At 40.3% G+C, this 72,089-nt stretch overlaps 1 protein-coding gene and 1 non-coding gene across 2 annotated transcripts; one reads left to right on the forward strand and one right to left on the reverse strand.

The window, feature by feature from the left end:
* Nucleotides 1–11,667: 11,667 nt before the first annotated feature.
* Nucleotides 11,668–43,780, forward strand: HAS2 (hyaluronan synthase 2). Its single transcript, XM_025993398.2, has 4 exons — nt 11,668–12,258; nt 25,572–26,198; nt 39,244–39,345; nt 40,849–43,780. The coding sequence occupies exons 2-4, from the start codon at nt 25,572–25,574 to the stop codon at nt 41,776–41,778; spliced, it is 1,659 nt and encodes a 552-aa protein (XP_025849183.1). The 5' UTR covers nt 11,668–12,258; the 3' UTR covers nt 41,779–43,780.
* LOC112916071 (U6 spliceosomal RNA) lies at nt 35,585–35,692 on the reverse strand. The gene has a single exon (XR_003234251.2). It is a non-coding gene; the product is annotated as a U6 spliceosomal RNA (small nuclear RNA).
* Nucleotides 43,781–72,089: the final 28,309 nt, after the last annotated feature.

Consider the following 72,089-nt stretch of genomic DNA (forward strand, 5'->3'; position numbering starts at 1 on the left):
ATAGAATAATAATCAGTTATTTAAAAAGACTAATGTAGATCTCTTTATCAATCAAAAAGAAAAGGTACAAAGAAAAATGTTCTTCTTGCATAACTTCTATACATCGATCCATAAGTCTATATGAAAAAATTGGCAACATTCCTGAGTTTGTAGTCTCTTTATGCCATCTAGTATGGTGTGATTCATTTACAACAAATTAGCATAATTTCTACAAAGACAATAAAGATATTCTCAAAGAATTGAAAGAAAGTGAGTGGCAGAGGACTAGTCCTCAACACCTCACAACCAAAACTAGTCTAAACATACAACTAGAGACTTAGTAAGGGATAAGTCTGATGGAAAGAATAGTGTGGAGTCTCCTAAGGGATAAGGAGAGATGAATAAGAATATCAAGCCAGGCAGAAACAGAAAAAGTATTTTAGGCAGAAAGGAGAAATAGAGTAAGTTACTGAGATGGAAACACGATCTAACTTGTTTACTGTGAGTACACTGGTGTTAAAGAACAAAAAAACAATAAGTAAATATAAAGATCTAATTTTTTTTTAAAGATTTTATTTATTTATTCATGAGAGACACACACACAGAGAGGCAGAGACACAGGGAGAGGGAGAAGCAGGCTTCCTGTGGGGAGCCTGAATGTGGGGCTCTATCCCAGGACCCCGGAATCACTACCTGAGCCAAAGGCAGTTGCTCAACTACTGAGCCATCCAGGTGCCCCCAACACCAAATGGTTCTATTAAGTGATTCATGAATCAGGGAGCAGCATCCATTTAGCAAGCAGAGGGGAGTTCAGAGGAGTTGTACAAAAGGTTGTTATAGGAAAGAGGTTGGGGTGAGAAGTTATCAGAGAAAGAAAGGATTGTTCCAGGCATGGTCACATTCCCCTGGGGAGAAGGGCAGGGGATCTTATTAGGTAGTTTACCTCATTTTGGGGGGGGATAGAGAGGGACAATGTGATAGATTACCTCATTGGTGCTGATCAGATAATTCCTGACTGACTCATCAAGAATTACATTTCTGGTATCCCTGGGTGGTGCAGCGGTTTGGCGCCTGCCTTTGGCCCAGGGCGCGATCCTGGAGACCTGGGATCGAGTCCCACGTCGGGCTCCCGGTGCATGGAGCTGCTTCTCCCTCTGCCTGTGTCTCTGCCTCTCTATCTCTCTGTGACTATCATAAATAAAAATAAAAATAAAAAAATACTTAAAAAAAAAAAAAGAATTACATTTCTGGGGGAAGTCGAAATTGCAGTTAGGTTGGGTATTAAGCCCAGGTTTGGTAACTTGGCTTAGGTGAAACCATTTTTTTTTTTTTTAAGATTTTATGTATTTATTCATGAGAGACACACACAGAGAGAGAGGCAGAGACACAGGCAGACAGAGAAGCAGGCTCCATGCAGGGAGCATAATGTGGGACACTATCCCAGGTCTCCAGGATCAGGCCCTGGGCTGAAGGTGGCACTAGATCACTGAGTCACCTGGGCTGCCCAGGTGACACCATTTTGACCTGCAGTTTTCTTTTTAACACTGTAAATGGAAAAGTTGGCTATCAAGTTGGAAAGTTTAAGGCCAGATCAGACTAAGAATGTGGACTTTTGCTGAGCTGACAATGAAAGTGGTGATATTTTAGGAGAATGATATATATACTCAGATTGCATGGTGGAAATTTTAGTCTTGCATGGATGGCAAGACTGGTATGGCTCCTGGCAGTACCACCCTTAGATCCAAGCATGAAAGGCCTTATTTCTGAGCCAATTTCCAGGGCTAGCAGAATCTTCTAACCTCAGTCTGAAGGGCAGGGGTCCAAAGAATAGTACAGTGGAGCCTGAAGTCGGTAACTGTGGATGTACTTGGATGTGTAAGCTGAGATTCAATGCATATTGCATATTCAAGATGCACTGTGACCAAAAAAAAAAAAAAAAAAGCACTGTGATCTGCTAGAACCCAAGACCTGACATTTACTGCTCACCTGTTTGTACTCACGTTTGTCCCACATTTTTCCTTAAGCTCTTCTTGCCAGCTTACCTCTTAACTCTGGCAAATGAAACTTGAAACCACCCCTCGGGTGATGGTGACTGTCCTGACAAGACCTCCAGCCCACCCAGACCTTCTGAGCTATACCAGAGTAGGGCCTGTGCAGACAGACCATGGAATGACATGTGGAATGACCCACCATTACCTTCACCTCACTATATTACTAAAATCTCCACCCAAGGAGAAGCCTCAGCCTCATTTACATAATATACAATGCATATGTAGGCATGTTTTCCTTTGTTTTTAAGATTTTATTTATTTATTCATGATAGACAGAGAGAGAGAGGCAGAGGGAGAAGCAGGCTCCATGCCAGGAGCCCGATGCGGGACTCGATCCCGGGTCCCCAGGATCGTGCCCTTGGCCAAAGGCAGGCGCCAAACCGCTGAGTCACCCAGGGATCCCCCTAGGCATATTTTCTTAAGGTGTATGTACGACCCTATGCCTGCCTCTTCGTACAATGACAAGGCTTCCCTGTCTAAAAACTCATCCTAACCCTAAACAAAAGGAACTCACTCGCCCTCTCTTGGGGAGGAATGCCTCTGGAAGCTCTTCTGTGATCTCCTTATTTGCTGCAAATAAAAGTCTTTGTACAACAGTCACCCTAGTGCAATTTCTCACCAAAGAATGAACTCACGAACTCCTGTTGGTCCGGTTACCCATCACATTACAGGATGAAGCTGGAAGTGGGAAAGAAAGAAGTCAGTTCGATTGATAAATATTAGGCATTTAGATATACTTAGTACTCTTGGGCTGAGTCCTGCAAATGCTAGTGGCAAGACTGTAGAATAGCCCATAGGAGATAATCAATACACTTTTGGAGAACGGATACTTGGCAACAATGAACACAGTAACTCAAGCTGAGGAGTGATGACAGAGAGTAGATCAAATTGGCCAGAATTTCCAAAAGATAAACTCTCCTGCGATACTTCCAACTCACTATAGTTAGTTACACATCATAAATTTCGCAATTTGGAAGACGGTTGGGAGGCCATGTTTGAGTTATTATATTTAGAAATATTTTTAAAATTGTATTTAGAAATTCAAATTTAATAAAGATGCAAGAAAATAGCAAATGTATCCCTTTTCTTTGCTCTAAAAGCAGAAGCGTAAATATTTATCTCAGTTAACCATTTATTTGTGGACACTCCCACCAAAGAAACCTGCCAGGAGCCCCGGCATAAAAATCCTTGATTCAATTAGGCATGAATCACTGACTCATTGTGTGTGACCTGGGGCAAGTCACTTGACCTCTCAGCACCACAGAACATTCAGCTGGAAACATAGGTGTAAAGCAAGGGTGTGCTGAAAACCAGATGCCCCATCTAAACTGGCTTCCTTCGGTAAATATATCATGGAAGAAAAGGAACATTCAATTCTTTCAAATAAGTATTTTAAATTTGGCTTTTAATTCTCAAACATGGGCTTCTTATAATATGGGTGGATTTGGTGAATACTTACATAACAAATTCTTTATGAACTGCATACTTACTGCTGGTACTCAGTACCTTAAAAGGATTTTCTTGGAATTTTTTTTTTTTTAAGATTTTATTTACTTATTCATGAGAGACACACACACAGAGGCAGAGACACAGGCAGAGGGAGAATGCGGGACTTGACCCCAGGACCCCGGGGTCATGACCTGAGCCCAAGGCAGATGCTCAACCACAGAGCCAGCCAGGTGTCCTTTTTTCAGGAATTTAAAACCAAATCTGCAGCTTTTAAAATCTTCAAGATTTGACCAGTTTTTAAATGTTTTGAATTCCGAGCAAATAGGATGTCTGGGTGGCTCAGTCGGTTAAGCATCTGCCCTTGGCTCAGGTCATGATTCCAGGGCCTTCGTTTGGATTGGACTGAGTCCCCACTCGGGATCCCTGCTCAGCGGGCGCCTGCTTTTCCCTCTGCCCCTCCCCCTGCTTGTGTGCATGCTCTCTCTCTTAAATAAGTAAATAAAATCTTAAAAAAAAAAAAAGTGACTTCTGAGCAAATCCAGGAATATACAGGAGCAGGAAGCATAACAATGAAGGAATAAGTTCTTGGGTGCTGCTCTTTCAACCTAACAGTGTTTTCAGTGACAACAGTAATTATAGTTAAAATTGCTTGCTCACTTCTCAGAGTTTAAGACGGATAATTTTATTTACTTTCCCCATGAACTTCTAAGGTCCAATTTTACTACAATGCCTGTTTTACATAGAGAGAAACTGAGGCATAGAGAGATTAAGCAATTTGCCCAGACTATACAGTTTTTTCCCAAACAGGGTGAGTTTAGAGCTCTCACTTTTCTACTTGATATCGCCTCACTTGTGGTAGAAATCACTGGATTCAGATGCAAGCAGATACCGTATTGACTGTATAAACCTCATCAATACAAAGATGCTGTCATTATAAAGAGAAATTCGTTCAACTCACAATTCACTTGTATTCTGCAAAAGAGGCATTTTTATTTTTTTTGTTATCCAAGTAGAGTTAGGGACAAAAATCGAATCTTAAAGAGCAATGTGTAAAAAGCCCAGGAAATGATCTCTTCATCTACAACAACCCGAAAGCAGAAGTTGCCAAGCATCAGAGGGCATAACAATAACCTGGGCAATTTTTCAAACTAGGCATGTTCCCAGGACTTGCTGCTATAGATTCTGATGAAGTAGGTCTGGAGTCTGGGCATAGAATCTGTGTTTTTAAAAGCAGCTTGGTAACTGCAGTGGAGGCCACCCTCAGTCCACGCTTTCAGAGGGTTTTAAAATTTCTTTTCACCCCAGACTCTGGGAGACACTGGGCTTTTCAAAACAAACAATAAGGCTACTTCCCAAATTGCTTAATTAGAAGCTTGACAAATTCGGTGCGAACAAACACCAGGTGCTATTTGCAAGAGGTGGGTCAGGACCCAAATCAAAATGTGTCCTGGTTCTTGGCTTTGGCATAATACATAGATGGAACCACGGCCTACTAAGTTCTCAAAGCCACAGAGATCTGGGTGCCCTCTGAAACTGTAAAATACTAGAAAAATATTGCTATGGGGAAGAATATTTGCATAGTTCAGAAAAATATAGTTCTTTCGAATAGCTTCACAGTTACTTGGTTTTACTCCCAAATTATCCTGATATCTATGGTAGGCAGGAAGTGACTAATGCAATGCATGGAGTCACACCTCTTAAGGTATTTTTAGGATGACAGCGGCAGTACCAGCCCTCAGGTGCCATTGGAATGGTAATTTGGCTAATTGGGTCTTGGAGCTAACACCTCTTTTGGATAAAGGTAGGAAGTCTCACTTTACTGAATGGGTTCAGGGTTTTTCCTCCCAAAGATTTCAGCCACCTGTATTTGAAGGCAGGCTTTTTTATCCTGAAAGTTTGGAATCATTTTGGATGCTGTTGTTTTCTTAAAAATCCAAGATCAGGTCTCAATGCCTGAGGAAGGCTAGATGTAATGGATTCTTGAAATATTTTGTATTTCTAGGTTTCTGTTCCCTTTGAATAGCTTTCTCCTAAATGCCTAAAGTTCCTTTAATTTGAGATTTCCTTTCCCTCCAAATTTATGATTTCAAAAGAAAATTAGTGTGAATCAATAGAGAAAATAAAAGGCTCATTCCGTTTTTTCCCCCCTTTTGTTTTCTTTTTCAACCTTTAACTATATGGTGTGGTTTACAATGAAGTAGGAAGTTGTAGTATTTCCAAAGACCGAATAATACTTCTTTGGGACAAGGAGATTTTTCGTTCCTCCATGAATAGGTTTTGGGGAAAGCTCTCTGTGAACCCTCTGAAATTGTATGAAAACTTTTGAATGAATATTCACTTTTCTGGGAACAGAATCACTTTTTTAAAAATTACACACAAAAAAGGTCCCTCTACCTAGAAACTTTAACAACTAGTCAGAAATAAATTAGTTTATAATAAACAGGAATAAGGAATAAGAACTAAATTAGCTTCTAGAAATTAAGCTATCCTTTTAAAGATTTTAAAAAGCTGGAAAGTTCATTGATCTTTTCAGGAGTTGAAATTTCCAAGGCAGATTATTTAAATAATGTGACTACTTACTCTAATTCCACAATTAAGACTATTAGCATCTGCTTGTGGACAAAGACATTATAACATCTTCCGCTTAGACATTATGATTAAGACTATTAAAATATCAAAGGACAATTAGACTATAGGCTTCCCTTTGAGTAGCACTTTCTGCTTTTATTGATTTGTCATGTAAATTGTAAGCCCTTGTTGACAGAAATTATTGGCATTTAAATCAAGTAGGATAAATAGTCCTTTTCTGTAATCTTTGTCAGAAAAATGCAAGTAATAAATGTGTCCTTTAAACTATGTAAAAGAATTTGTTCCCCTTCCAATCTGAAATACATAGGAGTCTGGAGGTAATTTTTAAAAAGTAAATAGTCCAACAATATGAAAGTAAAGCTTCTGCTTATTCAGTGATTTAGGGTAAAGTTCCAAAATACAAGGCATTTTTTTCTTTTTAATTAAAAAATATTATATATATAAATTTTATATAGTAAATATATTAAGTAAACTCTACACCCAATGTGGGACTGGAAGTCATGACCCTGAGATCAAGAGTTGCAAGCTCTACTGACTGAGCCAGCCAAGCATCCCTCTATTTTTTTTTTTTAATAAATCATCCAGATGGTTGTATTTGGAGATTTTATTGTCAATCAAATTACAATAATTAATCTCAACCTTTCAAAGTGTAGACTAAGTCATATAATACTTTTTAAAAAGATTTTATTTATTTATTCATGAGAGACACACAGAGAGAGGCAGAGACATAGGCAGAGGGAGAAGCAGACTCCCTCTGGGAGTCTGGGGCATGGGGAGCCCAACATGAAACTCTATCCCAGGATCCCGGGATCACACCCTGAGCTGAAGGCAGATGCTCAACCAGTGAGCTACCCAGGCATCCCAGTCGTATAATATTTTAAATCTAGTTTCCTCACCCGTGGAAAAAAGTGTTAGAAGACAATTATAAATAATGCTTGATGAGAAAGATTTTTCTTCTTTTTTTCTCATATGAGTATTCCTTAAAGCATACTTTTAATAATATTCAGTATCTAATTTGAAATCATCAACAATTGGTAATTTACTACTCTGATATGGTGAGCTGTTCAAAAACTATAATTATAATAAGAAATAAAGTATCCTCTTCTACCTATATCAATGAATCAATAAGCATTTTGATCTCTTCCAGTGTGTTCATTTTAATTCCTTGGGTGATACACATCTTCAAATTTAGCCATAAACACAGTTAGCCATACCCTCTTCAAAATTTGGTCTGAATTAATACTAGAGCTTCAAGAGGCTAGCCTTGGAATTAACACTAGAAGTAAGAAGTCTGACTTCTATGTGATACTGGAAACCCCTTCCTATCATTCAAACTGGGATCTAGAAAACTAAATTTCAGGTCAATCTCTTTCCATCCTTGCACAACTCAGACTCACAAAGTTTTATCTCTTGTAAAGCTGAAAAATGTTGGGTTTTAATTCGCACTGGAGTACAGTCTTAGGGTTTAGAGAATGTTACATCTCACATGTATATGGAATAATGAAGTATATCGACATTTGGAAAATCTACACAATTCAGTGAAATGGTACCTTCCAAAGGTACCATCCAAATGGTACCTTCCAATGGTACCTTCCAAAGGGTATAAATTCATGAATGGTTGTAAAAGATGAATTTAAAGTGTAAAATAAACCAAGAGATTTTAATGTAGCAGAGTACACAAAGTTCATTTCTGTTATTTTAGATAGAACATTGCAACCTGCCTTTATAAAATTACTGTTTGTTGAGGTGCCCGGCTGGTTCAGTCCACAGGGCATGAGCATGGGGCTCTTGATCTCAGAAACATGAGTTCGAGGCCCACGTTGAGGGTAGGACTTACTTAAAAAAAAAAAAATCACTATTTGTCAAGTTTTGACATAGTACCAAAGACTATGTAAAAAGACTACTAAGATACTTCTCCATTTTCCAATTACAAATCTGTTTGAAGCCAGATTTTTTTGTATACTTCAGTCAAAACAATTGGATGATAAAGCAAATGTGAGAATCCAGCTGTCTTCTATTAGGCCAGCTAGCAGAGATTTGTAAAAATGGAAAACAATGTCACATTTCACCCGAGTGTTATTAAGTCGACAGGCCATTGTGTTTATTATTGTTTTCAATGAACTAATCAATATTTTAAAACTTTTCAGTCATCTTTTATTTCTAATGTGGTAAATATAGATAGATATAACCTGTGTAAACAAAGTTCTGTGATGTCCTCAATAATTTTTAAGAGTGTATCAAGGCCCTTGACACCAACAAGTTTGAGAACCACTTATACATAGAATTGTGAAGGTATTAAATACATTTTCTGCAAACTGCCTCTCAAACATAGGAGCACTTCTTCTGTGATGGGGGTGGGGTAGGATTGGCAACAATTTACTGCTAAGTCGCATTAACTTAAGTAAAAGCCCCTATTTCCAAAGTTCTTTGCCACATTGTCTTGTATGGTTGAAAACATCAGATAAGGTATGAGCTAGGATGTCAAAACCTGAAACATCTGTCATCTTCTGATCCAAGCAGCTCATGTTTAAAATAGAAATTAAAATTTAAATTATCAAGCGTTATTCAATTTGTTGATGTCATAGCTTGTTTGTGAAACTGGTTCTCAAATCCTTGTGAATCAGTACCGGATGGCTGGTGGCCGAAATTCAGGCCTAGGGCTCAGAGAGGAAATTTGGTTAAATGTGAAGTTTTGGGTGTATCCATGGGCACAGAGAATAATTCAGTCCATGAGAGTCAGTGAGCAGACATCAGAAAGCTGGAAGTGGATCAAATAAATGAACAGAGGATAAAACCTCAGTTAATGCTTATCAAGAATAACATAAAAAATAGGGGCACCTGAGTGGCTCAGCTGGTGAACTGGCTGCCTTTGGCTCAGGTCATGATCTCTAGGTCCTGGGATGGAGCCCCACTTTGGGCTCCCTGCTCAGCGGAGTCAGTCTTCTCCTTTTCCCTCTGCCTCTCCCTCTGTGTGCTCTGTTTCTCAAATGAATAAACAAAAAAAAATCTTAAAAAAAAAAAAAAGTATAGAAAGTCAGGAGAAGGGTATGAATACTTTTCGAATACCCACAATGGTTATACTGGAAACCACTGGGTTACATGCAGAACCATTGGCTTACATTACCTAGGAGTAGACTTTAGGCCTATACTAAGCTCTTAATATAATTTAACAAACTATATCATCATAACAACTGTGTAAGGCAGGTATTTTCTTCATTTATCAACTAGGAAATGAAGGTCTAGTGAGGTGAATATGCTTCTAGTGAGGTGAATATAGATTCCACGGCACACAATGCCACATCAAAGATTGGGTTTGAATTTCAGGTCTCTCTTATCCGGGATCGTCCCTAAGAAAATCTGATGTATATAATAGTCTACTCTCAAGAACTTTCATGTCTAGCTTTAAATTGTACTCGTCTCTTCCCTATTCTCTTGAGGTAGGGGGAACTGATAGAAATGGATGGATGTGCAATGAGCTTTTATATTCATTCATAGCCAGGCAACATTTTACTTTTTCTTAATGGGCCACAAATTTATAAGTACAAGGGGACAAACAACAAATGTGTTTTTGTTTAATAAAGAAACCCAGCTTTGCTAAATGTTCTCATTGCTGGAACTATCAGCACAGAGACAGCTAAATGCTACTAATCAAGAATCTGCAGTCCTGCATTACGTATAATATTCCCTGAAATTTAGAGCTGAGGTTAAGTGTTCCCGTGGGGTCCCACAGCTAGACACTTGATACCCACAATTTTCACCCTACCCCTAAATAAGCTTAATCCATATTATATGCAAGAGTACATATGTTAGATGACATATTTTAAGTTACAAGTTAGCATTTAAAAACTACCATATATAAAAATAAATAAATAAATAATGAATGAATGAATGAATAAATAAATAAATAAATAAAACTACCATACAACTAAAATTCAAGAAACAGGAGTCTAAATGGGATGAAACTGTGCTCTGAAATCTAAGCCAGTTCCTCAAGAGTTGAATCACCTAAGGCAGTGTTCAAACAAAGGCTGAAGCCTTGAAGGTTTGTAGGGGAAAATTAGTAAGTGGGTTTCCCCAGAACAGTGTGAAGTCATCAGACCTGGGTAATGCTTCCCAGAGGTGTAACCGCGGCGGGGGTGTGTGTGTGGGGGGGGGGTGTGGGGGAGGGTGGAGGGGGTAGGTGGCGGAAATGCGTGGTACTTTGCAGGTCGGCCCCTGGGGACTGGATTGGCTCACTACCTGGTATCGCAATAAAATTCTTGACCTCTAAGCACATCCCCTAACACCACACCCTGCGTGACTCGTTGAAAAGCATCGTTTCTAGTTGACTCGACTTTTCTCTTTCGCCTTGTTCGTTATTGTCCAAAATGCGTGATAAGCGGCAAGAACCCACTTTGCAAGGCCTAGCCGAGACCCAAAGAAGATACCTTGAAATACCAGGGATGCCTTGCAAGGGCAGGGAATAAAGACATCTCTCTTTACCCTATAATATTGATAGCGGAACCGTCCAGGGCCAGATTAGTGAATTTGTAAACTCCCTCTCATTTTTTCCTAAACAGTGCCACCTACCGTCCGTTTTAAGTTATCAGGCCCAAAGAGAAATCGAGGGGGGAAAGGGTGACCGGCCCAAGGAACTCTTCCCAGCTCTGGGGCATTGGAAAAAAAGGATGGAGAAAAGAGCGTCTCAAAGCAAAAGTCAGCATTTTGACTCGTTAGCTTCTCACAAGGCTCGCAAGACGCAAAAAAGCCAGTTAAGTCATTCTCTTGGAAATGGCTTTTTCTAAACCGCGCTACCTTCGAGGTCTCCAGGGCACGATTTTTATCTTACGTTTCATTTATAACGCGTGCTGCCTGCGTTATTTTTACGTTAGGGGGTCAAGTTATGGGAAAAAGTGCAACTGCTTCTTTTTTCCGCTCCCCCCCCCCCCCCACGCATGGGAATGTCTGTGTAAGAGGGGCTGTGACACAGGACATCCCAGAAACTTCCGAGCTCCTGCAAAAAAAGGGTTAACAAGTGGGAGACCTGTAGCCGATTTTATTTAGAGTCGCAGCCGGCTCTCGAGGTTCCAGGTGCGCGCACACACACACACACACACCCTCCCCAGCTATGCCCCCCCCCCCTCCCCGGGCTGTTACTTAGCCTAAGGGCACCCCTTGGCCTGCAAGCAAATTAGCTATAAGGTGCGGGGACTTTTTCCGCCAAGAGAGCATCCTCGCAGCTCAGCCTGGAGGTCAGGGATGTCTGCAGAGCGCGGCCTCCCCGCTCCACCGCTGGAGGGAAGGAGGGAGTCAGGTGGTGGCCAGCAGCCGCGCACAGCCGTTCTCTGCACACGTTAGCAATCAAGTTAATTGAATTCATTGGAGTTTAGAACCGGCCTGTAGCTCAGAGAGGGCTTTGAATGGCCAATTTCTCTTTCTTCCTCTCCCCCACCCCGCCTCCCGCCCGCCCGCCCGCCAGCCCGCCCGCCCGCGCGCGCTCCCAGTTCCCTCCCCCTGCGGGTTCCCCAGTCCGCACCTCCCTCCTCCGCTCCCCCCACCCCCCACCCCTCCTCCGCCCTATTAAAACACCCACCGGCTAGCTTGTTAAGACCCCCTTAACTTGGAGGAGGCAGAAAGCAACAACAGCGAGGAAGGAGAAGTCAAGACGTCTGGAAAGAATTACCCACCCAGCCCTGGCTTCCCGCAGCCCATTGAACCAGGGACTTGAACCAGCCCCAGCCAAAGACTTTCTCCTAATTCTGCGCTTCCCGGGTTCTGCTGAGTCTTCACCGGGCTTTTCTTGATACGAAAAAGAAAAGAGACTTTCCGATATCAGGGGAGGGGGAAACTGGAGCGAGAAAAAAAAAAAAAATATATATATATATATATATATATAATAATAATAAAATAAAAATAAAGTTAATTTATTTTTAAAGCACAGATTTTTCTTTTAAGAATTAGACTGGAGTGCGACGGAGACCCTAACAAGAACAGTGGTGGAATTGCCTTCTGAAGTGGGGGAGAACCAAACGTTGAAGACCCCCCCCCCCATCCTTTTTAAATGTTGTTTTTAAATTTTTTATTTTTTTTGGCCGGCCGTCTCAAATTCATCTGATCTCTTATTACCTCAATTTTGGAAACTGCCCGCCACCGACCCTCCGGGACCACACAGACAGGCTGAGGACAACTTTATGACCAAGAGCTGAACAAGGTATGTTACACTGGCGCGAGACGGTGAACCAGGAGGGCCCCCCGAGTAGGCCAGGGAGAGGGAAGAAATTATCCACATCAGCGTTAAAAAAAAAAAAAAAAAAAAAAAAAAAAAAAAAAAAAAACCTGTAAAGCTGGGTTTTTCGACAGAAAAGTTTGAGGTCTGCCAGTTGCCCAACAGCCTGAAAATCAGGGGAGATTTCAGATCACTGTCAGGCTTGGCGATGCATCCCTGTCGCTTCCCATCCCTGCGGCGCTCGCCCGCGGTCCGCTGCCTGTCTGGGAACACAGGTAGCCTCTCCGCCCGGGAGAGCCTGCACGTCCCGGGGTGTAGTTTTCCACTCCTCGTCTTCCGGAGCCGCACAGGGGCTCCCAAGTTAGGAAACAAGGATTTCCACTGTGCAGGAAAGACGCACTCCGCGCCGCGGCTCCCCCCTTGCCCCTTCCTTCCCATCCCTCCCCCCCCCACTTTGCGCGGGGAGGACAAACCTGGGACAGCCCGATGCCTTAGTTCTAAGGGGGGGGCCCGCTGCTTACTTGGAATGCAAAGGGTTAACGCGGCCCGGGCTCCCCGCTCCCGAGAGCCGGGACCCCCGGGAAGGAGGGTCCTTCGCCACCTCCTCGCAGCTACCGGCCTCGCTCGGCCACTCCCACCTCCCGGGCTTCCCCTCCTTTGCACTCTCCGGACCCCCAGAAAGCGTCAGGCTGGGTCCGCGCGGGCTCAGCCGGGCTCCGGGAGCCGTGCTCGGGCGGGGGGCCGGGGGGCCGGGGGGTCCCGGGGTCCCGGGCCAGGGCGTGCGTGGGGACCGCGCGCTGCAGCGTGGGCGGCGGCACGGTCCCGGGAGCCGGCTCCGACGTGGCACCGAGCACGCCGGCGCTTCTCCCCGCGGGGGCGGCGCGGGGCCCGGCGGGCGGGGGGCCCGGGGCTGGGTCGGGACGGGGACCGTGTACCCCCCGGGCGGGGTGCGTCCGGCCGCCGGGCGGGAGCGAGGGCTCGGCTCCCGGCCCCGTGAAGGGCGGCGGGGGCGGGGGCGAAAGGAGCGTCTGCGGGCGCGGCGGCGGGAGCCGCCCCCTCCGGCCGGGACACCCCGCCGGGGGGCAGCGGCACTGAAACCGGAGGACTCGGGCTGGAAAGCGGGGCAGGGAGCGAGAGGCGGAGCTGCGGAGGCCCCCGAGCCCCGGGGCCTGTTACACCCGCGTGGGAGCCCCCAAACGCCCGCGCGGAGGAGGGGGCCCCTGGGGTGCGCATCGGAGCCCGCGCCCCCTCCCGGCCCACGGCCCCGGCCTGGGCGCCGCCGCCGCCGGGCGTCTCCCGAGCGGCCGCCCAGCAACGCCGCGCTCCAGCCCACGTGGCTGGCCAGGGATCGCCTTTGACGTCACGCCCTGGGGGGAGGTGTGACGCAATAGGTCGGGGAGCCCTGATTGGCCCCGAAGGGCTTCCCCGAGCTGGAGGCCCGAGTATATATAGACTCGGCTCTGGGCTGGGAGTAAAGCGGAGGGTGCTGGTAGCTGGGCTTCCGGAGGGGGCGAGGGGTCTTGGGGGGGGATTATCTGCCCATTGTGGATGTCAAGCTGTTGTTCTCCCCCAGGCAGATTTATTCTTTGCAGTGAAGGAGGAGGATAATGTACCTTTGGAAGCGTTAAACAGGATTACGTTTTTATTATTATTATTATTATTTTTTAGAAAGGCAATTTAAACTTTTTATTTTTTAATTTATATATATATTTTTTTGATTTAAACTTTTTTAAAGGTCAACACGTATTCAAACACATTCAGTGGGGAAAGGTTTAAAATTAAAATGTGTATTTATGTAGATGTGGCTAGGGACAGATATTTATGCCCGTCAGATTGTTTGTAGATAGGGTTTTAAATTTTACAAAACAGGACTGAAGGGAATACTTAAAATCTAACCATTTTCTTTTCATTCCAGTGTGTGCACATTGATTCATTCATTATATTTTGGCTGTGCTTTCCTAGATGCTAAATAAGGTTACTTAAAGTACTGGGGTACTGCATTTTTTATCCTTCCTTTTTATTTTTATCACTTATTGATTGATTGATACTACATTTTTAGTACTCATCATACTCATTGCAGGTCTTTTCACTACTTGGCTGTTTTCGATTTTCCATAAAAGGTTAACTCTTTAAAGTGCCTATTTTAGTATTTATGTCATGTGTGAGTTTTCAGTTTTGGGACAAGTATTCAGAATTCTAGGTCAACATTTCTCAATGACAGCACTGGAATTAGAATATGAACCCTTCTATTCATTTTTGTTACGTATTCCTCCTGAATTGGAGGAATAGCAAAATGTCTTGTAGATTTATTAACAAACATATTACCTGAGTTGCTTGTATTGTACATGAAACTAATTTTTTTTTTTTAAGATTTTATTCATTTATTCATGAGAGACACACAGAGAGGCAGAGACACAGGCAGAGGGAGAAGCAGGCTCCCTGCAGGGAACCCAATGTGGGACTCGATCCCGGGACTCCAGGATCGCTCCCAAGGCCGAAGGCAGGCGCGGAACTGCTGAGCCACCCAGGTGTACCTAACTCCTTACTTTACCAGAGGAAGTTATGCAGCTTCCAAAAATTAAGGTCTTAAATCTGACGATTAGCAGCAGATTTGAATGTCACTCACCACAAAGCAAAGATGTAGTAGCTGCCTTCCTGGAACACAGGGATAGAGCAACAAATGAGTAAGAAACTCACCAGTTAGTAGTCAGATTGAAACTAATTGTTTTTGTTAGGTTTATAGAATAGCCTCATAGTTTTGAATCTTGTAAACACTTTTTTTCTTTTAAGATTTATTTATTTATTTATTTATTTGTTTGTTTGTTTATTTATTTATTTATTTATTTATGATAGACCTAGAGAGAGAGAGAGGCAGAGACACAGGAGGGAGAAGCAGGCTCCATGCAGGGAGCCCAATGTGGGACTTGATCCCAGGACTCCAGGATCATGCCCTGGGCCAAAGGCAGGCATCAAACCGCTGAGCCACCCAGGGATCCCCTCGTAAACACTTTTTTATACATGGTTTCTGGACCAGTTGTCTTTTAAAACAAAAATTTTTGAAGATTTTATTTATTTATTTATTTGAGAGACAGAGCACGAGCTGGGGTGGGGGAGGGTTAGAGGGAGAAGCAGACCTCCCATCACCAAGCAGGGAGCCCCACACAGGGCTCTATCCTAGGCCCCTAAGATCATGACCTAAGCTTAATGCAGATGCTTGACCAACTGAGCCACCCAGGTGCCCCTAAAAAAAATTTTTTTTCTTGAAATTTTAAAGCACAGACTGTTCACGGATTCATTTAGTGTGTCTTATTGGAACTGTGGGGAAAACCTTTATGGATAAGGTGTGGGTCCTCTTGGGCAAAGTTATATTGCAGTGTTACATTTCTTTAATTGAATTATAGTTCACACACAATGTTACGTTAATTCTAGGTATACAACATAGTGATTCAACAAGTCCGAACTTCATGCTGTACTCACCAGCAGTGTAGCTACTCACCTCTCCTCATCATACAGCATTGCAATACCATTGACTGTATTCCCTATTTTGTACCTTTTACCCCACAACTTATTTACCTGATTTACCTGGTTACATTTTTTTTTTCAATTTAAGAACAAGTATTACATTATTAGCTTCCTGACTTTTATGTAATGTGGGAGTGATGAATTAATGTAATTAGAGAACAGAGCATAAACTCCACTGTCCCTTTCTGGGTCCTGGTTTCTTTCTTTTTTTTTTTTTTTTAAGATTTATTTATTTATTCATGAGAGACACAGAGAGGCAGAGACACAGGCAGAGGGAGAAGCAGGCTCCATGCAAAGAGCCCGATGTGGGACTTGATCCCACGATGCCAGGATCACTCCCTGAGACAAAGGCAGATGCTCAACCACTGAGCCACCCAGGTGTCCCTGTTTTTTTTTTTTTTTTTTTTTAATTCAAATTCACCCAGGTTGTGTCCCACTAAGAGGCTGCAAGGACCAACCCAGTGGCAGCTAATGTGACAGCTGAATGAGGGAAGATAGCTCCCTGTAGAAAAATCATTTCCACTCCAACTTGGTTTTAATCCTTTCCCCTCTAGCGGCAATCTGCATAGAATAAATGTCACCCCACTGAATATACCTTAAATTATTCAAGTATATTTTGAATGTCATCAATGTATACAAATGTATACAGATGTGTACAATGTATACAGATGTGTAGTATATACTATATAGTGTATCCACTATACATCTATATATACTATATATATAGTATATATATATGTCCTTGTCCACAATCTATTTTTCCGAGTTATGCCCCCCTGGGGGGGGGTTGGAAAGATGGGGGGCAGGGCTTGAACTCAAGACCCTGAGATCAAGAATGGCATGATCTACGGACTGAGCCAGCCAGGTACCCCTCATAACCTATGAAAATGTTGTTGATATTAGAGTCAAAATAAATTTAATGAAGTTACACTCTTAAATATATTTTTTAAGATTTTATTTATTTGAGAGAGAGCAGGGATCCCTGGGTGGCGCAGCGGTTTGGCGCCTGCCTTTGGCCCAGGGCGCGATCCTGAAGACCCGGGATCGAATCCCACGTCGGGCTCCCGCTGCATGGAGCCTGCTTCTCCCTCTGCCTGTGTCTCTGGCTCTGTCTCTGCCTGTGTTTTAGGCTCTGTCTCTCCTTCTATCTCTCAAGAATAAATAAATAAAATCTTAAAAAAAAAAAAAAAAAGAGAGAGAGAGCAAGTAGGAGCAGGAGCAGCGTGGGGTGGAGAGAAAGAAGCAGGATCCCCACCAAGCAGGGAACCAGATGTACGCTTAACTAACTGAGCCACCCAGGCGCCCCTCTTAAATTTTTTTTTGACTTTAATAAAATAGTTCCAAAAGAATGTCTCTTAAATTCATTATTTTTACTGCAAATTTTTAAAAAATAAGATGCAGTTCACATTTTAATGGAATTTGTCATACAAAAAAATATACTCGAAGAAGTCTTTATAAATAACCATAGTGTAGGGCAAAATATAATAGGGTCCATAAAAAAGTAAAATAGCTACTGTTTATCACATGTCTAATATGTATCAGGCACTGAGTTAGATACTCAATATACATTATATCTAATTCCAACCCTCTATAAAGAAAATTTTGTAATTAAAGGACCCTTGCCTCAGATTAAGCAACTGAATCAAAGTCACAGTGTTTAGTGAGGAATGTGGATGGAATTTAGTCTAATAATTTTTGAATATCATGCCCTGGAACTAGACCATGCTGCAGCTGGCCTAGTCAAGTTTTATGGGGGCTTAAACTGAGAAGAAATCACATCTGAGAGAGATCAGAAAAGATTTCATGAGAAGACTTGGCATTTGTGGTGCATATGGCTATATGGGGTTTTGACCTATAAAGATAGTGCCCAAGAGCCAGTGGGGGAGGAGCATAGAGAGCAAAGATTCTATGCCAGGGCTTTTTGCAAACTTTCTCCTTTGCCATGCTGAACTTTAGGATGCAGTCTGTGATGGTGAAATTCAGGAACCCATAGGGCAGTTGGGGGAATTGGCATCCTAGGAGTAATTGATTAATACTGATGGTACAAATGAAGAGAAATCTGAAACCCAGAGATCTGGATCCAGACACAGCTGGGGTGACAAGGCCTTTGACAGGCCTCAAACCTAACCTTGCAAGCTTGGCTCCAGGGTCTCTGCTAGGATCAATGCAGTGGGACTGGTAAGACAAAGGCCAACTTCAAAGCCAGAGAAGGAGAGGAGGTCAGAAGGGGACAAGATGAGGGTCATGTGCTCTAATATGTCCCAGAGGGTAATGTGCTATAATGTGAAGACTGTTGAGAGGCTTTCTTTGGGTAGTTTTACCTCGGATTTCTGGTCAAGGACAGTAGCAACAATACACAGGAGGGATGTGTGTGTGTGTCAATGCAAATAAATCATTGAAGTTTTCTTAGACTTTAACCCAGTGATTGCCACACTTTGTTGCAATGAGAATCACATAAGGAGATTTGAAAACTACTGATGCTCTGTAGCCACCCTATACCAATTAACCCAGAATGTTTCAAGAGGCACCCAGGAGTAGATTTTACAGATGCCCCAGTAATGTGGATGTACATCAAAATTTGGGAACCTCTTCTTTCTACCTTTGCTCATCACGCCTTCGTAACTTACCCTTAGCAAGCAAATGCCTACAAGCAGAGTATGTCTTATATCACCAAGATGCAGGTTTCCAGGATCCTTGCTGGTGTCACCTAAGTTAATATTCTTAATTCTAATCATTCTATGTATGATTTGATCTGTAGATACAAGTCAGGGGTAAAGAAAACCTGTGTTCTCGAACCAGGTCTGCTATTTATGAGATGTGATTTTGAGCAATGCATTCGCTAAGCAAATGTCCTTTACGTATCTCCATTCAGTTTTTGTCTAAATATTGGCTACCAGTTCAAAAGACAGCAACCTAGTCTTCAGTGGATTTTAGGATATAATAAGGAAGAGGAACAAGTGCACTCTATCAGTTAAGTTACTCTCCCTTTACATTAAGACACTGAAGCTGTTAGTTAGTATCCCATGGAACCTGAGATAAATATATATATTTCTTGCCTACTTACAGGAAGCCCGCCAAGAGGTTGTATTTCTATTTAGCAGATGAGGAAATGAGGCTCAGGGAGTAGATACCGAGAGGAATTTATTACTCTTTGTATTCCTCCTTCAGGTGAAGAACATGCCCACATTGCAACATACATTCACCCTGATGGATACTCAGCTATGCGTGGTTATGATATGACAATTAATGAAGTTTCAACCCTAATCCCCCAAATTTGAAGTTCAGAGATACTGATTGTCTAAGGACACATGGCTCATGCGCAGGAACCCTCAGGTTGTCAGATATCTAATATGAGGCAGAGCTTGGGCTTGAATCCATTTCTTCCCAGCCCAGCTATGCTCACTATGCCACAATTATCCCTTATTAAGGGAAGGAGAGTCTGACTGATTAGCAGGAGGGCAACAAGTGGCAGAGAGTGAACATCACTGAGCTCTAACTGTTGGTACTTTATTTAGATACTTGTGAGTTCTCTCTTTTAATTTTATTTATTTGTTTGTTTATTTAGAAACACCATGCTCTTTTTTTAAAAGACTTTGTTTATTTATTTATTTATTTATTTATTTATTTATTTATTTATTTATGAGAGACACACAGAGAGAGGCAAAGACACAGGCAGAGGGAGAAGCAGGCTCCATGCAGGGAGTCCGATGCGGGACTTGATCCCGGGACTCCAGGACCACTCCCTGAGCCAAAGGCAGATGCTCAACCACTGAGCCACCCAGGCATCCCCTCTCTTTTAATTTTAAAAATCTGTCTTGTGGAATCAACATGATGTTTTCCATTTTATCTTAGATGAAGAAACTGAAGATATCAAGTATTATGTAACTTGTTCAGTGGGACCGCACCATTAAAAGAAAGAGCCAGGAATCTATCCCAATTCGGTTTGATTCCAGAGACGTGTAGGTGTGCATGTACCCACAAGTATACATACACCTGAGTCATTAGATCCAAACATGAAACAGTATATGGATCAGTAGGCAATAAATATTGTAAGAGTACCAGATTTCAAGTTGATAAGAGATTACCTCATTACCCTCCGTGTCCCAGACTTGACCACTGGATTCATAAGGTTCCTCAAATTGTACCTGGAGCAATTTCTGGAAATGCTTTTGGAAGGCCACCTGCCTTTCCTGACTTATTCAAAGATCTTCTACAGCTGGCCTGGTACTCCCTACAACCATTACATTTAGATAGTTGGGCAAGAAATTTTTTTGTTTTAAGATTTTATTTATTTATTCATGAGACACAGAGAGAGAGAGACAGAGACACAGGCAGAGGGAAAAGCAGGCTCCCCGTGGGGAGCCCCATGTGGGACTTGATCCCAGGACCCTTGGATCATGACCTGAGCCGAAGGCAGATGCTCAATCACTGAGCCACCCAGGCGTCCCAAGGGCAAGACATTTTTTAAAAATAAAGAAAAACCTTGCTGGTAGAGGGGTAAGTAGTCTTAAGGGTTCAACATATATTCATTGACCCTGCAGCAGAGATAGGAGAGGGGTCTGTTCTTTGTCTGCATTGACTGCCTGAGTCCAAAAGGACTTATTCATTTATTCAGAATGTCTTTATTGCATGCCTACTATGTGCCAAACCCTGTTTTTGGTACAAGAACACAGTTTGTTGAGGTCATCAAATCTCTGTAGCTGTAGAGTATATATAGGACTAGTTAGAAAATCCAGCAGGGTCTGGGGAGAATCACAGGGAGTGAAGAAAGGGTAGGGTGGAGGAATCATTTTAGAAGGGAGTGGTAAGCTAATACCTCTCTGAAGAGATCTCACTTGGCCCTAATCTCTGTAGCCTTTCCCAGATGCTGAGGACTAATTTGCATTCACTTTTCTTCTCCCAGATTCCAAACAGAAGGACCACTTTAGGAAGCTGTGGGGAACTCAGTTCTTGCTACTGCACTAGTGCTGTGAGAGCAGCTGTCCTTCTAGCTCATTCCACATTGCCTTCTGGTTAATAAGAGATCAAAGGGGAAAAAAGGGCTGATACCCAATGACCTGTAGAGAACTACTTGGGGTATGTGAGCTAACAGCAAGGCTTATATCTGCTCTACAGGTGGGAAAACGAAGGCAGGAGTGCCTTTCTTATAGTAAAGCAGGATTTTGGCTGCAAGCATTAGTAGAACTGATACTGTATAGATGCAACCACTAGTTTTCTCTGGGATAGTGTCATTCTATGCCCTTTTGGGCTGCATCTGCATAGAAAAGTATATGAGCCCAGAAATCTTCCCTGAGTGTGGGCTGATCTGAGTGTCAATTCCCCATTTTCCATGGTAGCAGGAAAGTTCATTTCTAACATGTCCTCACACGACATGTTGTATTAACCAGACACAAAAGGATGCTGCCTCTTTTGTCATGATGATTCAAATCTATTCAGAAAATATTTACTGAGAATACTCTAATCTGGCATTATGCTACCATGTGGATTCTACTCCTGATTTTGTGACTGTGGACAAGTTACTTGTATACTTAAGAGTCTTGGTTACCTTGTCCTATGGAAATGTTATTTGTAATATGAGATTAAGAGTACCTGTACCATTTAAAGTTAAGATTAAATAGGATCATGCTACTCAACAAAACAGAGCTTGCCCAGGTGCCAGGAACCTAATGAACGGTGAATGTTAGCGGATATAATAGTGATGCCAAGGATGATGTGGATGCATAAAGTCCCATCCATTGATTCAGCAAATATTTACTAAATACCACCCATAAGCCAGGCAGTGTTGTATGTCCTTGAGGCACATTAGTGAAAATAGATTTTTAAAAAATCTGTTGACTTTGTGGGACTTATATTATTGTACATCAAGGTATTCTCAAACATTTGGTTTGGCTTAGAATTCCGTGAAGACTAGTACTTAGTGAATAATTAGTATCAGGTGTAATAGTAGCTTAAAAATTAAAGTTTGATTTGGGCAGAAAAAAAGAATCCAGGTTTTAGGTCTTAAATACTACTGGAAGGTGGATTTCTAAATCCCCTTTCTATGTAGCAGTAGACTCTTATGATCCAGGATGGAACTAACCATATTTCCCAATTTAACAATCAAGCCATATGTCTGACAAGGAGAGTTTGCTTATGAAACAGAATCTGAATTGAGGATTGTCTCCGAAAGTCTCACACATATGGTGCCCATATCTATGAAATTGCCCTGGGGGAAATTATAAAGAAACACTCTGCGTGTCACTCCTTGAGATCAATGTATTCCCTCAGGAAAGCTGGCTCTGAAATGTGCCTTTTGCCCTTTGGCCTGGACAGAGATGTCGCATGTGTCACACCAGGCAACAATCCGATACGTCGCCGAAATAGGTTCGATTGTAGTCATGTTGCTGTGGTTTACTAGCAGCTTTTCCCAGGCTTCAAAGGGACATTCTGTAGACTCCTATGATGTAAGAGGGTGTTCCCACTTCAGCTGTGGCCAGCAGATGCTATGTGCACACTCTCTTTGTCCACGTGTGCTGATAAAAGCAAGGAAAATGTGAATAATGGAAAAGAATGGCAGGCAGTTCTTTTGCTGGCTCTGGTGATTTTAAACACAAGCGAAACACACACTTCAGCTTCTCCCTGGCAGAGCGTTTTGGTCTCCTTGAAATTTTTCACTCTTGTGAGAATGACTCACGTCTTGGAAACGTCAAGTTCCAAGTCTGGTGCTCCCCGCACCTTTAGGCATTGGTTAAAGCGCCCGATGGGAGTTTTCAGCATCCTGTCAGCTGTTTGAATTAACAAGGGATGCTGTGCTCTCTTGCCTTTCACTGGAAACTCAACATTTCACTGTTCCCCAGCACCGTGAATTTTCCATTGTGTCGTGATTACCTTAATCAGTCTCTGATGTCCTACGGAAGGATGGGAAGGGGACCGCATCTGCGTACTGTTGTTTCAGCTTCCTTGTTAGCCGACACTTTAAACTGCATTGTGTCTTTTGGTTTTGTAAAAACCCTTTCAAGGAACACTTTGATTTGGCTCCTCACTGCAGCTCTGTGAAGGTCCTTGACAAATACTATTAGCTCCACTTAACAAAGGAAAATAATGTCCACAAGCTAGAATCCTGGTCACCAGGCTGCTTTGCATTACCCTGGTTGTGTAAGTGAGGGGGAGGTAGACTCAATTCACAGTGGATAAAAAAAAAAAGCAAACAAGCACCCAGAAATTATTTCTTGCTAACTAAGTGTCCAAGGCGGGTCTTCCTGATGGGTGGCTGGCTCCCTTCCACGTGGGAATTCAAAAACCGAGATCCCTCTATCTTTGGGTTCTGCAATCCCCCCGGGGAATTTGTTGGTATGTGCATCAAGCCTGTGGAAGGAAGAGAGATTGCTCCTGACTCTCCCTCAAGTCTTTATTGGAAGTGGCCCATCTCGGGTTTCCAAAAGCTGGAACACCAAGGGCCAAGCCACGTCAAGCAGTCTGTGCGTAGGAGAGGAAGCACGATTGATGAGCAGTCATGCAAAGGGTCCCCAAAGCATAATGCGCATCCACTCAGGACCACCTCAGTGGAATATGAGTGGTGCCTCTTGGATCTGAGCGATGTGTTGACCACACAATGAGTAACAACCAACATCATACTGGGTGCTACGTGGACATTCAATTTTAAGTCAATGTCAGAGTCGGAAAAATAGAAACAGCATATCCAGCAAGAGACTGTGCAGAGATAATTGCTTACTTTAAGTTTCCACTTAGAGTAGATTTACTTCGCTTTCAAAAGCTGGTTGAATTAAAGAATAAGGTTAAGTATTAATTATACATAGATAGGATGAAAACCCTGAAGTCAGTGTGAATGATTGGAGATTGGGACACTGCGTTTATGCCAACTGTGTCCTTCATTATAGTTCATTATTGGAAGAGGAAGAAAATAAGCTTTGTGTGAAAAGTTCTTATTGTGACTTATAATAAGAAATACATATTTGGTCTTCATCTTGTTCAGGGCAGAGCTTCTAAAACCCTTGGTACACTGAAGTGAGACACAAGTGTCTTTTCTTCTGTTAAGTGACTTTAAGACCTTCGAAGTAAGGGTGAAGACTGGTTGCCAATGGAGCCAACCATTTGATTAGAGGATTGGAGCATCTAGTCCCACCCCCAAACCTCTGGGGAGCTGAGTGGAGCTAGAGATTGAGTTAAATTAAAACACAGAAGAGAGTTGAGAGGGCTTCTGGGTTGGTGAACACACCGAGATTTGAGAAAAGTGGTGCTCTTGGAGAGGCATGGAAGCTCTGTGCCCTTTCCCCAGATCTTGTATCTGGCTGCTCCTGTGTTAGGTCCTTTTTATAATAAATCAGTAATCTAGTGAGTAGACAGGTTTCCTGAGTTTGTGAGCCACTCTAGCAAACTAATCAAACACAAGGTGGGTGGGGCCTGTGAACGTCTGATCTATAACTGGTGGGTCAGATGATGTATAGGTCACAACCTGGGCTTGGGACTGAAGTCGGGGAGATGGGAAGCAGTCTTGTAGGACTAAACCCGTGGAGTCTGATACTATTGGGTAGATGGTGTCAGGATTGAGTTAAATTGTGGGACACCCACAATTGTTTGTTGGATGTGTGGGAAACCTTTCCACCACACACTGGCCCTGGGTCCGGGGAACCCAAAAGAAAAACAAAATAACAAGTCTACCAGGTAACTCTAATGCATTCAGCTTTGGAGATACTTTAGGAAATACAAAAAAAAGAAAAAAAAAAAAGAAATTGTCCTCCTATACTCTGGATGTTCAAAACCTTATTCAGGACACACACAAACTATAGGGAGGAGCACACAACTGGCTGTTATTAAAAGCTGAAATGTGTCTCCGGTATAATGTATTACAGCTTCGAGAGGATGGGAAATTTACCTGTTGAAATTAAGCATGGTGCTATTTCTTCCTTAACTTATGAATCATTTCTATAAACATTTATTGTGTGCTTACTCTGTTACAGTAAGCTCTCTGATCCCCAGGATTTAACCATCTGGTGTTAGTGCTGGTGGATGGAGGAAAGAGACTTCTGAACAAAGGAATGCAAATCAGAATTACCAGGGCTTGATAGATGTATGTGCAGGGTCCCCAGGCATGAAGAACTTGTAATGTCAACAGAGATTTGGAGTCTAAACTCCCTCTTTTAATAGATTAAAAAACCCTGAGGCTCAGAGGGGTAAAGTGGCTTTCTCAAGGTCACACAGCTAGTTGTTGGAAGAGTTAGTACTAGAATCCAGATATCCTGATCTCCAACCTCAGCTGGCTGCATGGAAAGGATGTGAGCTGAGGGGTTTGGATTGGAGAAGAGATGAAATTTGGCAAAATCTCCTATCCATTTTTCACTGGTCAGTATTGGGGGGTTCGGAGTAACATGGTGTAGGAAGAATGCCTTGCTCACTAGGATGTTTAGGTTCTACACCTAGCTATGACCACCTCCATAGAGTGCATCCTTAGGTAAATGATCGAACATATCTAAAATAATACTTGCATGTATTTGTTCAACACATTATGGTTTTCAGTACCACCTTGCCACCATCCTCTCATTTGATTCTTGAAACAGCCCCCTGAGGTGTACCAGAAGGGCAACCTAAATAGATAGATCCAAAATAGGCATCTCTTTTGCAAATGAGCAAACCTGAGGTATAGAAAGTCACACAACTGGTTAAGTGAAAAAGTGTGTGGCTCCCAAGTGCTTCTCGTCCAATACTCCCCATGATACCATGTTTATAACAAGTACGGGACCGGAGTGGCTAACCGAGAGTATCCTTTGATTATATTACAGATGCATTGTGAGAGGTTTCTATGCATCCTGAGAATAATTGGAACCACACTTTTTGGAGTGTCTCTCCTCCTTGGAATCACAGCTGCTTACATTGTTGGCTACCAATTTATCCAAACAGATAATTACTACTTCTCTTTTGGACTGTATGGTGCCTTTTTAGCATCACACCTCATCATCCAAAGCCTGTTTGCCTTTTTGGAGCATCGAAAAATGAAGAAATCCCTAGAAACACCCATCAAATTGAACAAGACTGTTGCTCTTTGCATCGCTGCCTATCAAGAAGATCCAGACTACTTACGAAAATGTTTGCAATCTGTGAAGAGGCTAACCTACCCTGGGATTAAAGTTGTCATGGTCATAGATGGGAACTCGGAAGATGACCTTTATATGATGGACATCTTTAGCGAAGTCATGGGCAGGGACAAATCAGCCACTTATATCTGGAAGAACAACTTCCACGAGAAAGGTCCTGGTGAGACGGATGAGTCACATAAAGAAAGCTCGCAACATGTCACCCAGTTGGTCTTGTCCAACAAAAGTATTTGCATCATGCAAAAATGGGGTGGAAAAAGAGAAGTCATGTACACGGCCTTCAGAGCACTGGGACGAAGTGTGGATTATGTACAGGTAGGTTTCCGAATTCCTGCCAGGGCAAACATACATTTAAATAAAGCAGCTTTTGTATCTCTGCAGGCATATGCTATAGCCCATCCTTGTCCCTCTGAACACAGTACTCCTTTCAGTTCTTTTGAAAACAGCATGACTGTTGAAAGCACATTTTGAAAGGGAGGGAAAAAAAAAATCTTGTGTAACTGTTAAGGCTATCTACGAAAATCCTTAACTCCTCCAGTGTTATTGGTTGGAAATCAAGATTATTTTGAACAGGAGACCCTTCCTTCCTTCTCTCCCCCCCTCCCTTACCTTCTCTGCCCCCTTGCTTCTGCCAAGTCAAATCCAACGTCATTTTCCACAGTCTTAAAATCTCCAGCCTTGTAAGAAAATAGTGTCTGCCGAGCAGAAGGGTCTTGAGAAAAATCTGCAGGCTCGAGAGATGGCTATAAAACGTTTTTTCACAGAGACTGGGCAAAATGGGGGTGGTGAGAACAATTTTGATTTAAAAGGCGAAGGAATTCAAAACTGAAAGACAGAAAGAAAAGGAAAACAAAAAAGGGAGAAAAACAAACACACACACAAAAAAACCCTTCCCAGAGCAAAAGCGAAGTAATGTTTATTTCACTCCCCAAACAGCATTACCTCACTCACTGCACTTGACCTTTGAAAGCATTTGTGATGGTGTTTGGTCTCATGAAAATGAGACAGGCTGTGTCTGTCATTAATTCCCTGACTGCTGGCCCTGGGGCTTCTCCCCTCTTAGTTGAAGCTTTCTCTAGAATGTTAGTAGCGTCCCTGTGAGTTTGCTGGTTGCAATTTTCTTGCAGATACTTTAGTTGGGTTTTGGCCATGATGATTTGGAAAAGGGAGACATGTCTCTGATTTAAGAAAATCCATTGGGACACCCTCCCTGTCCTCACATAGGTGAAATGCTTCTTTTCAGAAGACCTGTCATATACTTTAGGGACTTTTATTCCCGCAAAGTCATGCCCAGTGGGATGACATGCTTTGTGTAATGGGATGCCAATGGGCAGTGGCTGCAGAGTCCAAATATTGCTAGCTGGGTGACCTCGAGCAGGACCACCTCCCCTGCATAGAGTAAACCAATCTCACAAGGGGTTTGCGAGGACCATGGGGTTAATTTTGGTTAATATCTGAAGAGTTTTGAGGCATTTTTTAAAAAAGATTGTATTTATTTATTCATTACAGACAGAGAGAGGCAGAGACATAGGCAGAGGGAGAAGTAGGCTCCATATGGGGAGCCTGATGCGGGACTTGATCCCAGGACCCCGGGATCATGACCTGAGCCAAAGGCAGATGCTCAATCACAGAGCCACCCAGGTGGCCCCCAAGGCATTTTTTTTTCCAGTTGATACCAACCTGCGTGTTAATCTCTTCTAGGGAATTGATAGAGTTTCACTCCTAAGTTTCTCCTAGTCTCCTAATTTCTAGAACCGTCGCAGTTGAGGTTATTTTAGTTAACTCAGGACATTTTTATGGGTTTTCATAATGCAACTTCAGGCCCAGATAGAGGATGAAGCAGTCCTTTTAAAGGAAGTGATGAGATGGTCAGGGAACTTCTAGAGAGGGTTTGAAGAGTGAGGCTCTGGTCCTAAAATGAGGAAGCGTGTTTTGATATTTTGCCTTTAATTCTAATTAAAACGATTGCTACATTTGTCATTTCTAATCAGATTGTCATTGTGAAGGTTTTCTTTTCTTTCTTTCTTTTTTATTTTTTTAAGCCTGTTCCTCCCAAATCCCTTTCTCCCATCATTCTTGTTTTGAATTTTGTTTGTATCCTTGACGACCTGACATTGTGCCTGACCAGGGCAAAATAATACAAACTATGAAATGTTAGAGTAACCTCCTTGCTAGAGCCCAAATCAGGCTTGAGAACTCGCCTTCCATCAGGGCTGAGGACTTCAGGTATAGACCGACTCTGAATCCTGCTGGAATTTTTAGCCCATTCCAAGCACTCACACTAGGGTAGAAAAACTTTTGGCATTCATCGGCTCCCCGATACTTAAACAGTGTGAGCCCTATAAAAATGGAAATGTCATAAGGTTCAAATCAGTGCATTCTCACCATCCATTCTGACTGACCCAGGGTCCGAGCATTACAAAGCAGAAGCCACAGAAAGACGAAGGAGAGGGGTCAAAGGATGTTGGCTACTAAACACTACAAGTGACTGAATGTGGAGAGCCGATTGCCTACAGAAAGTAGGAAGTAAAGTTTGGGTGCTCATACACAAGAGAAAATAAGGGCTGGGCAGAAACAGGACCATCTGCTCACATGCTTGCTTTTCTTTTTTTTAAGGCTGCTCCTCCCAAATCCCCTTTTCCCATCATTTGTGTTATGGCTGAAGACACTGCTTAGTTGTGCAGACATGGCCAAGACGATTGGTTTCCTCCAGGGTCTTGGGCACTGGTTAGCTCTTTCCACCCGATGTCGAGTAGATGTCTTGCTTGTTGCTCTCATGACCTGTTATTTCATGCCTTCACCACTCTCCTAGCACCCATCCAGAGTCCTCCCCAATTGCTCACGCATGAGTCTGCCTCCTAACAAGAGAAAATCGAAAGTCCTGCTTCTGAATGCTGTCAGGATTCTTCTTTCCTGTTCCTTGTTTACAGTTGCAAAGGTACCCAACTTCACTTCCCATCTCAAGGTTAACCTGTCTACACACACGCCTGGGCGCTCTCGGTTGGTTCCCTCTGCTCTCCACCAGAGCGAGGCTCTGCTGCCTGCCCCTCCACCTCTCTGTTTTCACGTCTAGTCTTCTTGACCGACTACTGTCTCAGCCTAAAGCCATCCAGATAGTCAACACTGACCTAGAATGTAGAGGGACGCTTTAGTCTAAGAGAAAGCGGAGGGTAGCAAATTCACCTGGGGTGCTAGAGGCTGCTTTCAGAGGTAAAGAATGTAGGAAAACATCAGTAATGAAGTGAGAAAAGAAGGAATTGAGAAATGAAGGGGAGAAGGGGGAAGATTTTCTGAATTTTGAATCAAAGCATTTTCTGGAGGGAACTTTTTTTTTTTTTTTTCTTTCCCAAAAAGAGATTCTGATCTGTCTGGAATGGCTTAAGTAAAGTAGGGCAAAAGTCTTTTTTACCTTTTTAAAATAGTACTTAAAAAAAAAAGATTTTATTTATTCGTGAGAGACACAGAGAGAGACAGACAGACAGACAGACACAGGCAGAGGGAGAAGCAGGCTCCATGCAGAGAGCCCGATGCGGGACTCGATCTCGGGACCCCAGGATCACATCCTGGGCCAAAGGCAGATGCTCAACTGCTGAGCCACCCAGGCGTCCCTCAAATTAGTACTTCTGTTAGCTTTTTTATTCACCATAGTAACATATGCTGCTGATGGTGTGTTTAAAAGTATGGAAATGGACAATGAGCAAAATTAAAATCCTCCACAGCAAATACATGACCCATAGATTCTCAAGTCTGATACTTGACAGCATATACCTTTCTAATTTTCCCTTATTTTGGAAACAGTTTTCAGGTTATGTTGTATTTGCTTTTCATTTTTGTTTGTTTGTTACTTCTTAACATCAGAAGACGTTTTTAGGTGTACCTAGATTATACCTAGATTATAGAATTTCTTTATTCTTATGTCCTATTACTGAACGTGGATATTACAGCGTAGCTGGCACTGGTCTGTGTGACAAGGGTAACTGAAAATATCCCCTGATGTGTGGTATTAGGGATTTTCTGATGGGAAAATCTATAATAAGTATAAATATGGTCTACCAGTGAAGATGATGGAAGACGACTTTTTTTTTTAAGATTTTATTTATTCATTTGAGAGAGTGTGTGCATGCACAAGTGGCGGGGGGGCAGAGGGAGAAACAGGCTTTGTCAAGCAAGGAGTCCAATAGGGACTCAATCCCAGGACCCTGGGATCATGACTTGACCCCGAAAGCAGCGGCTTAACCGACTGAGCCACCTGGGTGCCACTCCCCCTGTTTTTTTTTGTTTGTTTGTTGTTTCTTTTTAAAAACATTTTATTTAAATTCAAGTAATTAACATATACTGTATTATTGGTGTCAGAGGTAGAGGTCAGTGATTCCTCAGTCTTCTATCACACCCAGTTCTCATCACATCACTTGCCCTCCTTCATGCCCATCACCGGGTTACCCCATCCTCCTCCCCCTCCAGCGACCCTCAGTTTGCTTCCTATGATTAAAAGTCTCTTATGGTTTGTCTCCCCTCTCTGATTTTGTCTTGTTTTATTTTTAATAGGAGACCATTTATTATTAATTTAATCTGACAGTGTCCTAGGTATCCATGTTCCTTTTAGCAGGAGAAAAGTGAGACTAAATTATTCATAATTGTAGAGTTGACCTTCACTATTCATGGAGTCTGTGTTTGTAGATTACCCTACTCACTAAAGTGTATGTGTAACCCCCAAATCAGTACTTGCAGTGCTTTTGTGATCATTTGCAGACGTGTGGAACAGCAAAAAATTTGAGTCACCTGATGTGCATGTTCCCAACTGAGGTCAAAGAAGACTGTGCTAGAAACTGTGCTGAACACGGTACAGTACAGTATAACAAGGAACTTCATAATCTACTTGGTATCATGTTTTTCACATTGTTGGGCTTTTTGTTGGTGATGCAGCTGTTTAAAATGCCCCTCAGGTGTCCTGCTGAAGTGCTGGCTAGTGTTCCTGAGCACAAGGCTCTGATTGCCTTATGGAGAAAATATGTTTGTTAGTTGAACTTTGTTTAGGTGTCAGTTATAGCTGTTGGTGCTGAATTCAATGCTAATGACTCAAATTATTTATTTATTTATTTTAAATGATTTTTATTTATTTATTCATGAGAGACCGAGAGAGGCTGAGACATAAGCAGAGGGAGAAGCAGGCTCCCTGTGGGGAGCCCGAGATGGGACTCCATCCCAGTACCCGGGGATCACGAGCTGAGCCAAAGGCAGACGCTCAACCACTGAGCCACCCAGGTGTCCCTAAGTTTCTATTTTCAAGTAATCTCTACACCCAACATGGGGCTCGAACTTGTACACTCAACCAACTGAGCCAGCCAGGCTCCCCTCACTTTCATTTTTAACCTGCCCTTCCCCCCAAATTTGGAATCTTGAATGTAAGTCCTGAGTTAAGTGCCATCATTATGGGATTTCCTGATTCCTTTCTTTAGAATGAGAATTCCAACCATTTGGAATAGGGGTGTTTCATGACTTAAGCCTTAGAGGTGTCAACATTTGGTTTCCCACGTTCCCAGCTGGCTTGTCACCTTTGTTTTGCACCTTCTAGGACTTTCACTCATGTTTAAGCCTTCCTAAAAAGAAAAGAGAATGACCAAATGACTTCTTTTTTAACCTTAATGTTTTGAAGAGATTCTAGGTTGATGAAAGACAGTAATTATTTTACAAAAATTTGGATAATTCATTCTACCAGGGAAGGCATATATCTTCCTAATTCTTTTTTTAAAAAGCAACAGAGAAGGGCCAAATTGCTTAGATGTCTATGATTGTCTTAGATGTTCATTGACTAGATTTAGAATCCCTTGCCATAAACTTAATTGATGTAAGAAAAGATGGTCTTCCTCATTCTTCCCTCTTACAAAAGAAAGATTACCTTTCTCTTTCTTGGAGAGTATTTTTTTTCTGGAATGGTTTTACTAACTAATTTCAAAGTGTCTTTTTAGCTCTATAAGTCTTAGATTTTATGATTCTTGTATTTGCCACTTTAATCTGAGGCTGGTAAATTTAGCTGCATTTGTAAATTCCATTTATCTAGAATACAAATAAATAGAAAAATCAAGATTTTTAAAAATTGAAAGCATCATGCAATATTGATAAAGTCCTAGAGGTTTGCTATAATAAAGTTAATTATTGTGTACCATGAACTTTTGAGTGACCTTGTTGGTTATATGAGAAATTTTAAATTGTGTGTGATATTCTGTTTTTGTGAAGGTTATTTTCCATTCTAATTTTAGTTTCCACCATCTTCTGCATGTTTATGGTCCCATCCAAATTATGGATTCATTTTTAGCAGATAATTGAGTCTTCAAGTCCAGATTTAAAAAGTAAAATTCTGCCCTGTATGTTTATGTACTTATAAGACCAAAGAGTATGTTCCTATTTTAAATAGTATCACATTCAGCGGATACAATGGCAATGAGATACGAAGTCAAGATACAACAAACATGGGATGCTTGGGTGGCTCAGTGGTTGGGCGTCTGCCTTTGGCTCAAGGTATGATCCTGGAGTCCTGGATCAAGTCCCACATTGGACTCCCTGCATGGAGCCTGCTTCTCCCTCTACCTTATCTCTGCCTCTCTCTCTCTCTTTCATGAATAAATAAATCTTAAAAAAAAATACAACAAATACTTTTGTTAAGTTTTAACCCAGGATCTACCCTTTGCTATAGGAGCAACTTTCACACTTTACACCCCAAGAGTACATTCAAGGCTATAAACGAATACTCATTAGCAGCAAACTACTATTTTTTTTTTAAATTTCTTTTCTCTTGTAAACAACCCAATCTAAGGATTGTACATTGCCTGCTCAGAATTTAGTTTGCTTAACTTCAGCTTATTGGGTATGGCGTAGGCACTGGCTTCTTGCTCTCTCAGTGAGCCATCACTTATTTATAGTGATAGTAGAAAGGACCACTTCTCATTGGATTAATGTCCTTAGTTGGGGCCTCTGTTTTTGGTTTGTCACTTCTGGTTTAGGTTTACCACTTTATGTCTTCCTTTTATTGAGCATTTACTATGAGCTAGCCATTCTTAAGTGCTTTACATGCATTATCGAATTAACTTACCAATACAACAAACTTTAGGTGGATATGATTAACCACATTTTTCATCTGAGTGGTAGAGGCTTAGGAAGATGATGTGAGGACACTAAAGTCAAGAAGCTAGTCCAGGTTTAGATAAACTTGGTGAATGGTGGATTGGGACAGTTCTGTTTGGTTCCAATATTTGCATGGTGCTTTCTCTTCCACAGCAGTGTGTTTCCTCTGGTATCATACTGCTAAGAATTCAAGGAGACTGGCACCATCTTGTGTTTGTTAGTAAATAACTATTTGTGATTTTTGTTATTGTTGGTCTGGCCTATCCCTTTTCACTAGAGAAATGTCTCCAGGGAAAGGAGGGATGAGGGAGACTCCATTTACTTCATGGTAAAGCTGTGTCAAGAAAGCTGGTAGCAAGGTCACGGCCAAGCGTACATTCCACACACTATAGAAAAAAATAGTTTCACTGGGTCAAGGTTAAGATGAAGGGTCAAGTCTTGTAAGCAGGCAAAGGATAAAGACAGTAGCAGCAGAAGGGGTCCTGATTTATTTTCAACCTGTTTCCTCATTTGAAGGCAGCCAGAGTAATTAAGATTTTCTCTTAATCTGTATAGCTCTCAATGCCCTTTGAAGTGGTATGGGGCTGGAGGTGGGGGTGGGGAGATCCAGCAGGCAGTTTCAAAAGGAAACACGTTTTGAAAAGTGAAACATTTAAAAAAAGTAAAACCCAGAGACTTGAGATTTTAGACTTTGGTCTTAGATTTGAACTGCGTTTTGTAGAAGAGGTAGGAATATTTCTAAAGGAGATTTTTGTTTAAATTGTAGTAAATTTAAAAGATCAGTGAGATAAGTTGGAATGAATTTATAGTCAATTAACTTATGTAATAGACTATAAACTAATAGTTCTTAAAAATATTTATTTATTCATGAGAGACACACACAGAGAGGCAGAGACACAGGCAAAGTGAGAAGCAGGCTCTATGCAGGGAGCCCAATGCAGGACTCGATCCTGAGACTCCAGGATCACAACCTGAGCTGAAAGCAGATGCTCAACCGCTGAGCCACCCAGGTGTCACTAAACTAATAGTTTGTAACTGAATTATAGTTGCAGACACATTTGAATTTGTTCATTGGGATAAAAGTACCTTGATATGTAATCAATTCACATGGTCATTTTAGAGATTCTCTACTAAGCCATCTATTTGTGGCAAGAATTGTCATGATCTCTTAGGTTGGGGTTACTTAGTGAGTATAAAAAGGTAAGAATTATTACCTTATATTAATGGTGTACCTCTCTACAGTCCTTTGTACTTTACAAGGTACTTTGATGTGCAGTGTCTCACTCCAGGACCATGATGATGGTCAATGGCTTGTTAAAGGTCACAGAAGTAGTCAGATACAGGACCCAGGACTTAATCTGGGGACATTTGCCCTTATAATAAGCCAATGTTGGCCAAAGAAAAAAATCTGCTTTACCTAATGATGTACTTTACACCTTCTATGCATTTACTGTTCTTTATAACACATGATGATGGAGGCTATGTTTTTAAAAATCCACTAGAATTAAAATTGGGTTTAGAATACGTTTAATCTCAACCTTTTTTTTTTTTTTTAAATGAAAGAGAACCCTCCCCCTGCAACCAATTATTTTAGTCTCAGGGTTGGCAAACTTTGCTTGTAAAAGGCCTGATAGTAACTATTAGGCTTTGCAGGCCATATGGTCTCCATTACAACTATTCCACTTTGCTGTTTTAGTGTGAAAGCAGCCATAGCTGATATGACAATGAATGAATATGCTTGAGCTGCAATACAACTTTATTTATGGATACTGAAATTTGAGTTTCATATAATTTCCATGTGCCACAAAATAGTATTTTTTAAATGAATTTTTACATTATTTTAAAAGATAAAAACCATTTTTTAAGCCCACAGACTGTATCAAAACAGGTGGCAGGCTAGACTTGGCCTGAAGACCTTATTTTGTCAACCGTTGTTTTAAATAGGGAGGGAAGGAAAGGCTATTAACCTCTTGACTGCAGAGAAGGAGGAAGAAGGAGGAGTGGTAGTCATAGGCACTTCAGTTGATGATTCTGTGGTTAAGACTGAGGTGGCTGGTTACTCCCAAAAATGTCATTCTGTCTTGACATTTTCCACTCATTTTAGTGAAAACTTGATGACTTTGCTTCATTTCCATATCTCCTAGTGAGAAATCTTATGACTAGTGATCATGTGGTTTAGACAAATGACAGTGAGACATTCAGTGTGGAGAGATTTGCTCTCTAATTGTTTCCTGGGTGCTAATCACAGCCTGTATTTTGTCCTTAGGTGAGGTCAAGCTCTGTGTCCACTGGCTGTGTCCCCCCCACCCAACAGTTTCTAGCCTAGAGCTAAATAGCCAACATTTATGGAATTACATACTTGTTATTAACTGGTGGGGAGACAACTAGAAATCCTGTTCCCACTATCTTGATTTTCAGAGGAGCTAAAGTCACACTCTTTAGATACTCATAAACACATACTATTAGGTCCATGAGCATACATGCTGATTGTCACCGGTGATGGCTTTCTAGCTGGCATTTGGTCATCAAAGTGCATCCAGAAATCCAGACATCGAACTTATTTATCTTTTTTCTTCTCTTTTTAAAATATGGAATGCTTCACAACCTTGCACGTTGTCCACACTCAGGGACCATGTTAACCTTCTCTATATTGTCCCCAGTTGGGTATATGTGCTGCTGCAGCGAGTCACAGAGATTGTACTTCTTTAGAGCTCTGTGATCCTGCTGTAGCAAATCCCTTCCCAGGAGGCTTCTGGGAGCCTTCCCTTCTGACACTTAAACCCACCAGGAGAACAGTCTCTCTCAGAGAACTGCTGGCGCTTTGCTGTTGGAAACTGGGAGGGACAGGACCAATTTAAATATTCAGAGCCTCAGAAGTTTAGTCATTTCAACGGGGCAGTTCCCTTGGCTTGCCTGTGCTCACAAGGCGGGGTTACTTGAACATTAATTCTAGATTGCCCCCTTCCTGTTATTTTTAGTCTTATTTTAGCTTTCCGGCTTTACCTGTCCCAGCTTGAGTCAATAGAGGTGGGTGTGGCCATAAGCTTGGGATCCTGGATTCTAAAGGTGGGCTGAACTCTTGCCTTCACCCTTCTACCCTCCTTAGAGGCTGAACAGGTTTGCAGCCATCCACTTACAAACCAGTGATAGGCAAGACACAAGGGAGGTAAAAGGTCACTTTGGGAGAAATCTGTTGAGGCTTCTGAGGCTTGCATATGAACCCAAGTATTAGTAAAATCCTACTTTCTACAGTGAAAAACCAATGCCTTGCTGTTGCCTAAATAAGTGAGCTCATGCTGGACCAGAATAGAATGCTAAGAAATGAAACAAAACAAAATAAGTGGTTTTCATTTAGAAAAGGAAGCCTTCTAAATAAGTAAAATAAAATAAAAAATTCAGATGTTAACCCTAAAATTGCTATGATTAGTTAAATCCAAAGAGGTTATAACTGAATACCTTACATCCTTCTTAATTTACAAGTTTCAATAATGCATTTAAATTGTTTTCACCAACATTATTCATTAATGTTTTCAAAAATACATATTAATCCATGTTTGTTTCAGAAAAATATAGCTGTTAGTAAAACAGAGGCAGACACTTTTTTTAAAAAAATTTTTTTTTAATTCATGAAAGACAGAGAGAGGGAGAGAGAGAGAGAGGCAAAGACACAGGCAGAAGGAGAAGCAGGCTCCATGCAGGGAGCCTGATGTGGGACTCGATCTCAGGTCTCCAGGATCAGGCCCTGGGCTGAAGGCAGCACTAAACAGCTGAGCCACCCGGGCTGCCCATGCAGACACGTTTTTAAAAATGTTGAAATTCCTTAACTAATTATGTGAGAGACTCATGCTATATATATATATATATATATATATATATATATATATATATATATATATATAGAGAGAGAGAGAGAGAGAGAGAGAGAGAGACCCTTTCAACTTAGTTTATGCTTTTACAAGTTACTAGGTTTTTTTTTTTCATTCAAAACTGGTATATCAGATCTCTACTATTTTATTTTATTTTTAAATATTTATTTATTCATGAGTGACTCACACACCGAGGCAGAGACACAGGCAGAGGCAGAGGCAGGCTCCCTGTGGGGAGCCTGATATAGGACTTATGATCCAGGACCTTAGGTTCATGACCTGAGCCACAGGCAGACACTCGACCACTGAGCCACCCAGCTGTCCCAGATCCCTACTATTTTAATATAGTATGGAGAACTATAAAGATAATTACTTTTGATATAAATAAATAGGCTTAATCTTTATTAAATCCATCCAGTGGTCAGAATAGATGGCAAAATAATGGGAATTGCTGATAACTCTCCCATCTCAATTATGTTCTATGTTGTTTGGATGGGGGTGTGAAACTGGTTCATTACAGGTCAACTCTCATTAATTTTTATCTACTAGGCTTTGCTGCGGTCCCCAGAAAAGAATATGGGGACTATGTCTAACTGGTATTAATCAGAGATAGAGAGATGGGAGCACTTTTCCTCCTTCTGATTTTCTTTGATCACGTGGAAGAAGCTCTGTCCCCAGGTATAACCCACCTGGAGGGAAAGGTAGTAGCCTGCCTCACTCCTTCCTTCCTAGGACAAGTGATTTAATCTGATAGCTGAGGATGGGAGAAGGGGTAGCTGGCTCCTCCTTCCCCCTTTCTTCTGGGTGTGGATTACCCCCAAGAAGCCAGCACCTGCCATATCTTTAGAAGGGAATGCACTTTACCTGCAGGAGGAGTCTGACCCCACTCAGATGCTATTTGGACTTTATAAGTCTGTCTAATACTGGGAAACATAATTATGACACCTGCTATTCCACAGGTATAAGCTCTGTTCACTGTATTAGCTTTAGGATTAGACACGTGATATTTTAGGTTCTCCTCTCTTTTATTCTTCTGTTGTTTTCCAACTGGCTCAGAAATCAGGCTGGAAAGAAAAGTAATTATAACCCTGCCCCCTTGGACCTCCAACAGAACTGTCTGTCAGAGGTTCACTGGTAGAGATTAATCCCAATAATTTTCTTGAAGTTGTAGTTTGGTTTGGTTTCAGAATTACTTTTTTAGACCTATATAAAGATTCTCTTCAAGAACAACTAACGGCATTTCTAGAATGGCTTATGATAATTTACAATTGTTTTTATGTGCAAAAGACTAGTTGAGTACTTAATGGTTTAGAATAGGAAGGTGGTCTGCAGATCAAGCTAGTTCCCTTCTCGTTGCTCTGTCAACTGCTAAGTCCAGCTCATATGGACATCTTGTTTCAAAAGTATACAACAGATGTAGGGGAATTACTCTTCTGCCTTTTAGTCACCATATTAAAATAGGAGAGGGAGGGCACCTGGGTGGCTCAGCGGTTGAACATCTGCCTTTGGCTCAGGTCTTGATACCAGGGTCTTGGGACCAAGTCCCATATCAGGCTCCCCACAGGGAGCCTGTTTCTCCCTCTGCCTGTGTCTTTGCCTCTCTCTGTGTGTCTCTCATGAATAAATACACAAATAAATAAAATCTTTAAAAAGTAAATAAATAAAATAGGGGAGGGAATTTGTTGTTAAACATGCCTCCCTTTCAGTAGAATTTTCTGACCCTCATTCAGACCTGAGGGATAAGCTGCCTAGAAGGCTTATTTAAGGCAACAGTAACAACAATAAAAGACCTCCGTGGTGACCAACCTAACGTGTTTCCTAAGTCCTGGAAAACTAGTGTGTTACCTGGGACATAAGACTTTTCATTGCCAAGATAAGGAACATCCATGGTAAACCAAGACGAACTGGTTAGCGTGTAAGACACACCTAGCACATCACTTCAGCTGGTCTATCTTTTTTTTTTTTTTTAAGTTTTTTTTTTTTAATTTTTTATTTATTTATGATAGTCACACAGAGGGAGAGAGAGAGATAGGCAGAGACATAGGCAGAGGGAGAAGCAGGCTCCATGCACCGGGAGCCCGACGTGGGATTCGATCCCGGGTCTCCAGGATCGCGCCCTGGGCCAAAGGCAGGCGCCAAACCGCTGCGCCACCCAGGGATCCCTCAGCTGGTCTATCTAGCTATGCCATTTCCTTCGATGTCAAGCTCGCTCTTTGTATTGTTCTTGATAGAACAAACCATCATTCCTGCAATACTGGCTTATTGAGGCCCTGTGACAATAAAGCTGAAGGCATAATATGGATGCTCAATGTTGACTGCATTGACCACACTTGTGCTTCTTCCTTTTCTTTAACTCATTGCTACTTTTTTTGCAGGTTTGTGATTCAGACACCATGCTCGACCCTGCCTCATCTGTGGAGATGGTGAAAGTTTTAGAAGAAGACCCCATGGTTGGAGGTGTCGGGGGAGATGTCCAGGTGCAGATCAGCTTCACTTTCTGCATGACTTACTTTTCATTATACTCTTAACTCATTGATTCATTGAACATACATATATTTATTATACACCAAACACTCTACCAGATGTTGCTTTTGGTGCTAGTGACATGTTAGTATGTGCCTTGGACCCACTTTATTTCCTCTTTTCTAAATTGAAAAAAAAAAAAAAAGATTGTTTTTCTTAACCCTGGGATATAATTCTTGTCTGTTTTGGCTGATAAGTTATACACAATTAATTTAAATGTGTAATGATTTCTATCATATCTTCTTGAACCATAACTTAATGTTCTGGTAAAATCTTGATATTGGAGTTCATTTAGTTGAGAAGGTAAAAAAAAGAATGGAAGAAGGGCAGAGATGGTTGCTGTGTTTTATACCTAGGTATAAAAGCTGGTCAATATGTGTTTGATTAAAAACCCAAATTATGTTACAAAAGAGGAAAAGAGAAGTAGCAACTCATATTTATACTGGTAAGAAAGGCAAAGGAACAATTAGCAAGTCGGTTTTCTGATTATGATTTATTTCTCACTAATTACTATTGATTTCCCATTATTGGCTATAAATGGAGAAACAATGAAGCAAATATTAACGAAAGCAACTTGGAATCTGTGGGATGGGAAATGAATATATATGTGAATACTTGAAAATATGTGAAGATTAAAATGAGTGCTTTGCAAACGTGATTTTAGCAAAAGGTGAGAGGCACATGGAAACCTGAGTTTAAAAATTAGGTATTAAAAAAATAAAAAATAAAAATTAGGTATTTCATTGCTGTACAACCCATTTTATACGTGCATGGTGATAGTGAAGGCAAAGACAATGCCTAGAAAAGACAAAGAAACAGCCTGGTTGGTGGTAAAAGAGGAAGCATGCGAAATCCAGATGAGAACCGAGCAAAATCGAGATGGAGGAAAGAATTTAGAAATATTGCCAAGAAAAAGCTGATAAGTTTCAGTAGCCTTTACATAAAGCATGATTTCAGGATTTAAGTTTTGGGGAGAGGCCAGAACAAACAGTTTATCACTGGCATTGCATAAAAGAGGGAAAGAAAGAGGAAGAAAATTGATAGAATTGAATGAGCTGGAAATTAACCAGAACAGGAGAGATTAAGACTTAAAAACCTTCAGATCTTACATGGTAGGAGAGTGGGAGAATTTAGGATCTGAGAAGTAATGCCTAAAAAAAAAAAAAAAAAAAAAATGCTGACTATTATAGCATAACAAGAAAAAATTTAAAAAGCCCAACAAAAACGAGGACAGAGTCACGAAGTAGAGAAAGTATTGCTCATCAAAAACTAAATGCATGCACACAATTTATCAGATTAATCTCAGAACACAGAATCAGAGAAAACAAAATATAACCTAGGAGGATCAAACAACAAACGTCGCTCTAGGTAGTAACCTCACGATGGCACCGATTTTGTTGGTGTTAGTGAAGGCTTCCCTTTTATTTATTCTTTTTTTTTTTTTTTCCTTCTTGCAGATTTTAAACAAGTATGATTCCTGGATCTCCTTCCTCAGCAGTGTGAGATACTGGATGGCTTTTAACATAGAAAGGGCCTGCCAGTCTTATTTTGGGTGTGTCCAGTGCATTAGCGGACCTCTGGGAATGTACAGAAACTCCTTGCTGCATGAATTTGTGGAAGACTGGTACAATCAGGAATTTATGGGCAGCCAATGCAGTTTTGGGGACGACCGGCATCTAACGAACCGAGTGCTGAGTCTGGGCTATGCAACAAAATACACAGCTCGATCCAAGTGCCTTACGGAGACGCCTATAGAGTATCTCAGATGGTTAAACCAGCAGACCCGTTGGAGCAAGTCCTACTTCCGAGAGTGGCTGTACAATGCGATGTGGTTTCATAAACATCACTTGTGGATGACCTACGAGGCCGTTATCACTGGATTCTTCCCTTTCTTTCTCATTGCCACAGTGATCCAGCTCTTCTACAGGGGTAAAATTTGGAACATCCTCCTCTTCTTGTTAACTGTCCAGTTAGTAGGTCTCATAAAGTCCTCCTTTGCCAGCTGCCTTAGAGGAAATATTGTCATGGTCTTCATGTCCCTCTACTCAGTGCTATACATGTCAAGTTTACTTCCTGCCAAAATGTTTGCCATTGCCACGATAAACAAAGCTGGGTGGGGCACATCTGGAAGGAAAACCATTGTCGTTAATTTCATAGGACTCATTCCAGTATCGGTTTGGTTTACAATCCTCCTGGGTGGTGTGATTTTCACCATTTATAAGGAATCTAAAAAGCCATTCTCAGAATCCAAGCAGACAGTTCTCATTGTTGGAACGTTGCTCTATGCATGCTATTGGGTCATGCTTTTGACGCTGTATGTGGTTCTCATCAATAAGTGTGGCAGGAGGAAGAAGGGACAACAGTATGACATGGTGCTCGATGTATGATCTTCTGTTGTTTGACGTTTGCAGTCACGCACGCAGACACACACAAAACCTTAGTTCCTCTCGGGACTGTACAGTATCGTGGCATCAGATAATGCCACCAAAGGAGACATATCACTGCTGCTGGGACTTGAACAAAGACATTTCTATGGGTTTATTTTGATTCTGCCAAAGTAAAACAAGACATCCATGAGAAGAAACTCAGATTTAACCTGTTATTTCTATGAAAGTGGGAAGCATTCTTTGTTTATGCACTTTTTCCTTACTGTACATCCGCCTAACAGTGTTTGCCCTATATACCTCACTAGCCATGCTTTATGTGGGTTATCATGGAAGAAAAGGATTTTGGAAACTCAAGGAAAAGTTCTTTCAACATATACAACCTAACTTATGGACTGTGTTGATAGCTAATTTTTTTTTTTTTTAGAAAGGATTTTCTGTTTAACTCTACCAAATGAGATGCCAAAGGAAATTTTAAAGGCCGTTGGCTGTGCTGTATTTTTATATAATTGTACTGTGTTTTAAAATTTTGTATGCCAATTTTTAAAACAAATTTTGCATATTCTATATTTTACTTCTCTGCCAAAATACACCTGTTCTTTTTTATTATTATTAAAATAAGTTCTGAAAAAATTCATACTGAAAAAAAAAAAAACCTACCCAAAATGTGAAGCTTGGTTGACTGATGTTGTTCATGATAGAAAGAATAAAATGTTTCTCTCTCTCTCTACCTTTTAAAATGGAATAGTTTATTTCCGTGGAAAATACTTAAAAACTTTCAATATTTTAATTTTTTTTCTTTACCTTTAGAAAAGGCCAATATACCTGTCACACTTTGGGAGTAAGAAATACATACTTATGTGTACAAAAAAGAAAAAAGAAAAGAAAATCATTGAAAATCAAGGCCAAGGGGGTAGAAAAGTGCAATTTTTCATGAGATTTAAACGAAAAAAGGGAATGCTAGTCCTTGAGAGAAAACACTAGGCAACCGGCACTGGACAAATGTGAAGATTTCTGGCAGTGTTTTCTCAGGCTGAGTAAATTGGAAAGTGGAAAAAATTATCCGTGTTACTTGGATAAATACAATACAGTTCATCATTTTGTTCTGTGGCCTGAATTTACCAGATCCTGTCTACATATGGAACATAATTTACCTGTCTTTTTTTTTTTTTTTTTCAGCTTGCCAGTTCACTTTACATGAGGTTTACAGGGGTGAGTTGGATACATTTTAATCAGTGTTAAGCCTATAGATAAAAAACTGGCACATTCAAGCTCCTCTTCTACTTCCTAGGGAGGATTTTTTTTTTCCTGAATTTATACAGATAATTGCTTCATCTGTCCTGCTATTGGCCTACATAGATATGTTTACGTAGTCAAAATAATATCAAGGTTTAATACGTGTATCAAGAATTGGCACATAAAAAAAAAATTTGATGAACTCAGTAACCTTAACCCGGCTAATTTAACTACTCCAAGGGCCTCAGTTATCCAGTTTGGCTTTTGACATGAACCATCTTGCCTTGTAGCTGGTGCTGTGTAGACCTGTGTTAGAAACAATCAAATACACGGGTCATTGCATTAAAAAAATGTTGGGATGAAGTGGAGTGCGAATGTGGCGAAGTGTTCAACCTTGTGCTTCTGCCATTCTGCTTCCTTTCCATGCAGATGTCTATGCTCCATCTATCCTGCCCAAGAAAAAGCTGCACATTCTACCTTCGATGTACAAAAAGGTACAGATCATTCTGCAACCCAGACTCACTGACCAGAGAGTTTGTGGGAAACGAAACACACAGCATGCCAATAAATGAAACTGAAACTTGAGTTTGCCTTTTTAACTATTTATGTTCTAAGTTAAGCTTTGATAACTTTCAAATGTCAAATTCTCTCATTCTTATAAAAGATTGAATTAATTGCCTGTATTTATTTTAGCAATTATTCAATGTATTTCCAGGATAGGATGTATAGTATAATTGATTTTTTTGTAAATAAAATATTTTTGATAAGACTATCGCCTTTTTTTCTAAGGGAAGGGGGAATTTCAAATGAAACAAAAACTTTGTTTTCCTGATTGTAGTGGAATAGATTGAAGAAGGGGGTATGTAAAAAACAGACAAACATGCTTGGTCAAAGATAATAGAAGTCGCTTAATGTTACTAATCATGAAGCAGAAATCCCCCAAATTGGTGTTTGGAAATCAGGAAAACGAGAGAGAGAGAGAGAGAGACCCAATTAATAGAACGTGTCTTTACCTTCTACTTCCCTTGGAAGCAGCCCAAATTTAGACCGAAATTGCTTTATTATAGTAATTTGGGGGAAAAACAGATTTTCAGAAGAGTTACAAGCAAGTTTGTTTAATTATAATACTTAACAAATAATAGCAAAATCTTAAAAGAACTTCAAATCCAATGGGTAGCAATAATTAAATGAATTATGGCATTTTCAAACATTGGAGCATTATTATCCTTTAAAATATTCTCAGAGGATATGGGAAATTAGACAAATGTTACATTAAAAATATACAACCATTCTGTACAGTAACGTCCCGATTTTGTAAAAATAAAAATGTTTAAGTGTGGTTATCTCTACTCTTGGGAGTATCACCGATTTCTATGCTGTATACATTTTTGTATTTTCCAAATACCATGATCCTGTATTGTTTTTATAATCCGAAAAAGGACAATAAATACTGCTTTTTTAAAAAAGTGGGTTGGGGCATCTAATAGCATTTCCTGTTCTGAGGAGCTTTGATGGTAATCCATTTTGCCACTCATCCCTCAAATTCATCTTATTTCCCAATTTTTATTATTTGGTTCCTAAGAATCTCTCATTACTTTGGTACAGTTACATTTTATGTACAAAGAAAAATAACAGTAGCCACTGAACATTACTGCCACTCTAGCGGTGGTTCTAATCCCAATAATTCACTGATAAAGTCACTTGGTGCTATATAAGAGGTTGGCAAACAATGTAAAGAGCCAGTGTACGCTGCAGTCTTTCCTGGCCATGTGGTCTGTCATGGAACTACTTACTTTGCTCTTGTAGCACAAAAGCATCCATAGGCATTATACCAACGAATGTGTGTGGCCATGTTCCAGTAACCCTTTATGGACATCGAAATTTGAATTTATAATTTTCATGCATTATGGAATCTTTTCATATTTTGTAGTCCTTTAAATATCTTAAAACTCTTCCTAGCTTAACAGCATTACTAAAACCGGCGATGAGCCAGGTTTGGTCTGCCGGCCACGGTTTAATGGCCCTTGCTCTTTAGAAATCTGTTGACTTATTTGTACCCTTAAATACTTCATACCAACACCTAATTTTTGAGCCCGTACCAGGTTATCAGGGATTGCCAGAAGTACATTGTATAGACTGCCTATTTTATTTATTTATTTATTTATTTATTATTTTTATTTTTTTTTTAGACTGCCTATTTTAATTCTATCAGTCCAAAGGGGTTCCACTGTTCCTGCCATTTTACGGGTGAGGAATCAGAGGCTTAAAGAGACTTGGTATCTTGAGATCATAAAGCTAGCAAATTGCAATGGCAGAACTTGGCTGCACGCATTCTGATGTCAGACTTCTTCAAACCCAACACTCAGTGTGCCATCCATGGTCCAATGGTGCCAGCATCACATGGGAATTTGTTAGAAATGCAAATGCACAGCCCTGGTCAAGACCACCTGAATCAAAAGCTCTCACTGAATCAAAATCTTGGGCTGGGCCCCAGGACCTGTTTAATAAGATCCCCAGATGACTTTGACTCGCCTTGAATTTGAGAAGCATTGTTCTAATCTAGTACATTCTACTGCTTTCTTCATACTAAGTATTGTCTCTATGATAACTGTAAATTCAAATATTCGTGTTTTCCTACTGAGATTCTTACCATTACTATCAAATATAGATGTTGACACACACCTGGTTTTAGTGAAGTTTACTGAATACCTATCATGAGTAAGGCATTGAATAAGGGATATGATAATTATACTAACATTTGGTGCAAAATGGCATAATAAAGGTATAAAGAATGGCACAGAGATATAAAAAGGAATGAAGTGGATGATTAACTCTTAAGATCGATTTCAAGATAGTGTGGCATTGAGGTGTCTGGGATGATTGTGCAAATTTATGGGAACTAGGGACTTTCCAGATGAAAAGAATATGGGTAGAGCAATAAAGGTGTGATTTTTTTTTTAAAGATTTTATTTACTTATTCATGAGAGACACAGAGATAGAGGCAGAGACACTGGCAGAGAGAGAAGCAGGCTCCATGCAGGGAGCCCGATGCAGGACTCGATCCTGGGACTCCTGGATCACGCCCTGGGCCGAAGGCAGGCGCTAAACCGCTGAGCCACCCAGGTGTCCCAAGGTGTGATTTTGATATATGTTCCTTTCCACAGAACTAACAAGTTTAATTAAGGTTGGCCTGTATCTATAAGCAAGAGTGCAGACTTAGCTATAGAAAGTACATTTGAGGACACCTGGCTGACTCAGTCAGTAGAGCATGTGCCTCTTGACCTTGGGGTTGTAAGTTTGAGCCCCACATTGGGCGTAGAGATTGTTTAAAAATCTTTAAAAAAAAAAAAGTACATTTGAAGGTAGATCACAGAAAACCAGAATCCAACTGGGAGAAATACTAGAATGAGATGTTTCAATTTGATAGGGTACAGGACATGCAGGTAATTTTGAATGGGGTGCTGACATTTTTGCAAACCAAACGATATGATGGAGGTTCGGATTTGAGTGCCCCACATGAACAAGTATGATTTGGTTCAAGTGTGCTTATAATAAACTGGCATTATGCTTCCGGGCACTTGACTATTTTCATCCTATTCCATTCAGATCTCCCTCTAGTTGCCCAAACACCATCTTTAGCTTCTTTTATATGCCCCATAACTGGATAGTCCCAATCATTTGATTCCCTCCTTGCCATGTCAGTCAAATTCTTCTCTCACCCTAGGTAAGACATACTGTATCTCCTACCTGAATCATTAAAAACACCTCCTAATTACCTCTTTTCCTCCTTTCTGTTTCATCCAATGGTTTCTGTACAATTCTGTCAAAATTTTCCTTCTAAGACCTAACTCTGAATACAAAGGTTTAATTTCATCTCATCGTCAACAAGATAAAAGCATTAAAACAAATGCATTCAAGGCTAATGATTATCTGTTTGCATCCTCTCTCATAGGCTTTAATCCTATTTTTTGAGGTCCCACTAAAGTAGATTACTTTGTTTCTTCTTGCACACACTTTGCCCTTTACTTTAGCTTTTTTTATTGCAGAAATTCTCAGAAAACTTAACATGCTGATAAAGTTTTATGAATCTGCAAGATAGGCCCATCACACACAGAAATATCTGCACTTAGATGACTACGGTATCCATTCCACAGGGATGTTGGTTAACATCTAGATTAACATTGTTATCCCACAGTATATAGTTTAGGTTATGCTGGTATATAACCCCTGACACCACAAGTTAGATTTATTTTCACTCAATATCTGGAAAAAATATGCAATGCTTAAGCTCCTTATTTCTTGAGTAATCAGCTCCAGGTGTGGAGACCACATGCGTAAGAGGGAGGAGGCTTCAGGTTCATTTGGCTCAGCCCCTGAGTTAGAGACAGGATCTTTTTGAAGAGTTGTTTACCCACTTACTGTCAGAAAGCTCTCCCCACTCTGGCTTCAGCAAATCTAGATGACTTCTTTTAGCTCTGCTATTCAGGGCAACAAGGAGTTCAATCCTAATACATTGGGGGAAATGTGCAATGAGTAGGTGAGCCTAATCTTTGAAATAACTTGGCAATGTATAGGGTGCTGACTGAAAGGAAGCACAGTTGCTTCATAAACTGGAGGGAGGGTTGCCTTTTATCTTGGACTGAGTTGGGTTGTTGAGTCGAAAAATCAAATACAATCATTTTTAACAAGGTCAGGAGAGGATCACAGTTGTACATGTTCACTCAGAAAGAACAGATGCATGAGCATGTCACATAAGGACACATCCCACTTTTCTAGACAATCCACTTTTCTAGACAACTCAAGCAAAATATCAAAAACATAGGGCAAAAATTTTAAGGAAAAAAGAATCTTGGAAAAAATATTTCTGGGATCCAAGTTGAATGGCTGTTTAAATGAAGTGATCAGTATAAACACTGTACAAAGGCAACTTGAAGTTCATTTAGTCCAACTCAGCTGCCTCAAATCTTAGTTGGAATCAGTCAAGACCTAAAGAAAGGGGGAGAGTAAAGGCCCCTTATCTCAAAGGAATCAATTGCAATCCAGTTGATTTTAGCACCTCGCTCAAGGTTGCACAGCTGGCTACAAACCCTGAGGCTAGCATCTGGGGCTCTTTTACCCAGATGTTTTGGTCTGCTTTATAATGCAGAAAACCTCAAATTAGCCGTTTCTGGGCAGCTACTCCCCTCTTAAATCTGACATATTGAGGCTATGCTTAAATCCATTCCCCTCGAAAGGCGTTGTAAATCATAAGCTTTCAGGTTTACGGGTCTTTGATATTTAGACTTTAAATAAAAAGCCACCCTGGGCTGTCTACAACAATACCTGACATTTTCAGTACCACTAAGAAATATTGCAACATATCAAAAATGGATCTTCTAAAGTTCTTGCCCTAAACCAAATTATTGCCATATTACCCACTTTGGAAGTGCACAGGCTGGAACAGGTTTGGAGGTCTGACTTATTTAGTATTGAGGTTTGGGTTGCTCAACTTAAAGTTGAGAAAATCCCACTTCTTTGAGCCTTATTTTCTTCATGTGATTAATAATGGAGATGACATATCTCAAAGTTACCAGGCAGTCAGGACAGCCTACAAGTGCACCTAGGAAAGATATTTGCCTCCGAATAGAAGTTCAATAAAATTTTATTTTCTTTTTTCCCTCTTTCCTGAGCAGCTAACTTCACTTATGTTCCTTTCTTCTTTCTTCCTTTGGTTGCACCTTACTTCTTTTTTATTTTTATTTTTTTTAAGATTTTTTTATTTATTCATTCATGAGAGACACACAGAGAGAGGCAGAGACATAGGCAGAGAGAGAAGCAGACTCCTTGTGGGACTTGATCCTAAGACCCCAGGATCACGACCTGAGTCACAGGCAGATGGCTCAACCACTGAGTCACCCAGGTGCCCCCTTATATCCTTTTTAAAATTTCTTTACACAGCAAACCACTGGACCAAGAGCTGGGACATTTAACGCAAATACCAAGGAATTTTGCTTCTCAGAAATGCATTTTAACCTTTTTCCTAGGTTCATAATGTATTGTACGAATTGACTAGCACATGATGATTTGACATTAGCTTCTCCAGGCAGGGGTACTTAACAGATACAGTATAGTTTATTTCTATTTTTTTAAGATTTTTATTTTTTCACCCATTCTTGAGAGACACAAAGAGAGAGGCAGGGACATAGGCAGAGGGAGAAGCAGCTCCCCATGGGAAGCCTAATGTAGAACTTGATCCCAGGACCCCGGGATCACGACCTGAGCCGAAGGCAGACACCCAACCACTGAGCCACCCAGGCGTCCGAGATATAGTCCAGTTTAAAACTCATTTATATTGGGATCCCTGAGTGGCGCAGCGGTTTGGCGCCTGCCGTTGGCCCAGGGCGCGATCCTGGAGACTCGGGATCGAATCCCACATCGGGCTCTCGGTGCATGGAGCCTGCTTCTCCCTCTGCCTGTGTCTCTGCCTCTCTCTCTCTCTCTCTCTGTGACTATCACAAATAAATAATAATAATAAAAAAACTCATTTATATTGCTTTCACAACTGGTGTGTTTTTAGATCTTAGGTTGATGTATTAGACCATCAAAGCAATGCCTCCATCTGTGGCCAGTACACTGTGAGAATAGGAGAATAGATTTTTTTTTTTTTTTGATACCAGTGAAATGGAATTGAGCAGCAGTTTCTTTAATCTTGCCAAATGGACCAATTCCACTGGTTGTGTCCTTCAGCATACCTCAAAAATGCATTTTAAATCATCCATTTGTTGGCTTCTTTACAGCCTTAAGATTTTTTCTAGCAATAGGTGGCCTTCTTTTCCTTTAGACACAAAGCAGGAGAATTGTTATAATTGCCTAGTATATAGGCAATCTTGAAGTTCTAATTTCAAGAAGAGCACTTGATTCAATACAGTTTTGTGCCTGACAAAGTAAATATTCTGGAATGCCTGAAACATGGTAGGTGGGCCTGTAGGAAGAGCATGGTGTTGGTGTCCAGTGGATTTGAGTCCTGGCTCTGCTGTGTTCTGGTTGACTCTTAGTGAAAACCCCAATGTATTCATTTGTAAAAGTATAAGAACTCCACTGCTATGGACCTCGTAGGGCTGCTGCCGGGCTCAATAAAAAAATAATAGAAGGGAAATGCTATCGGAAATTCAGAAGAAACCTTCTGATTTGAGTTTCTGTTATTTGTTGAGAGCATTAGGAGACATTCAGACATTTACCACAACAGAAGTCAGATTCAGGCTCCGAGTCCTAATGAACATGTTTTCTCATCCTTGTTGCTACCATTCCAGCCACATTGCCACACCGCCTTGTGCCTGCTGTCACAGACATCCCATTGTGTCCCCCACTCTTGCTCCTCTTTATTTTTCCATGGATCAGTGTGAGATCATGACATTCACCTGCTTAGAACCCTTCGAGTGTCTTCTTATCTTGGGATAACACACTCTACAAGATTCTAGATGATTTGCCTTCTGTTTCCATGACCTCTGTTGAACTCCTATCTTTCTTCCTTATTACACTATACACTGGCACTTTTTCTGCTCCTCAGCCAAGACAAACTTGTTTCCACTTCAGGATTACTACCTAAGGACTTAGCATGGTTGGTTTATTCTTGTCATTTAGGTCACCTCCTCATAGAGGCCTTATCTGACCATGCTCCCTAAAGTGACATCCACATTCCCACTTTCCAACGCATTATCCTGTGATTTTTCTCAGTGCATTTATCATTAATGGAAACGATGACATTTATTTATTTATTTACTTGATTGTTGTCTCTCTCAGCACTTAGAGTTTATTTATTTATTTCTTTAAATTAATTTATTTATTCATGAGAGACAGAGAGAGAGAGAGAGAGAGAGGCAGAGACACAGGCAGAGGGAGAAGCAGCCTCCATGCAGGGAGCCTGACATGGGACTCGCTCCTGGGTCCCCAGGATCACACCCCGGGTGGAAGGCAAGCACTAAATCACTGAGCCACCCAGGGATCCCCAGCACTTAGAGTTTAAATAAAACCCTGATAGCAGGGGGATAGTCTGTATTTCAGAGCCTAGAGCAGCACTTGGTGGAGAGAAAGTGCCCAGTGAATATTGTTGAATGCATGCAGGTCTAAAATAATGGTGCTAACTGCTCAACTTTTGTAAATCTTGTACCTGCCTTCCCAAAATCTCGTATTCAAATTTTAAAAAGGGATTTTCCTCTTCTCTGCTATTCATTTCCACAAATCAAGAACTAACCCAAGTTAGATCCAAGGAAAAACTTAAAACTGGGTGGCTTGTTTATACATACACTGTGGATCCAAATTTGCTTTCCATGTTATAATCAATATTGCATGAATGTGTATTTAGCACACCAACCAGAGTTTTACATTTTTTACTATCTTTGATAACTGGCAACATTTTTTTTTAATGTCTGAGTATCTTGGAGAAGATCATTTTAGAAAGGGAAATAGGCTAACTCTGTGTGCGTTGATGACCACAGTCATTGCTTGCCTAATTTTCAGCTCCACCCAAGAAAAGTCCCACCCAGTATTGCCAAGAATCTAGGCACTGGATGGTAATTTGGAACCAGTACCAGTTTTCCACAAGTATATTTTTGGCAGAAGAAACAACTAGAGATTAGGGAGTGTAAAGAGGGCTGAAAGCTTCCATTGACCTTCTGAGACCTTGACTAAGCCTGCTTATGTTGCTGTGACCCCCATTAGATGGCTACTTTCCAAACTGTTCAGAATTACTTCTGGGGCATATAGAGCTCATATCTCACTGCATGGATAGAAGCCCAGGCTGGACAAGGTCCAGTTAAGAAAGCATCTCCATTGGAATAATATTATCTGCCAAGGGATAAATCCAATGATGCCATAGGTATTAGCCGTCTTTCCTTTCTATGCTTGAGTCATTTCCTTCATAGACCAGATAACAGGCAGTCTACAGAAATATAACTGGGTGAGAATCTGTATATAAACACTGAAATATTTCTTCAGAGTTAATCTCGTCCAGCTGAATTTCTGGAGTCACAGGGATATGAGCCCCAGCTAGAACCTCATTCTCTTTCTACCATGATGAATGACAACATATGGACTAGTTGTTTCTGTTTTGTTTACTCTAAACCCACTGATAAAATCTTTTTTTTCCTGTTTAAACTAAGTTGACAAGTGTGAATGCTACAGTGGATGAAGGCTTAGATTTGGAGTAAAAATTAGTAGATAATCACTTTAATTCAACTGATTCCTATTCATGATGAGTTCACCAGTCCTGATAAGGTCACACACCCTGTCACATCATCTCGTAAGGCCTAGGTGAAGTAACAACTTCCTCTCTGAAGCCTTTGGATGGTCACTAACCAAGAGGTAGTGACTCCATCCTTTCTTTCCAAAATGCACATGTATTTTCCAGTAATAATACCCTTCATATACTATATTTAATTATTTAAAAGTTTCTGTCTTCTTCTCTCTACTAACTTGTGATATGCATGAGGAAGAGGGCTATGTCTGATTCATCTTTGGAAACATATCTTACTAACATGAAATGCTTATCCACTAAGGACTTTGTATTTGTTGATCAGGTAAGTAAATAATTGATCAAGTGAGTGAATAAAAGTTATTTATCTTAGTTTAACAAAAAAATACAGAACCCTTAAGTCAATGACAAGTAAAGTTTGGTTGAGTACCTGCTGAATGACAAGGAGTTTAGAATACATGATTTCACTAACACTAAACAAGCCTATAAATTAAATATCAATGCCTCCTTTTTTTCAGTAAGGAAGGTGTCATGAAACACAGGGTTGAGGGAGCGAGTGCCAAGTTCAAGATCTCAAAAGTAGAAAAGTGTCTTACTTAATATGAATTTGTTTACTGTGTGGCCAAACTTATGTTTTACTGAACTTAATTAATAGAAATCAAGCTAAGTGGCCCTCAATGGAGATATCTCTCAGAATAATGACTTTGTTGTTCAACTTACTCACTTTGCATAATAACCCCATTGTATAGATGAAGAAATTGGGACTCTACAGTATAAAAAACTTCTTTAAAGTCTATAATGAGACAGAATTAATTCAAAACAGATTTGTTCCCTTCAAGTCTGATGCTCTTTCAGTATCTCATAAACCCCTTTTAATTATTTTCCTATAAATCCTGGTAGGATTACATTAAATCATATCCCAATAAACACATTTTTGCAGGGTGTTAAAATAATGGAGTCCATTTATGTTACTCTGATTACCAAAAAACAAAGATATCTGTTTATCTAATAATATGCAGCTCAAGAGAATCTAAAAGAATCTAAGATTGGAGTGATTAAAAGCATAGGTTTGGGCTGAAGGTGTGAATTAGAATCCTGGTCTGCCATTCACCCAATGAGGCAAGTTTTCTCATTTTTAAATAAACCTTGTCTTGAATGCAATGGAACATGACTGGTTAATCAGAGCAGAGATGGAATGTCCTGAACTTACTAATGAGGAAAGACCAGAGAATCAGATAAAGAAGAGGGTAGAGACATAGTAGATCTAGATAATTAAAGGAGAAATCTCATCTTGATTCCTACTCTTCTCCATGCCCACCTCCCACAAGGAGTGAGCTTCAGCCCAGTTTCTGTCTTTGCTTAAATTCTCACAAGGGAGATTCTGATTGGTCCACGTGTCCATTCTGATAGGTCCCATGACTACCCTTGGCTAAGACTGGACAGAGTGCTTCAATAGTCATTGCCATCAATTCTGTACACAGTAAAAAAGGAGATAATTCTCCAAAAGGTAGCAGAAATCCTCTTACAAAAAAAAAAAAAAAAAAATCCCAGGAATACCCCAAACAACAGACATCTATAGAACTCCTTCATAGAATTATTGTGAAAGTGGCAGTGGCCGGGCAGAGACTCGAAAGAGGGTAAGAGAAAGGAAGAGATCTTTGGTCTTCAAGTCACAGATTGCTTGATTAATACTGGTATTAATGAGCAGGGTTTTATTATTTTAGAATCAATTTTGGATATTCTAAATTTTAAAAAGTCCTATGAAATTGATCACTAGTTGCAGAATCAGGAATTATAAGAGCTTTGCTTTGTCTGCTATGTTTCTATATTTATAATACTTTCTCTATGAGGTTAAGAAAGCTCCTTTGTAGGAGGAAGATACTAAAATATCAATCAGAAACACAATTTTAGGGGCTCCTAGGTAGCTCAGGGGTTGAGCATCTGCCTTTGGCTCAGGGTGTGATCCTGAGGTCCTGGGATCTAGTCCCACATTGGGCCCTCCAGGGGAGCCTGCCTCTCCCTCCGCCTGTGTCTCTGTTTCTCTCTCTCTGTGTCTCTCATGAAAAAATAAATAAAATCTTAAAAAAAAGAAACATAATTTCAGATCAAAAGAAACATCAGACATAATCAGGTCCCTCTTTATCAGAGAGAAAAGCTGAAGCTCAGAAGAAAAAAGGAGCTTGCCAATCCTATTCTGTAATCGTAGGTCTTTTTCAGTTATATGAAGAACCGGGAACAAAAGGCCAAATGAATGAATAAGGTAACCTATAAAATCCTCTTTTTTATACATGAAATTCTTTTTTTTTAAGAGTTTATTTATTTATTCATGAGAGACACAGAGAAGAGGCAGAGACATAGGCAGAGGGAGAAGCAGGCTCCATGCAGGGAACTTGCTGCAGAACTCTATCTCAGGATCCCAGGATCACGCTCTGAGCCCAAGGCAGATGCTCAACTGCTGAGCCACCCAGGCATCCCGACAAAGGAGATTTCTTAAAGATGCCTAAACTTCAGCCTTTATTTTTGGGAAAAAAAAGAAGAAGAAGAAGAAGAAGAAGAAGGATCCATATGTCATGCATATAGCTTTTTGGAAGTTTAGCAGAGGGCATGGCATTCTGGAACACATAAGTACCCCTAGCTCCTTGTAACAGAGAGGAAGGTCCCTGGCAACCTGCCCCCATGACAAAGCTTGTTCTCAAAATTTAGGCTCCCCTAGGGTTGGCGATGATGGTTTTCATTTAGGCCTGGTTGGGCCCCCCAAGTAGAAGACTTCAAGACTGGTTCTGAATCAACTCCGTCATGCAGTACTCGGGGTGCCAGACTGGAGAAGGGAAAAAAAAAAAAAGCAAAACAAAAAACACTCTCAAAGTCCAGAATAGTTTGGCTCAAGCCTATGCATACCATAAAAAAATAGCAAGGAGGAAAAAAGTGTGTGTTTGTTCTTACAAAATATGGAGTCAGTGCTTTTAGGTATCATCAGACTTCAGCGTCAGACCTCAGTGACAGCTGCTGCTAAATGGCTCTGAGAAAGAACTGGAAGGTGAGTGCCTAGGGTGGGATTATGTGAATCCTTGCCTGACAAATCTGTGGATTTCCACAGCCCAGCTAATTACAGGGCAGGGCAGCCCCAGCACTGCCTCTGACAGAGAGACCGGGTTCCACATTCGGTGTAGTAACTTAAGCCACCCTGGGTGTCCAACCTCTGCTCTCAATCTACCCTCAGAACAGGCTGTCCTCAGGCTTAATCTACAGAACTCAAGAGGAAAGAGGAGGCAAAGAGGAATTTTTGTGTGCCTTTTAAAACTCCAGCTGAGTTCAGGCTTCAAAAGGCAAAGGAGAGCTTCCCATATCCCTATGCCTGACCTTTCCTGCAATTCAATCTCCGGGATTTGAAGGGTTTTAAATCAGTGTGTCTCCACCCTGTTTGGAGGGTGTCATGGGAATCTCCAAACAAAGTCGTATTTCACTTTTACTCCAGCCTGTGGGAATGCGGTGTGCGCCTCTATCAGCTGTGCCAGTCCCCAGCCCTTGGGTTTGGGTGGCATCGCGCCAGCTCTCTGATGGTTGAGGGCTCTAGTGATTAAACTCAATTTAGATGTGGGGTGTCGAGGTTTTGAATGCAAGCTGCAGAACTGCATTGCCTATGGTCAGATTTCAGCGCCACGATTTTAAAAAGGCATCAGCTCTACCTGGTTGGTTAAACCCCGAGTCTGTTTCTCCACCTAAAAGAGAGAGATGAGAATAGCAAGCATTGGCTGAATTCTTACTCCATGAAATAAGTTCACAGCACTGTATGCTTCCAACCCATGTCACCTTCACCATATTCCTACAAAGCAGGTACTCTTAGCATCATTGACTCCCCTGTCTTATTGAGAATAACAGGGCACAGAGTGATTAAATGTCACAGCTCGGGTGGCAGGCTCACACACAGAGGACAGGGATTTAAACCCAGCAAATTTAGGGCACCTGGGTGGCTTCAGTCGGTTGAGCATCTGCCTTCAGCTCAGGTCATGATCCCAGGGTCCTGGGATCGAGTCCTACATCAGGTTCCCTGCTCAGCAGAGAGTCTGCTTTTCCCTCTGCCTTCCCCCTCTGCAAATGATCTCTCTTTCTCTCTCCCAAATAAATAAAATCTTAAAAAAAAAAAAAAGCCACCTAGCAAGTGTAGCTCCAGTGACATAGTACCTAGTTACTATGCTGCATTGCTTCTCCAACTTTGATAGAAAGGAACAGTACCTAACTCAAAGGATTCTGGTCATGCTGTATAAACAGGTTATGCCTGGACCATAGTAAACACTTCATAAATGCCAATTATTATTGATAATGGTGATGGCAGCGTGACCATTATGGGAATGTGATGACGCTAATAATGATGTTTGAGAAAATGTACATCCATCCTTCTCAACCACATGTCACCTTCTTGAGGACAGGAATCCAGGACAGTGGAGTTTCTCATCATCTTGAACTGGTGGAAAGGGGAATGAAGCTCCCACCTCTTTAGAAGCAAAGATCTACTGTCTTAAAATAACCCCCTGCCCTGGGCCAAAAAAAAGGCTCCTCTGTCTCTGGGTTACTAAAAGATGAAAAAAAGGAAAAGAGCCAAAAGAAAAAAAGAAAAAGAGCTGAAGCAAGAATTTCTCTGCCCTCCTTCCCCGAATCTGACTTATCCCGCAGGCCCTACCTTAGGTGACAGCCACAACAAATTTGTTGGGTGGACCTTAGTTTACAATTTTGTCAATCAAGACACTGGAACGTGAAAGAGGCTAAGAAAGGTGCTGAGATATCACAACTACAACTACAACCTCTGAGCCATCATTTCATTCAGGACCATGGTGCCCCTGCTGCTGTAGTGGTCATCAGTCACTGGACGTAGAAAATAATTGGAATAAACCTCATAGAATCCCCAGGGTAAGTGAGCATCATCCCTGACTCTTCACGGCATTATCTCATGTGACAAACGCTGGCTGAGCATCTCGTAGACACGAAGCCTGTGCTGCCGGATGGCCTCCACCAGCCCTGCCACAGATCATTCAGAAAGTGCCTGGTCAGTTGAAAGCAGGGCTCCAGAGCCATTATAGCAGGAGGCAGCTGTCCAGGAAGATATTAAACAAGGACACAGACTCATAATTCCCAACAGTTGGGAATCTGTTATTTTAAATACTCTTCAGTTCCTCTTTAGTTCTCTGTAGGCAAAAATAGCTCAGTTGCCAAGAAACTTATGTGTGGTGGTAACTTTGCGCTAAACAGATGTACAAATCTGTTGTTAAAGGCTAAAAGATTGCTCTTTAAAGCTTCCACTTATGTTTGCACAATATAAGATGGGTTCATCATTAACACCCTAAAAATCTGTTTTCATGTTTAAATAATGGGAATTAAAACAAGAATACACTGATCACAAAAAGCTGTGTGATCACTAAATACTGTCCCTATCAATCTTGTCTCAGAGACCGCACAGTTTGAGGTAGGTTGAGGAAATTGTTTCTTGGGGCATCTGGATGGCTCAGTCAGATTAGCATCTGCCTCTGGGTCAGGCCATCATCCCGGGAACCTGGGATCCAGTCCCACATCAAGCCCCTTGGTCAGTGGGGACCCTGCTTCTCCCTTTGCCTCTGACCCTCTCCACCCCTGCTTGTGCTCTCTCTCTCTCTCTCTCTCAAATAAATAAATAAAATCTTAAAAAACAAGAAAAAGAAAATTGTTTCTGAGGCAAAGCTGTCACATTTCCAAGTTAGCTACACCCAAGGCACACATTGGATAGAAATAACTGATTTTAGAATCAGTTTTCTTTATGGGTTGAATTATGTTTCTCCAAAAAGATATAGTGAAGTCTTAACGCCCAGTACTCCAGAATATGACCTTTTGGAAATGGGACCACTGTAGATGTAATGAAATTAAGATTATGCATCAGTAGAACTGGTGGTCTTATAAGAAGAGGAGAGGGACATAGGTAGAAGATGGCCATGTGACAACAGAGGCAGAGATTACTGCCTACAAACCAAAGAATAAGATGTTCCAGTAACCATGAGAAACTAGAAATAGGCAAGAAGCATTCTCCATGAGAAACTAGAAATAAGCAAGAAGCATTCTTTTCCTCTGCCATTAGAGAGAGCATGGTCCTGCCATCACCTTGATTTCAGACTTTTAGCCTTTAGAACTGAGAGAGAATACATTTCTGTTGTTCTAACCCACTCAGCTTTTGCCACCTTGTTACAGCAGCCTTAGGAAATGAATACATAGGTCATTCTAAGAATAAAGACCAACTTAATTCAAGATAGAAGAAAAGTCTTCCCAGGTTAGATATTATGCAATATCTTATTAATTGTATTGATTTTGTCTGATTTGTTTATCTTGCATCCCCAGTGCTCAACAAGAATTCAGTGAATGAATGAATGAACATCACTTTGTTTCCTGCTTAAGAGGGACTATGTTACCAACCTTCAATTTCTCCAAAATGCTAAACAGTGCTTTGTAGAAAACAAACACTCAATTGCTCAGTAAATATTCATTAGATTGAATTAAGTTAGTCGAATTTTCACTGTTACCTCCATGTTCACTCTCTCAGTCATCTCTCCTAAGCTCTGCTTCATAATTTATCTGGTTACTGTCCCTTTGTTCCACACTTCAAAGACTGAGATGTTAGAACAGCTGTTCCAGTCCCTTTAGGGAGCCAATGAACAATTATTAACATTTTGCCACATTTACTTTATGATTTTTTTTCTGAAATTTTAAAAAGAAATATCAGACATCATGACAGTTTACCATTAAATACCTTAGTATGTATTTCTAAAATGTAAGACCATCTTCTTATTTAATGCCAAGATTATTATTACACCCAACTTACTGTAATTGTATCAATATTATCTAAAACCATCCTAGTTCATATTAAGTTTTCCCTAATTATCTAAGAATGTATTTCATGGTTGTTCTATTTAAACTATGATCTAATCAGTTTTCATTCATTTCATTTGACTCTTCGGTCTTTTAAGTAACTTTCAATTTAGACAATTCCCCTGTTGCCCTGACTTCCTTTTTATAACATGATGTTAAATCTAGATCATAGGTTTGGAGAGTTTATTATTATTTTTTATTTTTATTTTTTTTGGTTTGGAGAGTTTATATTTCTGTTCATCTGTATGTTCAAAGTTCATGCAGAGTAAAAAGTTTAAAAAAATAATCAAGGTCAAAATGGATCATAGATTTAAGTGTAAAATATAAAACTAAAACTCTATATCAAATGACATAGGAAAAAACTCTTTGGGACCTAGGGCTTGGTGAAGTTTTTATATATGACACTAAAATCACTATTCTTAAAGAGAAAATTGGTAAATTGGATTTCATCAAAGGTAAAAAATTCTGTTTTGAGAAATACCTTATTAAGAGAATGATGAGACAAGCTACAGAAAGGAAGAAAATATTCGCAAACCTCATATCTGAAAAAGGACTAGTATTTAGCATATATAAAGAATATGTAGTACTCAACAGTAAGAAAGCAAGCAATCCAACTGGAAAGTGGGTGAAAGACATGAATAGAAGAGGATATGTTTCACCCAAAAGTATATTCAGGTGACAAATAAATACATAAAAATTTATTCAATATCACTTGCCACTTAAGAAAATGTATATTAAAACCATGATGAGATATCACTACATATTAAGAGCTGCAATCAGGGATGCCTGGGTGGCTCAGTGGTTGAGCATCTGCCTTTGGCTCAGGGCATGATCCCACAGTCCCAGGATGGAGTCCCACATCAGGCTTCCTGCATGGAGCCTGCTTCTCCCTCTGCCTACCTCTCTGCCTCCCTCTGTGTCTCTCATGAATAAATAAAATCTTAAAAAAAAAAAGACTGCAATCAAATAGTGACTATACCAAACGTTCACGAGTATGCACAGAAGCTGCATATCTAATATATAATTGGTAGGAATATAAAATTGTAGAGTTACTTTGGAACACCATTTGGTAGTTTCCTAAAAATAAAAAACTAAAACTAAATATGTACTTGCCATACAACCAAGCAATCATACTCTTGGACATTTATTTCAAAGAAATGAAAATATGTCTACATGAAAACTGGTACATGAATGTTCATAGTATCTTTATTCCTAATAACCCAAACTAGAAACAACTCAAATCTCCTTCAATAACCCAAACGACTAAACAAACTGGTACATTCATACTAAGTAATATTATTTAGCACTGAAAGAATAAACTATTACTATATCTAACAACTTGGATGGATCTCAAAGGAATTATGCTGACTAAAAAAAAAAGTTATTTTAAAAAGGTCATATGCTATGTTGTTCCATTTATATAACATTCTTTAAGTTGTAAAATTATAGCAACAAAGACCAAAGTAGTGATTGACAGGTGTATGGGATGGTAAGGGGGTGTAACTTGAGAACTATGTGGTGATGGAATATTTCAGTATCTTGATTGCAGTGATGGTTACATGTATCTATATATGAGCTAAATATGATGCAGAATTGTATACGTATATTGTACCAAAATCAACTTCCTGGTTATCATATTTCATTAGAGTTATCTACAATATAATCATTGGGAAAGCTGCCCCAAAGGTTCATGGGACTTGCCTGTACTATCCTTGCAACTTTCTGTGAATTTACACTTATTTCAGAATAAAAAGGTCAAATTAATTAAAAAATAATGGGTTGTATTCCATATAATTTCTGGACTCCATGCATCATTATCTCATCTTCTTACACTTGATTGAGTGCCTCTTTTTCCTGAACTTTACCTTTCAGTCTAGCTTATCTCTTGGGTTCCTTTCTCTAAAGCATTTAACAAGTAATGATGTCCATGCCAAATCACAGCAGCGGTGTGCTTCTCCAATCAGAACTACATAGGAGTCTTGTTAAAACACAAATTCCAGGGACACCTGGGTGGCTCAATGGTTACACATGTGCCTTAGTCTCAGTGCATGATCCTGGAGTCCCGGGATCGAGTCCCACATCAGGCTTCCTGCATGGAGCCTGCTTCTCCCTCTGCCTATGTCTCGCCTCTCTCTGTGTCTCTCATGAATAAAATATTTAAATGCACACACACACACACACACACAAACACACAAATTTCAGGGCCCAGCCCAGCCTGAAATAGTCTGACTCAGGAAGTCTGGGAGATGCCAATAATCGATGCTTTTAACAAAATTTCAGGCGATGTTAATGGGGACTGCACTTAGTACTCCCGGCAGAGTGTTTTGTATAAGGCTGATAGTCAAGACCCTTGGAACCTTATCTCCACCCTAAATGATGTTCATCAAGATAATCTCTCTGAGCCTTGGTTTTTGAAAATGTTAGGTACTCAGTTTATGGGATTATTGTGAAAGAGATAAGTATAGCAAGCTACTGAAATAAGGGATGTGAGGGCTGGAGTCACAGAGATAGTCAGGGGCACTCAGGTTTAAAGAGTCAGATCTCTTAACTCTCAGCTCAGGCTTCTTTCCCCTATACCAGGCAATCACTTCTGTAACTCACTTAAGAATCCTGACTATCTTATACAACTTGACACTTCTTGTACTCTCAGTTTACTCACCTGATATCACTTCACCTCACTAAGTAAAACCTAGCTCAGGGACTACTCAATGATTCAGCTCTACTTTGGGGTATAATTCTATCACAAAACACCACAGCAGAAACACAAATATGGGGACATTTCCAGATGTATATTGTCATGCATAGTATAACTTTATAGCACCACATGTGGCTTTATTTTATTTTATTTTATTTTATTAAGATTTTATTTATTTATTCGTGAGAGACACAGAAAGAGAGAGAAGGGCAGAGACACAGGCAGAGAGAGAAGCAGGCTCCATACAGGGAGCCCAATGTGGGACTCGATCCCGAGACTGCAGGATCACACCCTGAGCTGAAGGCGGGCGCTTAACTGCTGAGCCACCCAGGCGTCCCACATGTGACTTTAAAAAACAATTCCCTAGCCAAAGCATTTGTAGTGGACCCTAAATTGGGGGGCCTGGGTTTTCTAGGTCTAGTTCTACCATTAAAGGTCTTTGACCCTTGGCAAGACACAGCTCTTCCCTTGTCTTCAACTTCCTCATCTATAGAATAAGACATTTGACTAGCTGGTCTCCAATGGGCCTGCAAGCTCAAGGATTCTGAGTCTGATTGTACCAAAGAGTTTTTTTTTTAAAGATTATTTCTTTGGGGGCACCTGGCTGGCTCAGTTGGCGGAGTAGGCAACTCTTGATCTTGGAGTCATGATTTCAAGTCCTATGTTGGGCCTAGAGATGACTTAATTTTTTTTTTAAAATAAAGATTATTTCTTCAATCTTTTCCCTACCTTGTTAATTAATAGTGGTAGTGAGGATCAGAGGACAAAGCATGGATTTGGAATCTTATTCAGATTCGATCTAGCTCTGTCCGTGATCAACAATGCTAACTTGTCCAACTGACACAATTTTTACGGACTTTTGTTTCCTTTTCTACAAAATGAATATAATAACACATCCTTCCTAATTTAGTTACCATTATTAAATACTATAATATATATACAAAAGCTACAAGCATGAAGCAAAGTAGCATTCTCTGATCCTTCTATACTTCCTCCTCCTGTTTTTCTCTCCTTCATCCTCCCTTCCTTTTGTCTTACATCTTCACTCACAGAATTCTGTTTTCTATATATGACCTTGATACACATTTTCTGGGGACTAAGAAAATAAGGCCCTATTCATCTTTTCAACAAATATTTAACTAGTACTTAACATATGGCTGGGAATTTTTTGGAATCACGGGAAGTAGGTATCTTTTTAAGGAGTCTTAAAAGGATAATTTCCTATTTTCCCCAGTCCAAACTCTTCGCTACATTGATTTTTGAATGTACTGCTGTATTCTCCATCTTCTTTACATACCATAATAGCATAATAATTTCCTGGCATCTGAGAAGTGAAGTCAACCCCAAATCAGGTAAACCTTTGAGTTTTCAATGCAATTTTATATTCATTATCTCATTGTACCCCTTTAAAAGACAACCTTATGAGAACTCCATCAAAGGTTTTAGCTCCATTTTAAATCTGAGAAAACTCAAGCACAAAGAGATCAGGTCTCAACCTTGAGCTCTATGTGTTTTTTGTTTTTGTTTTTGTTTTTGTGTGTGTGGTTTTGTTTGTTTTCCAAATTAGTTCATTTCTCTTGCAGAGACTGGTCAGCTAGTCATCAAAACTACTTCCTCTTCTTTCTGTATATACAGGGAGACAACACTCTCCACTCTACTTGTAGTTCAGTGTGATCACATGTTCTAGTTCCAGTTAATGGGATGTGAGTGGAAATGTGTTGAATACCACTTCTGGATCTGGTCTAAAAAGCTTCCAGTAAGATCCTCCCTTCATGCGTTGTGCATTTCTGTTTGTTACAGCAACATTGCCTTTACTTAAAATAATTTCCTGTCACTCCTATGTCTCTATTTCTCCTTTTCCCAAACATTCTGTACCTATGCCTCCCTTCATCACAATGTTTTCCTTTCATGAAATGCACTGATTTTCTATCTATCCTTTAAGGCTCACATCCTGGGAGCACTATATCATGTGAGCTGCATGATGGCTTCCCAAAAATCCTTTCAAGTACTCTATCTCTAAATACTTGTAGCATGAACAATCAGTGTTATACATTTTGCTACTTGATTACATTGGAGAATATTGGTCATGTATCTTGGGTTTCACTGAAATCAGATTGTCTCAGATCACCACATATCCATGATACCCCATGAGGTATTGAATATATGGTAGGAACTTAATAAAATCTCTGCTGATTAATTGAAAGTTACTGACTTGATAAGCAACATTGAACATATTTGGCCATTTGCTGGATATTTATTAATTTTCAATGATTTATTGAGTATCTATTATGAGTTTGGCATTGCTCTAGAAATTAAGACCAAAGTAAGTACACTATCTCATTTATCTACCCTTCAGAGTGAATGTCTTCACTTTTACCATCCTAAAGCCTCTCTCTTGGAGTTAGCTGCTTTCTATGCATTGGCAAGAGGTATCTATATAGTTTGTTGAATAAACTAAATCTTAAATCCAGACAATTTGATGGCCATACCCTGGCTATTTTATTTTATTCTATTTTTCAGTGCAGATTGGAACAATATCCTTATTCTCCCTGTATCTCTAGCTCTGCCACTATAAAACAGAAAGAGTCATGTATAACTTACAAGGTTGTCATGACAATGAAATAAATATTTCAAGAAAGTGCCTAAACCTAAATAAATATAGCAGATGCTCAGAAAGGTTAATTCCACCTTAGTGTGGCCCATTTATTTTGAAAGCGAACATCTTTCCCAGGGGACCCAGAAACATTTCAAATTACATTTGAGGTGGAGTAGGTGATCAGCCCAGAGGGCCTAGGGTACCTCTCTACCTTGGGTTTAAGAATTCTCCAAAAGTCCTTAGCTGGGACCTTTACAGAGAAAAAATGGCAACAGAGAATTTGTATCATCTTTGTATTCAGGAGAAGGACAGAAGAAAACTGTTCATTTATTTAGACATGTGAGGTTGGGGGACGCTGACATTCTTAATTTTCTGCATCTTTTTCTGATTTACTTAGTCTTTAACTTTAAAGGGTAAATTAATAGCAGTTTAAGCTTGTTTCATCCTTATGTCATGATGATTATGCAGTGTGTGAAATTTCCATACTTGTAAATGAGACAGTTTAGGGGAATATAAGAACATAGCATTCATGCTCTGAGAAGCAACCCACCAGGCCAGGATGGGGGAGATGTGGCTAAACAGCTGCACGTGTGAGACGGATTAGCGATTTCAGTTGACTGCCAGCCCAACATGAGTCACCAGTGTGTTGAGGCTGCCAAGAGGATAATTTGATCTGGGGCTGAATTAACAGGACTGTAGTGTCCAGACCAAAGGGAGTGATACTCCCGCTGTCTTGGCATGAATAGGACCACACCTAATGTACTGCAGCTTTATTTACTCCAAATACCCACTCTTTATAGTAGACTGTACCAAGAGTTTATTATATTATGACAATGGACTGTCTAATAATTGTGTTACAAATGTATTCCTTTATTTCATCTCTACTCTAGAATTCACCATACAAGTTGTGTTATTTTATATGTAGATGTTCACATCTTTGAGGGCTAGGAATGTGTCTTTCTCTTTTGTCTATCTGGTAGTAAAAATGGGACAGAAAATTTTTTGATTCTCCTCTTTTAGGAAAATGGATCAGCTTCTAGAAGCAGTGTCTACATATATGGAGCTTGAATGTTGTAGTCAAACCAGACCTGGATTCAAGTCTTGTTTAAATTATTAGAAGTAAGAAAAATTATGCAGCTGCTCCTCTAATTTTCAGTTCTATATTTTGGGGTCAGAGAGTTTCTCTTCATACTCCTGTGTACCCCCAACCTACTAGACACAAGCCCATAGACATATATCATCTTTATCTTCCTTTTCTACAGAACAATGAGCATTGAATACTGGGAGCTATGTCTCCATAATGAAACTTTGGAAGTAGTTAGTGAACAGGGCAATGCAGAAATAGGAATCTGGTAAGATAACATACTGGGGATTTCAGACAGAGTGATAAAGAATCAAGCACTAGACATTAGATAGAGTCCCATTTCAGGGCAGCCCAGATGGCTCAGCAGTTTAACGCCACCTTCAGCCCAGGGCCTGATCCTGGAGTCCCGGGATAGAGTCCCATGTCAGGCTCCCTGCATGGAGCCTGCTTCTCCCTCTGCCTATGTCTCTGCCTCTCTCTCTTGTGTCTCTCATGAATATATAAATAAAAGATCTTTTTTTAAAAAAAGAATACCATTTCAAGTTACAAGAGTTAAAGCAGGTGAATTCATGACTGGAAATGGGGTCAAAATAAAACCTATCAAACTACCCCACTACGTCAGCTATTAATATGAACAAGAGATTAACCTAACAGCACATGAGGAGCGAAAGAAGCCAAGGGCAATTCACACAGAGATTTGTTGGCAAATACCATGTCTGGATAGATCTCTCCTTCTTTCAAAATTAATGATAATGAAGCAAAGTGAAAAACAAAGAAATAACAACAACAAAAAAAACAAGTCTCAACATTAGAAATACATGGAAAGGGGAGACATGTATTATTCTGAAGACTCAAAAGAGGATGTTGCTCTAAAATTTAAAACAAACTCTTGAAAAAGAATATGACAAATTCTTTATGAAATAGAGAAAAATAATAGAATTTGGCATTTTGAAGTGGAGCGCTTTGCAACAAAACAAATAAAAAGGAATGGACTACTGATAATATCAATACCATGGACGAAACTTAAAAGCAATAAACCGAGCCAAAGAAGACAGATAGAAAGGACCACACATACTATATGATTCCATTTACATGAAATTCTGGAAAAGGCAAAATCAATCTAGAGCAACAGAAAGCAAACCAGTGGTTTCTAGGGCTGGGAGTAAGGGAGGAACTGCCAGCAAAAGGGTACTGAGAAAAATTATGTGAAGATGGAATTAATCTCTGCCTTAAATAAGGTGGTGATTACAGGAATTTATGCATTGGCCAAAGCTCGCCAATCTGTACATTTCTAATGGATGCATTTTGTGTGTATGTGTGTAAATTATACATCTTCTGTATTACAGCATATCCTGAACACAATTGAAATGCAAATGCAAATACAACATAATGGTGGGAAATATTAATTCAAACTAACATAGGTAAAGACTTAATGTCTTTGCTATGTTGGAAAAATGCTTACATTATTATAGAAAAAATAGTGAAAATGTCTGAAGAAGTAATTCATGGAAGTGCGTAGAAGTTAGTACACTTTTGAGTATATTTACCACCATTATCAATCAAGCAATGCAAGTAAAAATAATAATTTTCTCATTTTCTTTTTTAATCCCTTTATCTATTTCACTCATCTTCCCATCCATGTTGTTGCAAATGACAAGATCACATTCTTTTTTTATGGCTAATATTATATTATATATATATATGTATATACACACACTACCTCTTCTTTTTTTTTTTTTTTTTTTTATTTATGATAGTCACAGAGAGAGAGAGAGAGGCAGAGTCACAGGCAGAAGGAGAAGCAGGCTCCATGCACCGGGAGCCCGACGTGGGATTCGATCCCTGGTCTCCAGGATCGTGCCCTGGGCCAAAGGCAGGCACCAAACCGCTGTGCCACCCAGGGATCCCTTTTTTTTTTTTTTTTTTTATTTATGCACTACCTCTTCTTTATCCATCCATCTACTGGTGGACATTTGGGCTGCTTCTGTATCTTGGCTACTGTAAATAATGCTGCAATGAACATAAGAGTGTATATAGTTTTCTCATTTTCAACTATCAGTTTTGAAACAATTAAAAAATGCTTAATTATCTGAAAAGTGTGACCAGGATATTGTGGAAGAATCTCTGTGGCCTTTTCTGAAGGCAGTCTGGAAAAATCAATATTTATCAAGTGTCTGACGATAAATAGTCATGCCTTGTACCCAGTCATTGTATTTCTCAGGATGCATGCTGAGGAAATGTTGAAATTTTGATGAACAAAGTCTTATGCGTTCACAGCATTCTGTATAGTAGGAAAGACAGGAAAACCCCACATATTGAATAACAGGGAAATGATAAAAGTATAACACACTATTGGGTACAACTTACATAATTTATAAGCACATGATAACCTATATGGCTATGTAACAGTGTGATAGTCTATATGACTGCATAAGCTATAATTACATTGGGAATATTCACAAGAGGAGTAAAACCAAATAGAATTATTGACATCTTATTTTCTTCTTTATACAGTTCTGTATTTTCCAAAATACCCTCAATTAGATCTCTTGAAGAGCATTCCCAGGTAGGACACAATGTTTAGGGCTAAGGAGGCAGTAGTGACACTGGGGACCTGAGAATGTGGCAGCTCCTTGGGACAAAGTCTTACACAGCAGCAAGTGAAATGGGCATTAAAAAGCTACGGTAGGGCACATGGGTGGCTCAGTAGGTTAAGGGTTTGCCTTTGGCTCAGGTCATGATCTTGGGGTCCTGGGATCAAGCCCTGCATCGGGCTCCCTGCTCAGTGAAGAGTCTGCTTCTCCCTGCTTCCCCTGCTGTGTTCTCTCACACTCTCTCTGTCAAATCAATAAATAAAATCTTAAAAAAAAAAAAAAAAAACCCAGCTATGGTAGCTTTACACTAAGCCAGACAATTTATGATATTGATATATTCTGGGTTTATTTCTATTGTTTACAACTTATTTATTTTATTTTTTAAAGATTTTATTTATTTATTCATGAGTGACAGAGAGAGAGAGAGAGAGAGAGAGAGTGAGGCAGAGACACAGGTAGAGGGAGAAGCAGACCTCACACAAGGAGCCCCACGTGGGACTCGATCCCGGGTCCCCAGGACCACACCCTGGGATGAAGGCAGCACTAAACTGCTGAGCCACCCAGGCTGCCCTATTTTTTTTACAATTTAATCTTTACTATATATTTTTTTTTTGGAATGGACTCCATCACTAATTTCCCAAACTTACCAGTGTGTGTGTGTGTGTGTGTATATATATATATATATATATATATATATATATATATATATATTCTGCCAAATACATAAATAAATAAATAAATCTCATATATTCTGCTAAAGACAAATTTGGTACTAAAAAACCCCCTAAAAATAAAATTTGCAAAAAGTCAATCCTTCTGTGTTAGGTGCTTTAGAAGAAATAAATATGACCTCCAATGATGTTACAACACACCTGGGGAAAGATATATAAGAAAGAGAGGGAACACCTATTAAAAATAACATGTGTGGGTCTGAATCTGGGCCCTTAATCCTATTGTGTTTGGTCTATCAATTCTTTGGTCTACCCATCATTGCACAAATCGTACTGTTTACTTTTTCTGTATCTTTAAATTTTTTGCTGGTATATATTCATGCAATTGATCTCATATCCAGCACTATTTCTAAACTGAGTTACATTATATAGTTTACTTTGTGTTTTCTTTATTTTTTAAAAAAGATTTATTTATTTATTCATTAGAGCCACAGAGAAAGTCAGAGAGAGAAGCAGGCTCCTTGCAGGGAGCCGGATGTGGGACTCAATACCCGATCCTGGGATCATACTCTGAGCCAAAGGCCAATGCCCAACTGCTGAGCCACCCAGGCGCCCCTACTTTGTGTTTTCTAAACAGGCAATGATATTATCTTGGTAATTGCAACTTTATATCTTTTTAACTCATATCATTTTGTTCTTTTTTTTTTTTAGATTTTGTTTATTTATTCATGAGAGAGAAAGAGAGAGAGAGAGAGAGGCAGAGACACAAGCAAAGGGAGAAGCAGGCTCCATGCAGGGAACCCAACGTGGGACTCGATCCAGGGACTCCAGGATCAGGCCCTGGGCTGCAGGCAGCGCTAAACCGCTGAGCCACCTGGGCTGCCCGCATTTTCTTTTTATTCTTATGCTGAGCTCACTAACACTTACAATACAAGGTTAAATAAGAAGTGATAGCATGCTTCTAGCAGTTCATCATTAAATAAAACATTTGTTCAAAAAATTTGCTACTCTAAAAATCAAAAGTAACATCTAGAAATCAGTGATGCAGCCAGAAAGGGCTTTGAGAGATCCATCATGGGGAGTTGAACATGGGTTTGCGATTTGAGCAGGTTTGGTTTCTGGAAGCAAAGTGAGGCTTAACAGGCTGCGATGGGATTAATCAAGCAGGCCTGCAAGGACTAAGGGATAAAGTTATGAAGATAAAGTGGGACCCAGTTGTGTGTGGGTCCCTACAGTCCCTGGTCAGGGTGTCCCTGTTTCCAGGGAAAAATCTGGAGCCAAATGCTACGAGCAAGCCTTCACATTTCACAAAGAAATTTCAAAATACCAGTGCATTTTACATTAATGACTAAAAAATAGCAAGAGAATACTGACAAAGGCTAAAAGAAGAAATCCACTTGGACGGTCAAGGACAACCCAGCCCAATAGCTAACCCTTATTCAAGATTTTCTGGGCGCCGGGCACCATTCTGAAACCATTGCATGTCTTGACTCATTTCACCTTTGCAACAATTTCATGTGCATACTCTCATTATTCCTACTGTGGGGATGAAAGAGTTGAAATAGGAAAGGTGTCCAGATTTTCCAGCTTTTACATATTAGATTTGAGGTTGTGCCTCCCCCCACTCCCGTCCAGGTAAGGGGAGAAAACACTGAATATCCAGATCGTTCCATAAGAGCTTTTCATTGGTCACATTTAGCTACTATTTTATTATTTTATTTTCATCCATTCATTCATTTCTTGAGAGAGTGGGGGAGGGTAAAAGGAGAGGGACAGAGAGAATCTTAAGCAGGTTTTATGCCCAGTGCAGAGCCCAATGCCAGGCTTGATCTCATGACCCTGAGATTATGACCTGAGCCAAAATCAAGTCAGATGCTTAATCTACTGAGCCACTCTTAAACTACTATTTTGAAGAGAGATGATGTTTGGTCTGAGAGGGGACTGCTCCAGGAAATAGGTAGGAAATGATGTCTTCTCTAGGGCTGGAAAACCCCAGAGACTTGGGACCATGGACAAAGCAAGGAGGGAGAGCAAGTGTTTCTCAGGAAGGAGTACCGGACTCTAGGTAGCCTGGCTCCAGAGAAACCTGAAGTTGAGAAAGTTCTCAATTATTTTTCAAGTGTGATTTGCATGATTTAATTTTTATAACGTTCGGCTTTTCATAAAAATATTACAAATGGCTGCATGGGAGTCATAGAGGCATAGTTGATATTTTTGTGCCCTCGGATTTTTTTTTTTGTATTCTCTAAAATATTACAATGACAATGCTTTTTGTAATGAAAAATAAATCAATATTGAAAATAAGCAAGTTCAACTATGTGAAGCAAATAAAAAAGTTATGGATAGAAAAAAGTGTAGAGATATGTGGGTTTTTTTTTTTAAGATTTTATTTATTTGAGAGGCAGAGTGAGTGAGAGAGCACATGAGGAAAGGCAGAGGGAGAGGGAGAGGGACAAGCAAACTCTCTGCTAAGCAGGGAACCTGACTCAGGCCTCAATCTCAGGACCTTGGAATCATGATCTGAGCTGAAGGCAGAACCAAGTGAGCCACCCAGGCAGCCCCAAAAATATGTATTTTAAAACTTTTTTCTCCTTTTCCCATATCTTCTGTTTTTTTGTATAAATAGTATGTGTTATATTTATAATAAGAAAGAAATAAACTTTATTTTTGCACATCAAATATTTTCATTTAAGTTTCAGGTGAATTACTATTTTCAAAATGTGCCCCCTGCCCCATTTAAGCCAGGAGTTTTCTTCACCAGGCATAGACAAGGCAGGCTACAGGTGAGATGAATGCATTTTAGCCTGATATATCAATATATCTTTTAAACCCAGTCAATATTTGTTGGTTTTACTAACCAATGGAATTTTTCAGATTTATAGCACTAAGTGCACATACACAAGTGCATGGGCCTTATTAACAGACTGCAGTCTGCTTATAGATTAATCAGTGAGTAAAATAAGAAAACACCTATTTTTTATTGCCTTTTTACATCATAACTAGATTTTTTTTTCTCAACATTGATTATAAATATCTTTTAAAATGCTGAAAAGTTGAGTTCTCTACAGGGAACACCCTACCTCTTGGTGTCACTAATTAGCATTGTGTTATTCTTGCTATGTCACATATCTGTCCATCTATCCATCCAACAGTCCATCATATTTATTTGGTGCATTTCAAGATTAGTTGCAGACACCAGTACATATCCCCCTAAATACTTCAGCAGGCATATCGATGTAATAAATTGTTCTGTTTTTGTGTGTTTTTTTTTAATTGACACTTTTTTTATTTTAGAGAAAAGTTTGAGGTTCAGAGAAAAATTGA

The sequence above is a fragment of the Vulpes vulpes genome, chromosome 13 (assembly GCF_048418805.1).
Source record: "Vulpes vulpes isolate BD-2025 chromosome 13, VulVul3, whole genome shotgun sequence".
NCBI lineage: Eukaryota > Metazoa > Chordata > Mammalia > Carnivora > Canidae > Vulpes > Vulpes vulpes.

Excerpts from the sequence above, each read along its gene's own strand:
- HAS2 (XM_025993398.2), top strand. The coding sequence starts at position 25,572 with ATGCATTGTGAGAGGTTTCTATGCATCCTGAGAATAATTGGAACCACA. Across the intron at positions 26,199-39,243 it reads GAAGTGTGGATTATGTACAG|GTTTGTGATTCAGACACCAT; the intron begins GTAGGTTTCCGA and ends CTTTTTTTGCAG. Across the intron at positions 39,346-40,848 it reads GTGTCGGGGGAGATGTCCAG|ATTTTAAACAAGTATGATTC; the intron begins GTGCAGATCAGC and ends TCCTTCTTGCAG.